Source organism: Diuraphis noxia, unplaced genomic scaffold, assembly GCF_037042655.1.
Source record: "Diuraphis noxia isolate RWA-SAM2 unplaced genomic scaffold, SU_Dnox_SAM2 contig0001, whole genome shotgun sequence".
NCBI classification, from domain to species: Eukaryota; Metazoa; Arthropoda; class Insecta; order Hemiptera; family Aphididae; genus Diuraphis; species Diuraphis noxia.
Window position 1 is genome coordinate 61,606,370 of NW_028301711.1, and position 72,089 is coordinate 61,678,458.

The 72,089-nt window shown below is 32.5% G+C and overlaps 5 protein-coding genes across 5 annotated transcripts; 4 read left to right on the plus strand and 1 right to left on the minus strand.

The window, feature by feature from the left end:
• Positions 1 to 5,869: 5,869 nt before the first annotated feature.
• LOC149061151 (zinc finger MYM-type protein 1-like) lies at positions 5,870 to 6,679 on the plus strand. Its single transcript, XM_089230856.1, has 2 exons — positions 5,870 to 6,542; positions 6,669 to 6,679. The coding sequence occupies exons 1-2, from the start codon at positions 5,870 to 5,872 to the stop codon at positions 6,677 to 6,679; spliced, it is 684 nt and encodes a 227-aa protein (XP_089086982.1).
• A 218-nt stretch (positions 6,680 to 6,897) lies between these two features.
• LOC149061152 (zinc finger protein 862-like) lies at positions 6,898 to 8,211 on the minus strand. The gene is made up of 3 exons (XM_089230857.1): positions 8,148 to 8,211; positions 6,991 to 8,053; positions 6,898 to 6,916 (listed from the first exon to the last, which is right to left on the minus strand). The coding sequence occupies exons 1-3, from the start codon at positions 8,209 to 8,211 to the stop codon at positions 6,898 to 6,900; spliced, it is 1,146 nt and encodes a 381-aa protein (XP_089086983.1).
• Positions 8,212 to 18,953: 10,742 nt separating this feature from the next.
• LOC149061153 (uncharacterized) lies at positions 18,954 to 19,538 on the plus strand. Its single transcript, XM_089220016.1, has one exon. The coding sequence runs from the start codon at positions 18,954 to 18,956 to the stop codon at positions 19,536 to 19,538; it is 585 nt and encodes a 194-aa protein (XP_089076142.1).
• A 31,096-nt stretch (positions 19,539 to 50,634) lies between these two features.
• LOC149061154 (uncharacterized) lies at positions 50,635 to 52,921 on the plus strand. Its single transcript, XM_089216562.1, has 2 exons — positions 50,635 to 51,050; positions 51,152 to 52,921. Exons 1-2 carry the CDS (start codon positions 50,678 to 50,680, stop codon positions 52,579 to 52,581), a joined length of 1,803 nt encoding a protein of 600 aa, XP_089072688.1. The 5' UTR covers positions 50,635 to 50,677; the 3' UTR covers positions 52,582 to 52,921.
• Positions 52,922 to 62,520: 9,599 nt separating this feature from the next.
• Positions 62,521 to 63,307, plus strand: LOC149061155 (uncharacterized). The gene is made up of 2 exons (XM_089218018.1): positions 62,521 to 62,906; positions 62,997 to 63,307. The coding sequence occupies exons 1-2, from the start codon at positions 62,615 to 62,617 to the stop codon at positions 63,305 to 63,307; spliced, it is 603 nt and encodes a 200-aa protein (XP_089074144.1). The 5' UTR covers positions 62,521 to 62,614.
• Positions 63,308 to 72,089: the final 8,782 nt, after the last annotated feature.

A 72,089-nucleotide genomic window follows, 5' to 3' on the forward strand; every position in this document is an offset into this window, starting at 1 on the left:
CAATTCTTTATTCTGGAATAAAGAAAATGGTGTATGCAGAAAATAATGATGAATTAAATATTAGTTTTAATAAAATATTGCAAGACCCTTTGACAAACGAATTCCCGCGATTTAGAACATATGTTGAAAGATTATTTGAGAGGAAAAGTGAATGGGCAATTTGTTTAATAGTTAATTTAATAACAAGGGGGCAAAATACTAATAACATTAGTGAAGCTGGCGTAAAAATCATGAAAGATGTTGTACTAGATCGAACAAAAGCATACTCTCCAGTTCAATTGTTCTTTTTTATTGTTCAGAACTTGGACACATTTTATAAAATGAAAATTCTAGATGTAGCAGCAAACCGCCCACCTCAATATCTAAAAAAAAGATTTTTAATTACAAAAATACAACAAAAATCATTAAAATATGAAGCTATACAATCAAGTGACTCACTTTACTTAGTCCATAATACACTGAAAAATACCATATACAATATTGATCTAGATACTGGCTTATGTTCATGCCCACATGGAAATACTGGTAAACCCTGTAAACATCAAATATTTGTAGCGAAAGATTTAAAAAGAGAACTTAGTCTTTGTTTACCTGTAACAGAAGAAATTAGGAACAAACTCCATGTAATAGCAACAGGATGTTCAGAGATTCAAGATGGATGGTATAGCTCCACTTCTGAGAAAATTACAACTGACAAGTGTATTAATGTACAACATGATCACGCTGAAATTGAAAAAGAAAATGATCAAATCTTACAAAGTAATTTAATTACAGAAAATGCTTCATACGATTATAATGTCACTAAATTTAATGAGATGATTGAAAAAATTAAAACAATATGTTTATCTGATGTTGAATATTTTTTACCTGGAATGAATAACATGGTTAAATCATTTGATAAAACAATAAGGACACATTCTTCTTCGGTGGAGTACGATTGCGCGCGTTTTACCTTTTTGGGCATACGATTGCGCGCGGTGCCGGAATAACAAAGAACATGCTTTTGACTATTCAAAAGCGTACGATTGCGCGTGAAATTGGAAGCGACGTTGCCAACTTATTATTAACTTATTATTAAAATTTAAAATAATTATTATTATAAAAAAGATTGTTATTTGTCGTACATGGTGTTATTGTATTTATTTCAAATAACATTATAAACGTGCGTTATACGACAACTAATCAGTAAAAAATAGTACGAAAAGTTACAAATAGTACAAATAATTATAAAAAATAACAGTTAAACACTCAGTCTACCTTATAAGTAAAAAAAAAATCGTATAAAATAATATAAAATATTCGAATAGATATCGAAAATAATTCAAAAAAATATTCTTCAAAATAAAATCGTTATAATAAAATAATATAATATATTCAAATAGATATCGAAAAAATATTCATTAAAAAAAATCGTTATAATAAAATAATAATATAAGTAAAATAATTTAAATTTTAAAGCCCTGATACCTATTTCCAATTATGGTTAAATACTTAATTAAGTTTTCTGGTGTTTTATTTTTTAGATATTCTTCGTATTGTTTACTCACAAATTCGATTTTCTTTAATTCTTCCTTTGATTTTGGCTTGATTATTGCTTTGGAAATGGTTAATAATTTAGTGACGGTTTCTGCCTGAGTTTCCATAAGAGTACTTATAACAACAAATGTCGGTGGATGAGCACTAGTAAACTGAGCATTATATGTTCTATGGAAACTTTCAGCCCCGTTTGTAGTTCTGAAAATGTATGAATATAGTAAACAATATTTTTTTTAGACTTATTAGTAAATATTTACCTAGGATTTAGTGATGGCGTTTCAGCCCATAAAATAGGTGGAAATAAACAACCAGGTTCAACATACGTCTCCAAAACATAGTCAGAAAATAGTTGTCCATCTGCAATATTTGGACACGTACTTATAAGTTCTACAAAAGCATCCTCCACGTCATCTGGAGCGATGAAAGATAGTCCAAAAAATGATTTAAGCCATAATTGTAAATCGTTCTTTTGATCGTTGTATGCCATTCTTAGCTTTGTATTGCCATTAATCTGAAAATTGATTTTGATTAATTATTTTTAAAAATATTCATATTGATTCAACTTACTTTGCGCCACCAAGCTTGTCCCAAGTGAAAACGGCATGTTTTAATTTTGACATCCGGAAAAACTTCTTTTGTTGCTTCAATAGCACCAATTTCAAAATCAATGTGTAATTTTTCAATTTTAAAAAGTAGTGATTGCTTTTCACATATACTAATTAAATATTTCCATACATTTATGTATGCGTTTTTAAATTTATCCTTTAAAAAAAAGTATACCAAAGGTACGTAAACACCGTTTTTATAGCCATGAATTGTGTATAATTGCAAAAAAAATTTTGGAGCATAGTCGAATGTTCCGTCCGTAAATATATCTGTGCAACTTGTCAAACATACATTGAAGATTCTCTTCAGTTGTTAAGCAAATAAAAGTACAATCATCGGGTAAATGTACAAATTTTTTCCCTCTAAACATTAAAAAATCTTCATTTTGTAATTTGTTCAATTGCATAATGGCATCTTCTAAAGATGAAGGGTAAGGAGGAAAGTTTTTTCTTCGTTGAATATACATAGCCTTTCTAACTGATTTTATATCATTATATTCTAATTCGGTACTTACGCTATTCATAAGTTGACTTCTAATTATTTTTATTGGCCGGGTAGCTATGGAACTTGTAGCTTTACGTTTACAATTTTCCCTTAGAACTTGCCTTTCGATTTTTTGAGTAGAATCTACAAGGTGGTTATGCTCACCGGCAATGTCTATTATTATTTTATTGTCACTTGTCATTAAGACTGTACAAGTACACTGTTTTTTACAGCACCTCCATCTGTTATTTCCATCTGCCCGCTGTCTGACGTGTCGAAATTTGTGTTTCTTCACCACTAACAAATCACTCCCTCTTTCTGAACTTATTACGAAAATTTCATTTTCCATTTTAAAAAATTAATTATAAAATATACGTTGACAGCTAAAACTCGAACACGAACACGAATACAACTGACATCTCAGTAAATACGTATAGACATACAATGCAAGATCATAGTTTAGTTATATTCGTTCATGTGTGGGAATTTACAAAAAAGATAAAAGTATGATCTAAAATAAAATTACCTACTTCTTAGTGATGGAAAGTTTGTCTAGTATCGGCAACAATAAAGTAATAATAAGTAATAATAAGTAATAAATAACGTACGGATCGCCACAATCGGAACTTAATCGGATATTTACCGTGCACCTATAATCTGTATATTTGGCAACGTTGCTTAGAAGCAAAAATAATTTAGCACGCGCAATCGTACACCTAAAAAGGTACCGTTGATAAGGACCGCGCGCAATCGTATTGCAGCCATTCTTCTTTACTGTCAGCTATGATGACATTTGGGAAGTATTCTGGTGTTGAACCAAATTCTAAACGTATGAAACTTATTGGTAACAAACATATTGGAATACAACCCACAGCTTGTTCAAGACGTTCTACACAAATCGGTGGAAGAAAAAATTTGGCAGCAGGGAGAGTCCCTAAATGGAAACGTGTTACTGAACATGGGTACACACAAAAACCATCTTCAAGTAAGCTACCTAGGACAAAACTTAATATAAAATCATTCAATCCATCAGAGTTGCCATCAAAAATATCAAAAGCCCCTCATAAACTATCTCATTGTGTCGAACAAAATAAATCATTAGGATCAAATCATTAAGCAAAATTATTATTATACTTATTATTATATATTAATTTATTATACGATTTTTAATTTCAATTTTTATTTTGAGTTCCTATAATATAATATATTAAAAATTGAAAAATTAAACAAAAAATCAATTGTAGTACTCTTACAAAAATAGAATATATATAAAAAAAAAATAACAATATATATACTTACTACTCATTTATTTACCTATTTCCATTTTCCATTTTTCCAATTTTGCCGTCAAATATTGTATTATACTATATTGTTATTAGTTAATCATAAGCTTTATTAATTCTTGAGTAATATACTAATATTTAATATTTATATTTTTTAATAAAAATTAAAAAAACATATTGTACATTTGTACCTAATATAAAATCATTAAAATCATTAAAATTAAATTATCGTCGTTATCAGTGTTGCCAGAATTATCAACAAGACAATCGCCGAGTTGTTATTACAAAAACGCCACCTACCGCCAAAATGTATTTCAACAAAATGTCGCCATCTATCGTTAAAAATAACTAATATAATATCGCCACTTATGACATTTGAAAAAATTAATTAATTAGGTAGGTGCGAGCTAAATAAAATAACTATAAAATACCTACGCTAAAACATTATTTCTGAAACCAATTTTAAATATGGAAGGCACCATAAATATATAAACTTGAAGATTAGCAAAGTTACTTTATTATGATATTAACTTATTTTAAGATAATGTAGAATAACATTTTAATTAAAGAAAAAATAACATTATATTTTATATTTTTCATACATCTATAAAAGAAAATATAACATATTATTTTATACTTTCCAATAAAGAATAAAATATACATAAAAAAAAAAAATTAACAAAATATGATATAATTAAATTATTAAATATGGAAGGCACCATAAATATATAAACTTGAAGATTAGCAAAATTACTTTATTTTGATATTAATTTATTTTAAGATAATGTAGAATAACATTTTAATCAAAGAAAAAATAACATTATATTTTATATTTTTCATACATATATAAAAGAAAACATAACATATTATTTTATACTTTCCAATAAAAAATAAAATATACATAAAAAAAAAAATTAACAAAATATAATATTATTAAATTATTAAATATGGAAGGCACCATAAATATATAAACTTGAAGATTAGCAAAATTACTTTATTTTGATATTAACTTATTTTAAAATAATGTAGAATAACATTTTAATCAAAGAAAAAATAACATTATATTTTATATTTTTCATACATATATAAAAGAAAACATAACATATTATTTTATACTTTTCAATAAAGAATAAAATATACATAAAAAAAAAAAATAAAATAATTAACAAAATATAATAAATGGTAATAAAAAAGGAACTACCTATTCATAGAAATCTTTTAAATTTATTTGATTAACAATATCAATTAGGTCATCTTCATTATCATCGTTCAACAATTCATCATTATTCACCAGTGGCGGCTCGTGCTATAGGGCACACGGGCACGTGCCCCACCTAAAAAATTGAGAAGAAAGAAAAAAAATGTATATTAAATTATTAAAATTAAAATTGAATAGGTATTTATTTCATCATAATATAAGTTGGTAGTTGGTATATTATCAAATATTATCGAAAAAAATGTTTTATCAAATACGGGTGCTCCTAGATACGATACGTGTATACTACACTATACACATTGGGCGGCGGGCACAACGAAGTTGTGCCCCGATGACCCGATAAACAGTACTAGATTTCCCCCACTTTTCGACACGAATTAATACGGCATTGCCGGGCACAATCCGATTGTGCCCGAATTCTATTTTTATTACGATTTACAAGATTTTGTCGGTCTTATCGCCTTCGTATTGTTATTGTCGACCGTCTTACCGTCTTCCGTGGAACAAAATTTGTATTTTGATAACATGATAATAATTAATCATTATTTGTTCATTCTAATCATTCTGTTCAATGTTCTTTGTTTATTTTATTAAACGTTTTATACTTTTGTACTATCATTAATTGTCGGTGCGCTTTTCTATAATAATAAGTTTATAAAATAGGTATTTTTACTATTTAGTGTATGGTGGCGTAGTGTTTAGTGATTAATACCTAATTTATCAAATATTTTTATTATTTTTCATCATGGGTACATATGTTACGGTCGAGCATTTACTGAGTATCAACTTTTCAAGTTTAACTCTTGAGAAAAAGATTGAAATAAAAAAAGAAGGTAGGCCAATGCCAAATTTAAATATAATACAAGTAAAGAAAACAAAGTCTAGAGAATTTAAAAGAAGTTTTAATAAAGACGTTTATTTAAAACATGATTGGTTATGTGGTTGTTCTAAAACGAACCGTTTGTTTTGTTTTCCTTGTATACTTTTTTGTCGTACTTCTGGTGATAAAAATTGGTCACAAAACGGAATAAATGATTTAGCTCATTTAAACGATAAAATTAGTACACACATTAAATCAAGTTCACATGTAAATGCGCATTTAAATCTTAAACTTTTGGGTAAACAAGATATAAGGCAACAACTTTCAAATGCATTTAGGCTTAGTATACAAAAACATAATGAAACTGTAACTAACAACCGTTATATTTTATCTAAAATTATTGATTGTATAAAATTTTGTGGTGCATTTGAACTTGCTCTTCGAGGGCATAATGAGAAGTCAGATTCTGAAAATCCAGGAATATTTCGCGGACTTATTAATTTTAGTTCTGAATTGGATAATACTTTAAAATTACACCTCGAACAGTCTACAGTATTTAAAGGCCTTTCTAAAATAATTCAAAATGAAATGTTGGAATGTATGCTATTTGTTATTCGACAAAATATTAAAACATTTAAACATTTAAACATTGTGCAGGTGAAAATAATTTTAATTTTTTGAAAAATTCTAAATTATCAGGTAATCTTTTTTTTATTTCTTGTAGTAACTCCTTAATAAAATTAAATGCTCTTGTTTCCACATATGTTTTATTTTCTGAAGACAAATTAATATTGAGCCTTGCTTGATTGTACCCAATACCAAAATCACAGCTATTTGTATTTAGATATGCAGAATTGTCATTAATCTTATTATACATACTTTCAAAACCTGCTATTAATACATCTCTTTTCATAATTTTTTTTGCTAAGAAAATAAATAGACTGCAAATATCATCATATGATTTTGAAACATCTACAAAATTTTTTTGAAATGTTAAATTTAAACAATTTAACTGTAATAAAATAGGTTTGATGATTATTAAATACATGTAATTGTTATTATCTTGTAACATTTCATTTAAAGTTCTAGCAGTGTAGCATTTTTCTTTTTTTACAACTAAAGCAAAATGAGTTTTAAGTTCTAACCAGTGCTCAAGAATTGTATTCACTACAAAAGACCGTGCAAGCCACCGTGTACCAGATAGCTGGTGGAACTGATGAAATTGTTTTTTTACACCAGATCCAGAATTTAAAAGCTCAAATAATTTTTTATATTCATCCCTTCTTGTAGTACTTATGTGAAACCAATTATAAATTTCTCTACAAAGATAGTCAATTGTACAAGGAAATTGTTCAGAAGCCTTAGAAACAGCGTTATTCAACGAATGGAAAATACACCTAACTATCTGTAAATTCGGACTTTTTTGTTTCAAACGAGTAAAAAGGGAATTAAATTCTCCACACAAATTATTGGCTCCATCAGTACCTATACCGATTAAATTTGATATATCTAAATGTATCTCATCAATGAAATTACAAATATAATTATAAAGTGATTCTGCTGTGCAACTAACAATTTCAATAATACCTAAAAACTGTAAATTTATACATTCATTTTTTACACTAAAATATTTGATACATATACATAGGTATTTGAAAACTGAAACATCCGTTGATTCATCCACAATAAGAGAAAAATAACTTGTACCAATATCTTGAATAAGTTCTTCAATTAAAGATGGGGCAATAACATATTTGATTAATGATGAACATTTTGTTCTATGTAGTTTTAAATTACAAAGAGGAGTACCTTTCCCAATGACTTTAAGTATTTCACACAAATGATCAATACTTTTTATTGATGTGTGAGTAGCTACATAAACGGCTAACTTTAAATCAATTGTTTTTTGTTCATTGGTAATGATAACAATATTACTTAACACTGATTGTTGGTTCTTTGCTGGATTTAATCTGACCATATTTTCGCAGTGACTTTTGGTTTTTGTATGTCTTTTTAAATCTGTCAAATGTGCCCTTAAATATGAACAGCATACTTTGCAGTAAGCTTCAACTAAAGTATTGGCATTAGGGTCTGCTTGTGTTAACCAACCTAGTTTTAAGTAATATTAAACACATTACACATAGTATAATATACCTAGGTAATACATATTATACAAATAATACAAATATGAAATAATACACACCTTTTGCCCAACTTTCCTGTTCCCATGACTTACGATTTCTTCTCAATTTTTCTACTTTTCCCATTTTCAAATAGGATAATTATATTACACAACTAATAGTATCGCACAGAAAAAAAATTAAATGTGTTATTTGTATTAATTGACGACTGACGTAGTAAACACTAAATAGTGAATAGTAATGTGTGTGACTATGGTGTGTCGTGGCTCAGTGTCTGAGTGTATCGAGAACGACGAGAACGTCGAGAACAGAGAATGAGAGAAATCACTATCTTTATTCTTTACTCTGTAGTAATAAAAGACGTATTTGGTTTTTACCATAATAGTTAATACATTAATAACTATTTTTAATTGTGGTATAATATAATGATTTACCACTACCACTATTATTATATTATTATTAGATATGCTAATGTATATTATTATCGTGAATCGAAAATCATATAATATGTAATCATATTTTTGTGATCATTGTTGGCGGTTTTATATCTTAAAATAGACATAGATAAAACTTTAATTCTTCATATGTTCTACCACGGTTGTAGAATGTAAATAATATACGGTCCCATATTATAATACATGAACAACGGACGTACATACGTCCGTGACATGAACTAAGATATACCTATATCTTAGTTCGTGGTATAATCACAGACATATCTTATCTCCAAAAAAAAAATGAAAAAAAAATTATTTTTGATAATCTTGCAAGTTCTTTAAGAACTCCAATTTTCGCCATATATTTTTGAAGTATCGCCATTTAAAGAGCCAATCGCCAAATCAAATAATTGTACGCCAAACGAATGCTCAAAAACGCCACTTTGGCGAAAAATCGCCCCATCTGGCAACTTTGGTCGTTATCATGATTCACGGCACTTATCACAGAACATATCGACATATCAAACATGAACTCTGATAAAGATTACATGTTAAATTGGTGGAGTGGTGGGAGGTATATTAGGAGCCGCGATGGCACGATTTAAAATTTCGCGAGCTGGCATCACAACAATCTTCCTTCTCTATTGTCACACTGCAACGAGTGGCCCCGTATTTCTTATTATCAAATTAACCTGATAACATAATTACATACATAGTATGATAACTTACTTACTTGATACCTACCTTTACTCGTTCGGATTCTCTGTCCATTACACTAAGTGTAATATTTCAGTATTATATATTTTATTATAAAACCTCAAAATAAAAATAAATGCTCCTTAAATGTATAAATATATATAGTTTACTTACATTCCATAGAATAATTTAGGCTTTGTTAAAATTCCACGTAATTATGTTGTCCACTGCATGTTTTATAATTTTAATTTTAGGTATTAAGTTGTTTTCACCTTTTTTTGATTTCGTTAATGACTCAATATTTTGGTAACTGTTATGGTGAAAATTTGTTTAGCGAACAAAACTAGTATTGTGAATGTAAATGCTGTCAAAAAAATTTATTTGATGAGAAGAATATCCCTGATGGTATGCATACAAATTCACTATCATTTCTGAATTTTATCTATGACAAATATATTTAACTGTATATAATTAATTTAAATAATTTTTATTTATTTTAGTTAAAGAACATGATATAGACAAAATAAATGAGTCGAACATTAAATCAACATCAACGTCAAAAGATGAAACTGAAATCAATTGTATAACAGATACAGGTATTCATACAAAATTGCTTACATTTGATCTGTTACATGTAATTATACTGTGATTATGATTTACTTACTTGATACTTACCTTTACTCGTTCGGATTCTCTGTCCATTACACTAAGTGTATTATTACAGTATTATATATTTTATTATATAACCTCAAAATAAAAATAAACTCTCCTTAAATTGTATAAAATTATGCTTAGTAAAAAAAATGTACGGTATGCGGTGAATTAGGGCTACTGGCGAAACCACCTTGATAAAAAAAACGCGCTTATGTGTAAGACCCCTTGGGTAGTTTGGAACATTACACTTATATTGAAAATACAGAAAAATCAATGTTTGGAAATTTAATGATGCCACAACATGCATTTTACGAATATATAGATAAGTTAGAAGATATTTTTATTCATAGATTTCCACATGTATCTATTGACAAGGAAGTAGGTATAAGGTTAAAGCTAAGTATTACTAATATTGTATTTAATCATCCATGTTCCCTATTTAATAAAGAATATTTAATTAATTATTTTATAAGATTTAGGATTCATGCTGCTATTAATTTTTTAAATAGGAATTTAATATCAGAAAAAATAAAAAAAAATAGAAAGTTATGTATATTAAATCATTTATGAATAAATTAGTACTTACCTTATTATTTTAGTTATTAAGAAATCCATTTGTATATTTCCATGTTTATAATTTATTATATGTATTTACTTTTAATTGTTTATAATAAAATCTGTAAGTTATGTGTAAAGTGTAAAATTTAGTTATATTCAATATTGTAATTTGTATCATTTTTAATTGTTAATAAATTGTTTGATATTGTGAAAAATTTAAAAGAATATGTTTTTTGTAGACAATAATTTACCATTATATTTTACTACTTTTGTGGCTACACTGATTTGGGCGGAGACCAATCAGAGCACCTTATTCATTTTTTACATTGCAGCATAGGAAGTGCACAATCTGTTTTCATATTATCTGTGATGATACTCTATGCCATATTCTGAATATTTAATTATTCATAATACAATTGATAAATAATTAAAATTAATTTATCAAAATTACAAAGCATTCCCTTTATTTTTTTATGTTCAAAAGTCAAAACATTTGTATTTATTTACTTTTAACTATTACTTATAAATTATAATATACAGTGTCGAGAAAATAGAAAATATGATTAGTATAATAATTATTGTATTGGTATTGATTATCAGTTGATAAAAAAATATCGTTTTGCAATTCAGGATAGGCATCAGATTTAATTTGATTAGAGCAGCCACATAACTTTTTTTTTAGTAAACAATTATTTACCGGTAAAAAAAATTGGTAAAATTTACGGTAAATTTACATAACTCACATCTCTACATTATACTATATAGATAACATAAGATTACTTAATAGTATTATTCATTACAATGTTCAAGATATTTATGTTATACATACCTATAGACTATAGTGGTTACACATTATTGCCTATTTTATTAAGGTTTTTATCTAATCCACTCAAGTACGGCTAGTAGTAGTACTAGATAGTTATGTGCTGTCGAACAATAAAGTTGTAATCTACAGAATATTTTACAAATAAATAAGTCACAACATCGAAGAACAAAATTTACAACACAAATTATTATTTGGTGTAGAATAATTAAAAATCTTAAAACTGCTCCCCTGTATAATTTAGTGTTTGTGACATACAAATTTTGCCGTCTTAGCCATCGATATATGAATAGGTGTTGGTTATTTTCAATTGCTGATATTTTCAAACAAAATATACTATTTTTCATTTATTTTGAAATATTTTATACTATTTTGTATAATAATTTATACACACATTTTTCAATTTATTTTTTCATTATTTTAGAATTATGAATTCTCAAGAAATTTCTGAATTTTTAAATTCGAGTTTTGCAAGTTCACTTAATGATTTGTCTACTGATCAAAACAGCGTAATATGCAGTACGCCTATACCGAATGACACGATCGAGGATTCTTCTGTTGTTTCGTTTCCTTCTACTTCTGGATCTACGACAAATCAATCTTTAATTCATCCATTTATGACAAATAATTCTAAAAGTGTAGTTAAACGGAAATTAACCCACGATACAGGAGAATATATTTTGGTGTCTCGTGAAGGAAAAAGTGACACGTGGAAAAAATTTCAAAATGTTCTGCAAATCGTTCAAAATATGGACAACCCTGATTCTCCCGAACAAATTTTAATAGATTATGTTGCTTGTATAAATTGCAAGGAACTCTACGAGAATAAATCAGCGACAGCTACACTTAATAGACACAAACGCAGTTTAAATAAAGGTTTGCAAAGCTCTATTGATATATTTATTGAAGAGAAAAGTAAAAAACAAAAAATTGTACCAAAAGAATTAAAGATAAAAGCAATTGAAAAATGCGTTGAATTTTGTTGTATGGATATAAGACCAATGTCCGCAATTGAAGGTGAAGGTTTGAAGAATTTGTGTCAGTTTTTATTAGACACTGGGAGAAAGTATGGACCAATTGACATTTCGGACCTTTTGCCTCACCCGACTACCATATCAAGACATGTTGAAAAAAGTGATAAAGAAATCAGAAACAAACTTTTTAAAGATCTATTTTTTATTATAAACAAAAAATATTGTGCTTCAACCTGTGATATGTGGACTGATAATTATCGTAAGAATAGTTACATGTCAGTAACTCTGCATTACATAGATGATAATTGGGAATTAAACTGCCTTCTACTTAAAACTGGTTTATTTCTAAGTAATGAAGTAAAAACAGGTGACAATATAAAACGTTTCATGTTAAATTTTTTTTTGTGAAATATCTGATGCAGCAGATGAGCCAACATTTGATTTAATGTCAAATATAACTTTTGTTACCTACCAAGGTTCCAATATGTTAACAGCTCTCAGAAATAACAATAGACTTAACTGCTGTGCTCATTTAATTAATACTGTATTAAGAAATCTGATTCAAAATTTTTGAATCATGAATAAGACGGTAATAAACTTTTGAATCCAGTAGTAATATTACTAAACGAATGTAAACATTTGGTAAAATTTATGAAAAGCTCGGGTAAAAATAGTGAACTTAGCCAAGGACTTGTACAAGAAGTTGAAACGAGGGGGAACACAAGGCTTTAATGTTTCAATCAGTAAAAAGAGCACTTCCAGAAATAATTCAATTATATGGAGAACATTTCAATCGTATACAAAATATTAATATAGAATTACTGGAAAAAATTACAATTTTTTTGGAACCATTTAAAAAAGCATCTGATGAACTAGAGGGTGATAAGTATCCGACTATTCAAAAGGTTGTTTTATACCAACTGTTATTGAAAAAACATTTAAAAACATATGCTGAACTTCAAGAGGACATATTTTATGCAAATGAAGAACTTACACCCAACTCAATAATGCAAAAATTAGGAAAACGAGGTTAGAGTTCATGGAATCTAAATTTAAGTTGGCCGAAGAACACGAGATTGCCATTTTTTTATCACCAAAATTTAAATCTCTAAAAATATTTTCAGAACCTGATAAATCACGTATATTATTTCAAAATATAGGATTAAAGTTGTTAAAAATTGAATTAAAAGAAAATATAACTCCAGAAAACATACACCAGGAACATGTTACCATACAAAATAACATTTCGAATAGCTCACTATTTTCAGAATGGGAAGATGGTGAAAATAATGAAGATTTAGACAATAGGCGTAAATTTGAAAAATAATTGGAAGCTTATAAAAAAGAAAAGTTTGATGTTATCGACGACAATTTGTTAGATTTTTGGAATCGTCAAAATCACATTTTTCCACATTTAAGTGTATTAGCACGACAAATTTTGGCTATTCCAGCTAGTAGTGCTAGCAGTGAACGCTCTTTCAGCATTGCTGGAAGTCTAATCGAAGAGCGTAGAAGTTGTCTGAGTGGTACAAGTGTAGATTCGATTTTGTTCTTAAATAACCATTTTACAAATAAAAAATGAATTTATTTTACTATTATTTTTAATTGAACTACCAAGTATCAACTAGTAATTATTTTAATATTAATTATTTTATTTTAAATTTAAAGAATTTAGCTAAAAAACGTATCTTATAGTAACTAGGTGCGGCACAGTAAAATCCATAATTTTTCTAGCATTAAATGTTATATATTTTAATTTGAAATATTATGAAACATTTTTTTTGTGATTATTATAATAAACGGTTAAAAGAAATTAAGTTGTACTTATTTTCCCATAATATAGATACATATAACAATACATTATATGTACCTACCAACTATATTAGTACAGTTATTCTGTATTTTTTTTATAAATATAGGCGCATTATAAATTGTAGGTAAATCGTAGGTTAGTTAAACCTACACCTACAAAATTATATGAAATACTACTAAATTAATGAATTAAAGTAATTATTCTTAAAAACAAATTTCAACTATATTAATATATTCTTTTTAAAAATAAGATAACCCGATAATTTCCTTAATTCATATTTTGTTAAAACTAAACATAGTTTTTATTTGAATTATAATGTCTTTATTAATGTTAATAATCTCATATCGAGGTTCATGAACAATCACTAAACATTTTACGAATCAATAGTGAGCTGATCCCTTAAACATGACATTTTATTGATTTATTGAACCATTAAATTTCTACATTTTTCGTGCAACCCGGCATTAATCTTTTTCAAATGTTTCAATCTAAACCAGTCTCGGTAGTGTTCTAAGAAGTAAAAGTAGAATCGGTCCGGACCAACCGATCTTAATTATTCTACTGTGAAATTTTTTTTAAATTTAATTAATGTAATTTTGGTCCTGATAAAAATATTTTTTTTTAACAGTCCAGTCTCAGTCTTTTTTAAATATAAAAAAATAAAACGGTCCGGTCCCAGTCTTTTACAATAGTTTAAAAAAATCGGTCTGGTCATAGGTTACGGTCAGACTATATCCGATTTCGGACGAAATTGTGTGTTCGGCCGAAAACAATAATACCCCGCAATGTAATTGCTGTGGTCAGATTACGTCCGAATTATTCGGACGAATACGTCCGACGTCGGGTAAAATCAAAATATTTTGTTTTTTCCGGCCGAATCCGCCCGACGCGGCGTCTGTTTCAGCATGAAGCCACGAACTATTTTCGTCATATTGACAAAAATGGCCATATTTTACCATTTATAATTTATTTATATAGAATTGTTTTGGGCTATAAAATTATTTTTGTATATTTCTTCTTACAAGTTATTCTTATTTACAGTACCTTGTTCATTTTGTGCAATTGCGTGAACCTCGTAGGAGTGGTTGGACCTGTGTTTTCAATTGTATTGAATATTTTAAAATTGATCAGATTTGAGTATCTTTTTAAACTAATATATTAGTTATAAATCAGAATGATTGATTCAGAAAAATTAATTAGTTTAGTTCATGACCGTAATGCCTTGTGGAATAAAAAATCAAAACATTACCACAATAGAGACATAATTAGGAAACTTTGGGATGAAATAGCTACAGAAATGGAAATTAAAAGTGAGTATTCAAATTAAAGTAAACTAGTATAAACATTAATTTTACCATTCATAATTCATACAATAGTATAATGTAAGTAAGGTTATAGCTAATAGGTACAATATACTATTAATCTAATTTTAAATTTTAAAAATTATTAATAATCTTAAATTAGGTAGGTAACTTGACTACTTAGTTAAAATCAAAGGTATATATAGGTAATAAATACTTATAGTCAATACAATTTATTAATTTTTAAGTTAAAATTATTTCATATTACTAACTTAATTAGGTATTTTGAAAACGAACAGCTCCAATATTATTAAAATACTCTTTGAATTTATCACGTCTTGCATAGGCTGCAGTTTTAGAACGATTGTTTCGTCTTGATATTTCAATTTCTGTTATTATAATTATAATATTATATTATAATTATAATATTATTATAATTATCAATCCCTTCCTGATCGATAATTATATTATGTAATAAACAGATACATTTAACTATTGTGTCTACGTGACCTTCATTAACTTGTAATTCCGTTTTTAGACACCTCCACTTTGATACTAATATACCAAATGTACATTCTATCATACGTCTGGCTCGACTGAGACGATAGTTGAAAATTTCCTTTTCTGGATCCAAATTTGTGGTGCATGGATATGGTCGCATCAAATATTCTTTTAGTGGATATCCTTGGTCTCCCAATAAAACAAAAGGCATTGGAATTTTTGTGTTTGGAAGTGGTCTGTTGGGTGGTACATTAAAGGAATTTGTTTCTAGGTAATTATATACATTAGACTCAGTAAATACACCGCTATCACTCTGTTTTCCATACGCTCCTATGTCCACTGTAATAAATTTATATTTTGCATCACACACGCCTTGCAAATGTACCGAAAAATAATTTTTATAATTATAAAACATTGAACCACTTTTTTTTGGACATTTTATGCGGATGTGTTTACCGTCAATACACCCGATACAATTAGGAAAATTCCACAGAGTTTCGAAATCGTGAGCAATCTGGTAAAATATATCTTTCGTCGGAAAAGGCATATGAATATGTCCAAAAACATTCCAAATAGTGTTACATGTTTCATAAATTATTCCACTGATCGTGTTATGTGCCATACGAAATGAAAATGCTAATGATCTATAAGGAGTTCCCGTAGATAGAAACCTAAAACATAATTTAAAATGTGTAAGTTAGTACTCTAAACCTAATTACACACTTGAAAAAAACACCTAATCATACAAAAATCATAATCATATACAGTGTGTAATATTAAGACTTGACAGATTAAATGATTTACAATTTGATGGTAGAAACATTTATCTAAGTCGAGTAGTTTATTTTTCAGAATTTTTTACAATATCAATATTTTTTTGAGTAAATTAATTTAGAACATAATAAATTTTTTTCAAAATATTATTTTTAGAAATTTATTGATATGAGTATATTTCTTAAATTATATTTTACCTAATCATTTAATTTTCTCAATTTTTGTCCTACATTAAAGTAGCATCATTTTTTTTCATGTTTTCCTGTTACACTTGTAGTTGGTGTAACCTATAGATTACAATAAGAATGTGACAGAATGACATGACAAATAAAATAACTTTAATTCTAATACATTAAAAAAAAAATGTCTGTATAATGTAAATATGCTTACTCATTTACACATATAGTACAACGTTTATTATTTTTTAATACAGAAAACAAAAAAATTAAATATCTTATGTACATTTTTTTTAAAGCTCAAAATAGCCTATTTTAGATTTTGAACAGAGCGATGTATGCATGTACCTAATGATTTTACAATGATGTTTTTTTCAGTGTGTGTGTACACAAAGTTATCGAAATAATGATTCGATTTTCAATTTTAGTATCTTTTCTGCTGGAAAAGAGAATCTAGTATTAGTACATTGAAAGGTCAAAATATATCAAAATTACAAAAATTAATTGCAAATTTAGTTGAGTTAGAAATAAAAAATAGCATAGATATGAAAATTTAATAAGTACAAAGTTCCTAACAAGTTTATCTACCTTTAACAATAAAAATATGTTTCCTGGAGAGTCAAGTTAAATTTTTATAAGCGTTTTTTCAAAAACTTAAAATTTTTACAACATTCGATTTTCAATAGATTTTTCACGGAACGATTTTCTTATTTCATTGTTATTTATTAAGGAATAACCACAGCTACATACAATTTACACCAAATGTTTATTTTATCTTAATGAAATATATACTAAAAATATTTTGAGTCTTTTTGAGCTGTTTCAATTTTATTTTTTTAGGTTTTTTTTTTCTACAGATGTCAATAAAATTGTATTCATTGCATCAAAAAAATTTACTTTATAATACAAGAATCCTCGAACATTGTTATAATATCGGTTTAAAAATATTAAAAATACATAGGCAAGATTTTTTTTTTGCAAGCATTTAAAGTTCTAATTTTGACAACATTTATCAAATTGAAAATTTTCAAATTATTTTATTGGTAGCAAAAATTTATAAAATATTATATTTGTATAGCTAAGGATTAAAATCTTTAAAAACGGTTAGTTTATACTGTAACTCAAAAACCAAAAATAAATAAACAGATTTAATTCGAACATATAGGTAAATCTTAAAAAAAATTGTGAGTAATTATTTTTAATAACTACTGGGGATTTTAAATTTTAACTCCAAAATGCACTTACTATATCTATTCACTTTTCCACTAAACAAGACATTTAAATTGAAAATCGAATCATTATTTTGACTACTTATTGTGTACACAGACAGAAAAAATAAAAAAACACACTCGGGCAGGGTACCGTATTACGTAGTGTATTATTACAGTATTCGATTTGAATGCAATAGTTGCATTCGAACATTCGATATGAAACTATTCCGAGCGGACGAAAGAAAATAAGTAACCATTAAAATGTAATATTCAAATATTATATAATATGTAATGTGGACACACTGTGATATAATATAGGTACCTAATGAGAATCCGGTAATTTTTGAATTTAAAATATTCGTTTCTATGGTGATGGACAAAGTATTAGAAAAATTTTGACAAAATTCTGTTTTTTCGTAATTTTTCAGTGGTTTTTTTCGTGGCGTTAAATAACTATTGAGAAAATCGGAAAACGTCCGTTTTAAAGTGTTATCTTGATCCAATTTTCTAAGAGATAAGATATTATATTATGTGGAAATCAAAGCACTTCTTCTGGTAGGAATTTTGTTTACAGGATATATATAAAAAAAATAAACACCATTGTAAAACCACTACATTCATCGCTCTGCTTAGAATCTAAAACTATGGTTATGTATATTTTTTAGATTTTTTGGTAACAGAATTAACTACATTTAAAAAAAAAAAAATATAGAAACAACATTTTTCTTAGATAAATATTTACATAATTTTTACAATTTAGTTTATTTGATTTAATTATTTTATAATATAGGCGATCTATTAAAAACTAAATGGCAAAATTTAAGAGATACATATAAAAAAGAATTAAAAAGAACAAAAAACCAACAGGATCTGGGTTTGGAGGAAGCTCATCGAAGTGGAGATTTTATGAAACATTGTCTTTCTTAAAGGATATTGAAACACCGAGACAAATGATAGGTAATATTCCAACACCAATGTCGGTGAGTGAATTGGAAAACACTGGGGGAATTAATTCACCAGAAAGCGATTGTATTGACATCGTAAACGAAGACTTAAATACATCGGAAAAATCACATGAAACAACAATGGGTATGGATTCGTCATATTATGAGCAATTACCAGCGAAAAAAAAAACTAATAAAAATGATGCAATTAGTGATTTGCTTAATATCGAAAGACAAAAACTACATCATTTTAGTAAAATAAATGAAAATTCGCAAAAAAAAAAACCCATCATTGAAGACGAAAGTTTTCATTTTATGGTAAGTTTGGTACCTTACTTGCAAGAACTTCCAGACAATAGAAAATTGTTAATTAGACATAAGTTGCAACATGTATTTTTAGAAGAGCAAGAAAGATGTGACAGCAATAGATTAAATCAAAATGATTTAAATCTGCGATATTTACAGCCAACACGTTCCGAAGAATCGAGCCAAGCATGTTCTAATATACATAATGATTCTAACCAATTCAATGTAAGTTATATTCAAGAACCAAATCAAACTTTTGCCACAGCTAGTTCTACATATTATTAAGTGTTCATAGTTATTGTTATCTTTTAATGTTTTTGTTGAAGTACACCAGATACACAGAAGCTAAAGGTAAATAATAATAAGATCGGATATATGTAATAATATAATAATAATATGTATAATTGATACGAATAACTATAGTGCTCCGAGGCGTAATATAAAACAACGACTAATCGTCCTACAGGCTACTACATAGAACGAATATGATGCTAGTAATACAAAATGCCTAATCAGCGTCTGCTGTACTACAGTGTGAATAATTTTACTTATAATCTACATACTATAGGGTGTGTTGTTTACATTCAACACTTCCCCTTAAACAATATACCCTAACTTAGAATTAATATATCTTATTCCCATCATCTCCCTGAGTTCCTGGAATCTTGGTCGTGGAGTTGGCTTAGTCAATATGTCAGCTAACTGCTCCTTGCTTGGCACATACTCCAGAGAAAACATCCCTTCACTGAACTTCTCACGAATGTAATGATAGCGAATATCGATGTGTTTTGTTCGCTTATGGTATTCTGGATTTTTCACTAGTTTGATGGCGCTTTGATTGTCTGCATACAAAACAGGTGTATCTCCCTGTGGCTCCAGAAGATCACTGATAAGTAGCGTCAACCAAGTGAGTTCCTGTAGGCGTCCTCTCCCAGTGGTCCCCCCAGGGAGTTGCGGTCGCATAACCACTCCACCACTTCATCCTTCATGTCCGCCATGTCCTTGTATGGGACGTACCCGTACTGGAGTTCTCAATAGCACAGCTGGCGCCAATGGGGGTGGATGTACGGGCCTCCCATCTTCATCAGGCCCGTCATGATCTTCAGCATCGCCATGACCCCGTGTTGGCAAGCGTCGGGTTTTTTGGCCCTCAAGTGGCGGTACTGTGATACCACAGTGCTTGCCACTGCGCCGGGCTGTACCCTGCCCAACAGGTGTAGGCCGTCTTCAAGCAAGCCCCTCGGTAGGGCGCAACAGCTACACTTGTGCCCCTTCCCCATTCGGTACCGCTTAAGGCTCCATATCATCTCATTGCCCGGTGCCTCCCACCCCGGTGATGTGCAGCCGCAGTGTAGTGATGCGCCATACTTCCGCTCTTCCGCCTCCAGCCTGCGGGAGAAATGTGTGGCATATTTCCCTGGAGTCCACCCTGGTTCGGGGTGTGTCACAGTGGGCAGGCCCCACTCTTTCACCCTGTACCTGCAAGGATTACACCTGCATCCTATTCCGCCTGATGCGGCTCCCAGGCGCCGGTGGATGGCTTCACTGCTAATCTCTCTGTCAGTGCTCGCGTCGCACCAGCGGCGAGCTCTGCCTGTAGTGGGCCCGCTGTCTGCTTGGCCAATGGCCCTCCTCCACCTACCAAAGCCTCGTCGCTCTGCGGCGGGCCAGCGTCGTCGTTGTTCCACTTCTCGCGACCCTGGTCGTCCTGCCGGGGACACTCTAGCAGGGCTAGGCGAGCCCTCAGCTCCGCTATCTCCCGGGCAAAGATTTGTCTACAACCATCTGGGACCCCGGGGGATGGTCTAGCGAGGCAAGTTCCCGAAAATGGTCAATGTTCAGTCCACAGGGCCGGTCCAATACCCGTATATTGAAGGAGTTACCTACCGGTGAGTCTAACGTCCCCCTGTACAGCACAGTGTTGTCCGAGAACGTACTACCTGACATAGTCATCGCTGCCGTCCTCCCTATGGTCACGGTCTTTAGGACATCCCTCCCAAAATCCTTAATCAAGGGTTGGACCCCCCACCCCCACGTGGCCTCAGTCGGAGACGACATGTCCTTTTCACTCCATCCCAGCAATACTGCCAACATCCCCCCAGCGGTGGAGTCCACTACCCACGAATACCCCGCCACCTCATTATTGGCAGGGTGGGATTTGTATGTGATCTCCCAATCCTGGGCCTGCATGTTCAGCCTATCCATGACGGATTCAGCCAGGAATGCGTCAGCCCCCTGGCCCAGTTGGAGCCAAAAGTTGTTTGACCACCGTTGGGTTGTAGTGTCAAGCTCGTAACCCAGCGTCTTCATGGAGACTGACCCCCACTCCGTGTTTGACAAGTTCCTCCACATACTGGAGGCAGTCCTACATCCTGTAAGCGAGCACCCCCCCCGGAGGGATCTTGCTGTTAACTGTCCAGCTCCTATTGGTATCTGTTCATCATCATCCAACTTTTCTTCGTCGTCGTTGTTGTCTTCCTCATCTCCAGCTTCACCTTCCGAATTTATTTCTTCCTCTTCTTATTTATTTATGATTTTTACTTGTGTAGCTGTAGATGGACTTGTTGACTCTTTGAATATTACATCTCTGCTTATTGAAATTTCTCTTCCATCAAAGCATATTTGGTTTCTTCTGAGTATCCAACGAATATACCTTTTCTACCCTTTTGATCCCATTTTCTTTTGGTATATGTGCATATACTTCGCTACCAAAAATTTTCAGATGATTTATATGTGGTGTTTTATTGAACCATAATTCATAAGGTGTTTTTCCTTCTCGATCTGTGTTACCTGTACGATTTATTGTATACACGACTGTATTCACTGCTTCTGCCCAAAGTGTCTTGGATAGATTTTTGCTATATAACATAGTTCTGGCCGCTTCTACAATTGTTCGCATTGATCTTTCCGCCTTTCCATTTTGCTGGGGTGTGTATGGTACACTCGTCTCATGTTTTATTCCAAATTTATCCAATAAGGCTTTTACTTCAGTATTTTTATATTCCAGACCACAATCACTTCTTAAAGTAATTACTGAAATATTTAACTGATTTTTGACTGTATTTAAAAATAGTTCAAATTTATTTTTAACTTCTGATTTTTGGCTCATAAAATACACATATGTATATTTAGAATAATCATCCTTGAATATAACAAAATACCGTTTACCTCCAAGTGAATTTTCCTCCATAGGGCCACAGACATCACTGTGAATTAATTGACCTGGTTTTGTAGTTTTTGTATTGCTCAGTGTAAATGGCTCTCTGTGTTGTTTACCATAAATGCAAGCTTCGCAGAAAAATTTGTTTTTCGTTTCTGTAAATGGAATCCGCATATGTTTCAAGTAGCTCCGAACATATTGGACATTCTGATGACTCAACATTTCATGCCACTGTAGTAATGTGAGAGTTTTAACTGCAACATTTGCTTGTTCAGCTTCTTGCACTGACTTTGTCTTCAGAGCCATTGAAAACATTTTATTCTCACGAACTCCAATAGCAACTATTTGATTATCCCTTTTAAATGTACATCCATCGCTGTGCTGTCAGTTTTTATACCTTTGTCAAGGCACGCTCCACACGAAAACAAATTTACCTTAAGATCAGGTACATGTAAAACGTTTGACAAATGACTGTCAACCCATTTATTACCGATTTTCGCTTGAACATTTATATTCCCTTTGCCAATTGCCATGATATGTTTGCCATCACCAATACGTACTGGTAACTGAACTTCAAATGACTCATAGTTACTGAACCATTCTCTTCTGCTAGTCATGTGATCGCTAGCACCTGAATCCACATACCATTTTTCTGACTCACTGATTTTGATGTCCTTTGATTGTACACCAACCAACGCATTTCCTGAGTTGCTCTTATTTCTTTCTTTTTGTTCTTTTAAGAAAATCCGGCATTCACGTCTCCAATGCCCTGGTTTTTTACAATGATTACACTTGCCTGGTTTTTTATCATTGTTCCATTGATTTTCAGAATTGCCAATTTTCGTACGTTTTTCTTTATTTGTTCCAAATGATTTCTTTGCCGAAAATGCACTACTACTTGCAGTATATCTCTCAGCATCATAACTTTGAGTTTGTCTTGTTTCCTCTACCATGAGTCTAGATGACAGATTAGACAATGTTTTGTCCACATTTGGTATCGAATCCCACGCACTGTAGAAATGTTTATAATTTTCTGGCAAAGTCATTAGTATCTTGGTCATAAGCATTGAGTCGGATATTGGTTCATCTAACTGCTTTAATTTTCTACTAAGACTCTCCAATTTCGAAATATGAATCGCCATATTGTCATCTGGGTCTTTAACATAGCTGTAGAACTTTGTTGAATCAACGTTACACTCGAGTCCGACTTTTGTTCATATACACTAAGCAACTTGTCCCACATTTCCTTAGCCGTGTCACAATTCATTATGTACTGCAGTGGTTGTTCATCCACTGACGTGACTATATACTTTTGAGCCTTGTTGTCCGCTTTTTTATATATTGAATAATCTACACCATACCTTTTTCTTGCATCTTCTTCAGTTTCTGAACTTGATTTTGTAAGAGCAGGTTTTTTCGATTTTCCGGTCACAACATCAAATATATCGGCTGCAGTCATTATGACTTTTATTTGGAATTTCCATGTTTCCCAATTGTCATTACCGGTTAGTTTATTAATTTTTATAGATTCGTTTTCCATAGTAACAAATTATCTGTACAATGTCTGTACACTATACATGTAATAATAACAAACACAATTGCTGCGCTTCACACGATCGATGCACTAACACTGCACTGCACTATACTTCGCGAATTATTATTGCTGTACTCTGTCTGTACACAAACACGCGATTCGTAAATCAATAAGTATTGTATCAAACATACATGACTTTATTATAATTACCTTACTATACTGGGCCCATAACCTGTTGAAGTACACCAGATACACAGAAGCTAAAGGTAAATAATAATAAGATCGGATATATGTAATAATATAATAATAATATGTATAATTGATACGAATAACTATAGTGCTCCGAGGCGTAATATAAAACAACGACTAATCGTCCTACAGGCTACTACATAGAACGAATATGATGCTAGTAATACAAAATGCCTAATCAGCGTCTGCTGTACTACAGTGTGAATAATTTTACTTATAATCTACATACTATAGGGTGTGTTGTTTACATTCAACACTTCCCCTTAAACAATATACCCTAACTTAGAATTAATATATCTTATTCCCATCATCACCCTGAGTTCCTGGAATCTTGGTCGTGGAGTTGGCTTAGTCAATATGTCAGCTAACTGCTCCTTGCTTGGCACATACTCCAGAGAAAACATCCCTTCACCGAACTTCTCACGAATGTAATGATAGCGAATATCGATGTGTTTTGTTCGCTTATGGTATTCTGGATTTTTCACTAGTTTGATGGCGCTTTGATTGTCTGCATACAAAACAGGTGTATCTCCCTGTGGCTCCAGAAGATCACTGATAAGTAGCGTCAACCAAGTGAGTTCCTGTAGGCGTCCTCTCCCAGTGGTCCCCCCAGGGAGTTGCGGTCGCATAACCACTCCACCACTTCATCCTTCATGTCCGCCATGTCCTTGTATGGGACGTACCCGTACTGGAGTTCTCAATAGCACAGCTGGCGCCAATGGGGGTGTGGATGTACGGGCCTCCCATCTTCATCAGGCCCGTCATGATCTTCAGCATCGCCATGACCCCGTGTTGGCAAGCGTCGGGTTTTTTGGCCCTCAAGTGGCGGTACTGTGATACCACAGTGCTTGCCACTGCGCCGGGCTGTACCCTGCCCAACAGGTGTAGGCCGTCTTCAAGCAAGCCCCTCGGTAGGGCGCAACAGCTACACTTGTGCCCCTTCCCCATTCGGTACCGCTTAAGGCTCCATATCATCTCATTGCCCGGTGCCTCCCACCCCGGTGATGTGCAGCCGCAGTGTAGTGATGCGCCATACTTCCGCTCTTCCGCCTCCAGCCTGCGGGAGAAATGTGTGGCATATTTCCCTGGAGTCCACCCTGGTTCGGGGTGTGTCACAGTGGGCAGGCCCCACTCTTTCACCCTGTACCTGCAAGGATTACACCTGCATCCTATTCCGCCTGATGCGGCTCCCAGGCGCCGGTGGATGGCTTCACTGCTAATCTCTCTGTCAGTGCTCGCGTCGCACCAGCGGCGAGCTCTGCCTGTAGTGGGCCCGCTGTCTGCTTGGCCAATGGCCCTCCTCCACCTACCAAAGCCTCGTCGCTCTGCGGCGGGCCAGCGTCGTCGTTGTTCCACTTCTCGCGACCCTGGTCGTCCTGCCGGGAACACTCTAGCAGGGCTAGGCGAGCCCTCAGCTCCGCTATCTCCCGGGCAAAGATTTGTCTACAACCATCTGGGACCCCGGGGGATGGTCTAGCGAGGCAAGTTCCCGAAAATGGTCAATGTTCAGTCCACAGGGCCGGTCCAATACCCGTATATTGAAGGAGTTACCTACCGGTGAGTCTAACGTCCCCCTGTACAGCACAGTGTTGTCCGAGAACGTACTACCTGACATAGTCATCGCTGCCGTCCTCCCTATGGTCACGGTCTTTAGGACATCCCTCCCAAAATCCTTAATCAAGGGTTGGACCCCCCACCCCCACGTGGCCTCAGTCGGAGACGACATGTCCTTTTCACTCCATCCCAGCAATACTGCCAACATCCCCCCAGCGGTGGAGTCCACTACCCACGAATACCCCGCCACCTCATTATTGGCAGGGTGGGATTTGTATGTGATCTCCCAATCCTGGGCCTGCATGTTCAGCCTATCCATGACGGATTCAGCCAGGAATGCGTCAGCCCCCTGGCCCAGTTGGAGCCAAAAGTTGTTTGACCACCGTTGGGTTGTAGTGTCAAGCTCGTAACCCAGCGTCTTCATGGAGACTGACCCCCACTCCGTGTTTGACAAGTTCCTCCACATACTGGAGGCAGTCCTACATCCTGTAAGCGAGCACCCCCCCCGGAGGGATCTTGCTGTTAACTGTCCAGCTCCTATTGGTATCTGTTCATCATCATCCAACTTTTCTTCGTCGTCGTTGTTGTCTTCCTCATCTCCAGCTTCACCTTCCGAATTTATTTCTTCCTCTTCTTATTTATTTATGATTTTTACTTGTGTAGCTGTAGATGGACTTGTTGACTCTTTGAATATTACATCTCTGCTTATTGAAATTTCTCTTCCATCAAAGCATATTTGGTTTCTTCTGAGTATCCAACGAATATACCTTTTCTACCCTTTTGATCCCATTTTCTTTTGGTATATGTGCATATACTTCGCTACCAAAAATTTTCAGATGATTTATATGTGGTGTTTTATTGAACCATAATTCATAAGGTGTTTTTCCTTCTCGATCTGTGTTACCTGTACGATTTATTGTATACACGACTGTATTCACTGCTTCTGCCCAAAGTGTCTTGGATAGATTTTTGCTATATAACATAGTTCTGGCCGCTTCTACAATTGTTCGCATTGATCTTTCCGCCTTTCCATTTTGCTGGGGTGTGTATGGTACACTCGTCTTATGTTTTATTCCAAATTTATCCAATAAGGCTTTTACTTCAGTATTTTTATATTCCAGACCACAATCACTTCTTAAAGTAATTACTGAAATATTTAACTGATTTTTGACTGTATTTAAAAATAGTTCAAATTTATTTTTAACTTCTGATTTTTGGCTCATAAAATACACATATGTATATTTAGAATAATCATCCTTGAATATAACAAAATACCGTTTACCTCCAAGTGAATTTTCCTCCATAGGGCCACAGACATCACTGTGAATTAATTGACCTGGTTTTGTAGTTTTTGTATTGCTCAGTGTAAATGGCTCTCTGTGTTGTTTACCATAAATGCAAGCTTCGCAGAAAAATTTGTTTTTCGTTTCTGTAAATGGAATCCGCATATGTTTCAAGTAGCTCCGAACATATTGGACATTCTGATGACTCAACATTTCATGCCACTGTAGTAATGTGAGAGTTTTAACTGCAACATTTGCTTGTTCAGCTTCTTGCACTGACTTTGTCTTCAGAGCCATTGAAAACATTTTATTCTCACGAACTCCAATAGCAACTATTTGATTATCCCTTTTAAATGTACATCCATCGCTGTGCTGTCAGTTTTTATACCTTTGTCAAGGCACGCTCCACACGAAAACAAATTTACCTTAAGATCAGGTACATGTAAAACGTTTGACAAATGACTGTCAACCCATTTATTACCGATTTTCGCTTGAACATTTATATTCCCTTTGCCAATTGCCATGATATGTTTGCCATCACCAATACGTACTGGTAACTGAACTTCAAATGACTCATAGTTACTGAACCATTCTCTTCTGCTAGTCATGTGATCGCTAGCACCTGAATCCACATACCATTTTTCTGACTCACTGATTTTGATGTCCTTTGATTGTACACCAACCAACGCATTTCCTGAGTTGCTCTTATTTCTTTCTTTTTGTTCTTTTAAGAAAATCCGGCATTCACGTCTCCAATGCCCTGGTTTTTTACAATGATTACACTTGCCTGGTTTTTTATCATTGTTCCATTGATTTTCAGAATTGCCAATTTTCGTACGTTTTTCTTTATTTGTTCCAAATGATTTCTTTGCCGAAAATGCACTACTACTTGCAGTATATCTCTCAGCATCATAACTTTGAGTTTGTCTTGTTTCCTCTACCATGAGTCTAGATGACAGATTAGACAATGTTTTGTCCACATTTGGTATCGAATCCCACGCACTGTAGAAATGTTTATAATTTTCTGGCAAAGTCATTAGTATCTTGGTCATAAGCATTGAGTCGGATATTGGTTCATCTAACTGCTTTAATTTTCTACTAAGACTCTCCAATTTCGAAATATGAATCGCCATATTGTCATCTGGGTCTTTAACATAGCTGTAGAACTTTGTTGAATCAACGTTACACTCGAGTCCGACTTTTGTTCATATACACTAAGCAACTTGTCCCACATTTCCTTAGCCGTGTCACAATTCATTATGTACTGCAGTGGTTGTTCATCCACTGACGTGACTATATACTTTTGAGCCTTGTTGTCCGCTTTTTTATATATTGAATAATCTACACCATACCTTTTTCTTGCATCTTCTTCAGTTTCTGAACTTGATTTTGTAAGAGCAGGTTTTTTCGATTTTCCGGTCACAACATCAAATATATCGGCTGCAGTCATTATGACTTTTATTTGGAATTTCCATGTTTCCCAATTGTCATTACCGGTTAGTTTATTAATTTTTATAGATTCGTTTTCCATAGTAACAAATTATCTGTACAATGTCTGTACACTATACATGTAATAATAACAAACACAATTGCTGCGCTTCACACGATCGATGCACTAACACTGCACTGCACTATACTTCGCGAATTATTATTGCTGTACTCTGTCTGTACACAAACACGCGATTCGTAAATCAATAAGTATTGTATCAAACATACATGACTTTATTATAATTACCTTACTATACTGGGCCCATAACCTGTTGAAGTACACCAGATACACAGAAGCTAAAGGTAAATAATAATAAGATCGGATATATGTAATAATATAATAATAATATGTATAATTGATACGAATAACTATAGTGCTCCGAGGCGTAATATAAAACAACGACTAATCGTCCTACAGGCTACTACATAGAACGAATATGATGCTAGTAATACAAAATGCCTAATCAGCGTCTGCTGTACTACAGTGTGAATAATTTTACTTATAATCTACATACTATAGGGTGTGTTGTTTACATTCAACACTTCCCCTTAAACAATATACCCTAACTTAGAATTAATATATCTTATTCCCATCATCACCCTGAGTTCCTGGAATCTTGGTCGTGGAGTTGGCTTAGTCAATATGTCAGCTAACTGCTCCTTGCTTGGCACATACTCCAGAGAAAACATCCCTTCACCGAACTTCTCACGAATGTAATGATAGCGAATATCGATGTGTTTTGTTCGCTTATGGTATTCTGGATTTTTCACTAGTTTGATGGCGCTTTGATTGTCTGCATACAAAACAGGTGTATCTCCCTGTGGCTCCAGAAGATCACTGATAAGTAGCGTCAACCAAGTGAGTTCCTGTAGGCGTCCTCTCCCAGTGGTCCCCCCAGGGAGTTGCGGTCGCATAACCACTCCACCACTTCATCCTTCATGTCCGCCATGTCCTTGTATGGGACGTACCCGTACTGGAGTTCTCAATAGCACAGCTGGCGCCAATGGGGGTGTGGATGTACGGGCCTCCCATCTTCATCAGGCCCGTCATGATCTTCAGCATCGCCATGACCCCGTGTTGGCAAGCGTCGGGTTTTTTGGCCCTCAAGTGGCGGTACTGTGATACCACAGTGCTTGCCACTGCGCCGGGCTGTACCCTGCCCAACAGGTGTAGGCCGTCTTCAAGCAAGCCCCTCGGTAGGGCGCAACAGCTACACTTGTGCCCCTTCCCCATTCGGTACCGCTTAAGGCTCCATATCATCTCATTGCCCGGTGCCTCCCACCCCGGTGATGTGCAGCCGCAGTGTAGTGATGCGCCATACTTCCGCTCTTCCGCCTCCAGCCTGCGGGAGAAATGTGTGGCATATTTCCCTGGAGTCCACCCTGGTTCGGGGTGTGTCACAGTGGGCAGGCCCCACTCTTTCACCCTGTACCTGCAAGGATTACACCTGCATCCTATTCCGCCTGATGCGGCTCCCAGGCGCCGGTGGATGGCTTCACTGCTAATCTCTCTGTCAGTGCTCGCGTCGCACCAGCGGCGAGCTCTGCCTGTAGTGGGCCCGCTGTCTGCTTGGCCAATGGCCCTCCTCCACCTACCAAAGCCTCGTCGCTCTGCGGCGGGCCAGCGTCGTCGTTGTTCCACTTCTCGCGACCCTGGTCGTCCTGCCGGGAACACTCTAGCAGGGCTAGGCGAGCCCTCAGCTCCGCTATCTCCCGGGCAAAGATTTGTCTACAACCATCTGGGACCCCGGGGGATGGTCTAGCGAGGCAAGTTCCCGAAAATGGTCAATGTTCAGTCCACAGGGCCGGTCCAATACCCGTATATTGAAGGAGTTACCTACCGGTGAGTCTAACGTCCCCCTGTACAGCACAGTGTTGTCCGAGAACGTACTACCTGACATAGTCATCGCTGCCGTCCTCCCTATGGTCACGGTCTTTAGGACATCCCTCCCAAAATCCTTAATCAAGGGTTGGACCCCCCACCCCCACGTGGCCTCAGTCGGAGACGACATGTCCTTTTCACTCCATCCCAGCAATACTGCCAACATCCCCCCAGCGGTGGAGTCCACTACCCACGAATACCCCGCCACCTCATTATTGGCAGGGTGGGATTTGTATGTGATCTCCCAATCCTGGGCCTGCATGTTCAGCCTATCCATGACGGATTCAGCCAGGAATGCGTCAGCCCCCTGGCCCAGTTGGAGCCAAAAGTTGTTTGACCACCGTTGGGTTGTAGTGTCAAGCTCGTAACCCAGCGTCTTCATGGAGACTGACCCCCACTCCGTGTTTGACAAGTTCCTCCACATACTGGAGGCAGTCCTACATCCTGTAAGCGAGCACCCCCCCCGGAGGGATCTTGCTGTTAACTGTCCAGCTCCTATTGGTATCTGTTCATCATCATCCAACTTTTCTTCGTCGTCGTTGTTGTCTTCCTCATCTCCAGCTTCACCTTCCGAATTTATTTCTTCCTCTTCTTATTTATTTATGATTTTTACTTGTGTAGCTGTAGATGGACTTGTTGACTCTTTGAATATTACATCTCTGCTTATTGAAATTTCTCTTCCATCAAAGCATATTTGGTTTCTTCTGAGTATCCAACGAATATACCTTTTCTACCCTTTTGATCCCATTTTCTTTTGGTATATGTGCATATACTTCGCTACCAAAAATTTTCAGATGATTTATATGTGGTGTTTTATTGAACCATAATTCATAAGGTGTTTTTCCTTCTCGATCTGTGTTACCTGTACGATTTATTGTATACACGACTGTATTCACTGCTTCTGCCCAAAGTGTCTTGGATAGATTTTTGCTATATAACATAGTTCTGGCCGCTTCTACAATTGTTCGCATTGATCTTTCCGCCTTTCCATTTTGCTGGGGTGTGTATGGTACACTCGTCTCATGTTTTATTCCAAATTTATCCAATAAGGCTTTTACTTCAGTATTTTTATATTCCAGACCACAATCACTTCTTAAAGTAATTACTGAAATATTTAACTGATTTTTGACTGTATTTAAAAATAGTTCAAATTTATTTTTAACTTCTGATTTTTGGCTCATAAAATACACATATGTATATTTAGAATAATCATCCTTGAATATAACAAAATACCGTTTACCTCCAAGTGAATTTTCCTCCATAGGGCCACAGACATCACTGTGAATTAATTGACCTGGTTTTGTAGTTTTTGTATTGCTCAGTGTAAATGGCTCTCTGTGTTGTTTACCATAAATGCAAGCTTCGCAGAAAAATTTGTTTTTCGTTTCTGTAAATGGAATCCGCATATGTTTCAAGTAGCTCCGAACATATTGGACATTCTGATGACTCAACATTTCATGCCACTGTAGTAATGTGAGAGTTTTAACTGCAACATTTGCTTGTTCAGCTTCTTGCACTGACTTTGTCTTCAGAGCCATTGAAAACATTTTATTCTCACGAACTCCAATAGCAACTATTTGATTATCCCTTTTAAATGTACATCCATCGCTGTGCTGTCAGTTTTTATACCTTTGTCAAGGCACGCTCCACACGAAAACAAATTTACCTTAAGATCAGGTACATGTAAAACGTTTGACAAATGACTGTCAACCCATTTATTACCGATTTTCGCTTGAACATTTATATTCCCTTTGCCAATTGCCATGATATGTTTGCCATCACCAATACGTACTGGTAACTGAACTTCAAATGACTCATAGTTACTGAACCATTCTCTTCTGCTAGTCATGTGATCGCTAGCACCTGAATCCACATACCATTTTTCTGACTCACTGATTTTGATGTCCTTTGATTGTACACCAACCAACGCATTTCCTGAGTTGCTCTTATTTCTTTCTTTTTGTTCTTTTAAGAAAATCCGGCATTCACGTCTCCAATGCCCTGGTTTTTTACAATGATTACACTTGCCTGGTTTTTTATCATTGTTCCATTGATTTTCAGAATTGCCAATTTTCGTACGTTTTTCTTTATTTGTTCCAAATGATTTCTTTGCCGAAAATGCACTACTACTTGCAGTATATCTCTCAGCATCATAACTTTGAGTTTGTCTTGTTTCCTCTACCATGAGTCTAGATGACAGATTAGACAATGTTTTGTCCACATTTGGTATCGAATCCCACGCACTGTAGAAATGTTTATAATTTTCTGGCAAAGTCATTAGTATCTTGGTCATAAGCATTGAGTCGGATATTGGTTCATCTAACTGCTTTAATTTTCTACTAAGACTCTCCAATTTCGAAATATGAATCGCCATATTGTCATCTGGGTCTTTAACATAGCTGTAGAACTTTGTTGAATCAACGTTACACTCGAGTCCGACTTTTGTTCATATACACTAAGCAACTTGTCCCACATTTCCTTAGCCGTGTCACAATTCATTATGTACTGCAGTGGTTGTTCATCCACTGACGTGACTATATACTTTTGAGCCTTGTTGTCCGCTTTTTTATATATTGAATAATCTACACCATACCTTTTTCTTGCATCTTCTTCAGTTTCTGAACTTGATTTTGTAAGAGCAGGTTTTTTCGATTTTCCGGTCACAACATCAAATATATCGGCTGCAGTCATTATGACTTTTATTTGGAATTTCCATGTTTCCCAATTGTCATTACCGGTTAGTTTATTAATTTTTATAGATTCGTTTTCCATAGTAACAAATTATCTGTACAATGTCTGTACACTATACATGTAATAATAACAAACACAATTGCTGCGCTTCACACGATCGATGCACTAACACTGCACTGCACTATACTTCGCGAATTATTATTGCTGTACTCTGTCTGTACACAAACACGCGATTCGTAAATCAATAAGTATTGTATCAAACATACATGACTTTATTATAATTACCTTACTATACTGGGCCCATAACCTGTTGAAGTACACCAGATACACAGAAGCTAAAGGTAAATAATAATAAGATCGGATATATGTAATAATATAATAATAATATGTATAATTGATACGAATAACTATAGTGCTCCGAGGCGTAATATAAAACAACGACTAATCGTCCTACAGGCTACTACATAGAACGAATATGATGCTAGTAATACAAAATGCCTAATCAGCGTCTGCTGTACTACAGTGTGAATAATTTTACTTATAATCTACATACTATAGGGTGTGTTGTTTACATTCAACACTTCCCCTTAAACAATATACCCTAACTTAGAATTAATATATCTTATTCCCATCATCACCCTGAGTTCCTGGAATCTTGGTCGTGGAGTTGGCTTAGTCAATATGTCAGCTAACTGCTCCTTGCTTGGCACATACTCCAGAGAAAACATCCCTTCACCGAACTTCTCACGAATGTAATGATAGCGAATATCGATGTGTTTTGTTCGCTTATGGTATTCTGGATTTTTCACTAGTTTGATGGCGCTTTGATTGTCTGCATACAAAACAGGTGTATCTCCCTGTGGCTCCAGAAGATCACTGATAAGTAGCGTCAACCAAGTGAGTTCCTGTAGGCGTCCTCTCCCAGTGGTCCCCCCAGGGAGTTGCGGTCGCATAACCACTCCACCACTTCATCCTTCATGTCCGCCATGTCCTTGTATGGGACGTACCCGTACTGGAGTTCTCAATAGCACAGCTGGCGCCAATGGGGGTGTGGATGTACGGGCCTCCCATCTTCATCAGGCCCGTCATGATCTTCAGCATCGCCATGACCCCGTGTTGGCAAGCGTCGGGTTTTTTGGCCCTCAAGTGGCGGTACTGTGATACCACAGTGCTTGCCACTGCGCCGGGCTGTACCCTGCCCAACAGGTGTAGGCCGTCTTCAAGCAAGCCCCTCGGTAGGGCGCAACAGCTACACTTGTGCCCCTTCCCCATTCGGTACCGCTTAAGGCTCCATATCATCTCATTGCCCGGTGCCTCCCACCCCGGTGATGTGCAGCCGCAGTGTAGTGATGCGCCATACTTCCGCTCTTCCGCCTCCAGCCTGCGGGAGAAATGTGTGGCATATTTCCCTGGAGTCCACCCTGGTTCGGGGTGTGTCACAGTGGGCAGGCCCCACTCTTTCACCCTGTACCTGCAAGGATTACACCTGCATCCTATTCCGCCTGATGCGGCTCCCAGGCGCCGGTGGATGGCTTCACTGCTAATCTCTCTGTCAGTGCTCGCGTCGCACCAGCGGCGAGCTCTGCCTGTAGTGGGCCCGCTGTCTGCTTGGCCAATGGCCCTCCTCCACCTACCAAAGCCTCGTCGCTCTGCGGCGGGCCAGCGTCGTCGTTGTTCCACTTCTCGCGACCCTGGTCGTCCTGCCGGGAACACTCTAGCAGGGCTAGGCGAGCCCTCAGCTCCGCTATCTCCCGGGCAAAGATTTGTCTACAACCATCTGGGACCCCGGGGGATGGTCTAGCGAGGCAAGTTCCCGAAAATGGTCAATGTTCAGTCCACAGGGCCGGTCCAATACCCGTATATTGAAGGAGTTACCTACCGGTGAGTCTAACGACCCCCTGTACAGCACAGTGTTGTCCGAGAACGTACTACCTGACATAGTCATCGCTGCCGTCCTCCCTATGGTCACGGTCTTTAGGACATCCCTCCCAAAATCCTTAATCAAGGGTTGGACCCCCCACCCCCACGTGGCCTCAGTCGGAGACGACATGTCCTTTTCACTCCATCCCAGCAATACTGCCAACATCCCCCCAGCGGTGGAGTCCACTACCCACGAATACCCCGCCACCTCATTATTGGCAGGGTGGGATTTGTATGTGATCTCCCAATCCTGGGCCTGCATGTTCAGCCTATCCATGACGGATTCAGCCAGGAATGCGTCAGCCCCCTGGCCCAGTTGGAGCCAAAAGTTGTTTGACCACCGTTGGGTTGTAGTGTCAAGCTCGTAACCCAGCGTCTTCATGGAGACTGACCCCCACTCCGTGTTTGACAAGTTCCTCCACATACTGGAGGCAGTCCTACATCCTGTAAGCGAGCACCCCCCCCGGAGGGATCTTGCTGTTAACTGTCCAGCTCCTATTGGTATCTGTTCATCATCATCCAACTTTTCTTCGTCGTCGTTGTTGTCTTCCTCATCTCCAGCTTCACCTTCCGAATTTATTTCTTCCTTTTCTTATTTATTTATGATTTTTACTTGTGTAGCTGTAGATGGACTTGTTGACTCTTTGAATATTACATCTCTGCTTATTGAAATTTCTCTTCCATCAAAGCATATTTGGTTTCTTCTGAGTATCCAACGAATATACCTTTTCTACCCTTTTGATCCCATTTTCTTTTGGTATATGTGCATATACTTCGCTACCAAAAATTTTCAGATGATTTATATGTGGTGTTTTATTGAACCATAATTCATAAGGTGTTTTTCCTTCTCGATCTGTGTTACCTGTACGATTTATTGTATACACGACTGTATTCACTGCTTCTGCCCAAAGTGTCTTGGATAGATTTTTGCTATATAACATAGTTCTGGCCGCTTCTACAATTGTTCGCATTGATCTTTCCGCCTTTCCATTTTGCTGGGGTGTGTATGGTACACTCGTCTCATGTTTTATTCCAAATTTATCCAATAAGGCTTTTACTTCAGTATTTTTATATTCCAGACCACAATCACTTCTTAAAGTAATTACTGAAATATTTAACTGATTTTTGACTGTATTTAAAAATAGTTCAAATTTATTTTTAACTTCTGATTTTTGGCTCATAAAATACACATATGTATATTTAGAATAATCATCCTTGAATATAACAAAATACCGTTTACCTCCAAGTGAATTTTCCTCCATAGGGCCACAGACATCACTGTGAATTAATTGACCTGGTTTTGTAGTTTTTGTATTGCTCAGTGTAAATGGCTCTCTGTGTTGTTTACCATAAATGCAAGCTTCGCAGAAAAATTTGTTTTTCGTTTCTGTAAATGGAATCCGCATATGTTTCAAGTAGCTCCGAACATATTGGACATTCTGATGACTCAACATTTCATGCCACTGTAGTAATGTGAGAGTTTTAACTGCAACATTTGCTTGTTCAGCTTCTTGCACTGACTTTGTCTTCAGAGCCATTGAAAACATTTTATACTCACGAACTCCAATAGCAACTATTTGATTATCCCTTTTAAATGTACATCCATCGCTGTGCTGTCTGTTTTTATACCTTTGTCAAGACACGCTCCACACGGAAACAAATTTACCTTAAGATCAGGTACATGTAAAACGTTTGACAAATGACTGTCAACCCATTTATTACCGATTTTCGCTTGAACATTTATATTCCCTTTGCCAATTGCCATGATATGTTTGCCATCACCAATACGTACTGGTAACTGAACTTCAAATGACTCATAGTTACTGAACCATTCTCTTCTGCTAGTCATGTGATCGCTAGCACCTGAATCCACATACCATTTTTCTGACTCACTGATTTTGATGTCCTTTGATTGTACACCAACCAACGCATTTCCTGAGTTGCTCTTATTTCTTTCTTTTTGTTCTTTTAAGAAAATCCGGCATTCACGTCTCCAATGCCCTGGTTTTTTACAATGATTACACTTGCCTGGTTTTTTATCATTGTTCCATTGATTTTCAGAATTGCCAATTTTCGTACGTTTTTCTTTATTTGTTCCAAATGATTTCTTTGCCGAAAATGCACTACTACTTGCAGTATATCTCTCAGCATCATAACTTTGAGTTTGTCTTGTTTCCTCTACCATGAGTCTAGATGACAGATTAGACAATGTTTTGTCCACATTTGGTATCGAATCCCACGCACTGTAGAAATGTTTATAATTTTCTGGCAAAGTCATTAGTATCTTGGTCATAAGCATTGAGTCGGATATTGGTTCATCTAACTGCTTTAATTTTCTACTAAGACTCTCCAATTTCGAAATATGAATCGCCATATTGTCATCTGGGTCTTTAACATAGCTGTAGAACTTTGTTGAATCAACGTTACACTCGAGTCCGACTTTTGTTCATATACACTAAGCAACTTGTCCCACATTTCCTTAGCCGTGTCACAATTCATTATGTACTGCAGTGGTTGTTCATCCACTGACGTGACTATATACTTTTGAGCCTTGTTGTCCGCTTTTTTATATATTGAATAATCTACACCATACCTTTTTCTTGCATCTTCTTCAGTTTCTGAACTTGATTTTGTAAGAGCAGGTTTTTTCGATTTTCCGGTCACAACATCAAATATATCGGCTGCAGTCATTATGACTTTTATTTGGAATTTCCATGTTTCCCAATTGTCATTACCGGTTAGTTTATTAATTTTTATAGATTCGTTTTCCATAGTAACAAATTATCTGTACAATGTCTGTACACTATACATGTAATAATAACAAACACAATTGCTGCGCTTCACACGATCGATGCACTAACACTGCACTGCACTATACTTCGCGAATTATTATTGCTGTACTCTGTCTGTACACAAACACGCGATTCGTAAATCAATAAGTATTGTATCAAACATACATGACTTTATTATAATTACCTTACTATACTGGGCCCATAACCTGTTGAAGTACACCAGATACACAGAAGCTAAAGGTAAATAATAATAAGATCGGATATATGTAATAATATAATAATAATATGTATAATTGATACGAATAACTATAGTGCTCCGAGGCGTAATATAAAACAACGACTAATCGTCCTACAGGCTACTACATAGAACGAATATGATGCTAGTAATACAAAATGCCTAATCAGCGTCTGCTGTACTACAGTGTGAATAATTTTACTTATAATCTACATACTATAGGGTGTGTTGTTTACATTCAACACTTCCCCTTAAACAATATACCCTAACTTAGAATTAATATATCTTATTCCCATCATCACCCTGAGTTCCTGGAATCTTGGTCGTGGAGTTGGCTTAGTCAATATGTCAGCTAACTGCTACTTGCTTGGCACATACTCCAGAGAAAACATCCCTTCACCGAACTTCTCACGAATGTAATGATAGCGAATATCGATGTGTTTTGTTCGCTTATGGTATTCTGGATTTTTCACTAGTTTGATGGCGCTTTGATTGTCTGCATACAAAACAGGTGTATCTCCCTGTGGCTCCAGAAGATCACTGATAAGTAGCGTCAACCAAGTGAGTTCCTGTAGGCGTCCTCTCCCAGTGGTCCCCCCAGGGAGTTGCGGTCGCATAACCACTCCACCACTTCATCCTTCATGTCCGCCATGTCCTTGTATGGGACGTACCCGTACTGGAGTTCTCAATAGCACAGCTGGCGCCAATGGGGGTGGATGTACGGGCCTCCCATCTTCATCAGGCCCGTCATGATCTTCAGCATCGCCATGACCCCGTGTTGGCAAGCGTCGGGTTTTTTGGCCCTCAAGTGGCGGTACTGTGATACCACAGTGCTTGCCACTGCGCCGGGCTGTACCCTGCCCAACAGGTGTAGGCCGTCTTCAAGCAAGCCCCTCGGTAGGGCGCAACAGCTACACTTGTGCCCCTTCCCCATTCGGTACCGCTTAAGGCTCCATATCATCTCATTGCCCGGTGCCTCCCACCCCGGTGATGTGCAGCCGCAGTGTAGTGATGCGCCATACTTCCGCTCTTCCGCCTCCAGCCTGCGGGAGAAATGTGTGGCATATTTCCCTGGAGTCCACCCTGGTTCGGGGTGTGTCACAGTGGGCAGGCCCCACTCTTTCACCCTGTACCTGCAAGGATTACACCTGCATCCTATTCCGCCTGATGCGGCTCCCAGGCGCCGGTGGATGGCTTCACTGCTAATCTCTCTGTCAGTGCTCGCGTCGCACCAGCGGCGAGCTCTGCCTGTAGTGGGCCCGCTGTCTGCTTGGCCAATAGCCCTCCTCCACCTACCAAAGCCTCGTCGCTCTGCGGCGGGCCAGCGTCGTCGTTGTTCCACTTCTCGCGACCCTGGTCGTCCTGCCGGGGACACTCTAGCAGGGCTAGGCGAGCCCTCAGCTCCGCTATCTCCCGGGCAAAGATTTGTCTACAACCATCTGGGACCCCGGGGGATGGTCTAGCGAGGCAAGTTCCCGAAAATGGTCAATGTTCAGTCCACAGGGCCGGTCCAATACCCGTATATTGAAGGAGTTACCTACCGGTGAGTCTAACGTCCCCCTGTACAGCACAGTGTTGTCCGAGAACGTACTACCTGACATAGTCATCGCTGCCGTCCTCCCTATGGTCACGGTCTTTAGGACATCCCTCCCAAAATCCTTAATCAAGGGTTGGACCCCCCACCCCCACGTGGCCTCAGTCGGAGACGACATGTCCTTTTCACTCCATCCCAGCAATACTGCCAACATCCCCCCAGCGGTGGAGTCCACTACCCACGAATACCCCGCCACCTCATTATTGGCAGGGTGGGATTTGTATGTGATCTCCCAATCCTGGGCCTGCATGTTCAGCCTATCCATGACGGATTCAGCCAGGAATGCGTCAGCCCCCTGGCCCAGTTGGAGCCAAAAGTTGTTTGACCACCGTTGGGTTGTAGTGTCAAGCTCGTAACCCAGCGTCTTCATGGAGACTGACCCCCACTCCGTGTTTGACAAGTTCCTCCACATACTGGAGGCAGTCCTACATCCTGTAAGCGAGCACCCCCCCCCCCCCCCGGAGGGATCATGCTGTTAACTGTCCAGCTCCTATTGGTATCTGTTCATCATCATCCAACTTTTCTTCGTCGTCGTTGTTGTCTTCCTCATCTCCAGCTTCACCTTCCGAATTTATTTCTTCCTCTTCTTATTTATTTAAGATTTTTACTTGTGTAGCTGTAGATGGACTTGTTGACTCTTTGAATATTACATCTCTGCTTATTGAAATTTCTCTTCCATCAAAGCATATTTGGTTTCTTCTGAGTATCCAACGAATATACCTTTTCTACCCTTTTGATCCCATTTTCTTTTGGTATATGTGCATATACTTCGCTACCAAAAATTTTCAGATGATTTATATGTGGTGTTTTATTGAACCATAATTCATAAGGTGTTTTTCCGCCTCGATCTGTGTTACCTGTACGATTTATTGTATACACGACTGTATTCACTGCTTCTGCCCAAAGTGTCTTGGATAGATTTTTGCTATATAACATAGTTCTGGCCGCTTCTACAATTGTTCGCATTGATCTTTCCGCCTTTCCATTTTGCTGGGGTGTGTATGGTACACTCGTCTCATGTTTTATTCCAAATTTATCCAATAAGGCTTTTACTTCAGTATTTTTATATTCCAGACCACAATCACTTTACATTTCACCTAACCACATTTGGTATCGAATCCCACGCACTGTAGAAATGTTTATAATTTTCTGGCAAAGTCATTAGTATCTTGGTCATAAGCATTGAGTCGGATATTGGTTCACCTAACTGCTTTAATTTTCTACTAAGACTCTCCAATTTCGAAATATGAATCGCCATATTGTCATCTGGGTCTTTAACATAGCTGTAGAACTTTTGTTGAATCAACGTTACACTCGAGTCCGACTTTTGTTCATATACACTAAGCAACTTGTCCCACATTTCCTTAGCCGTGTCACAATTCATTATGTACTGCAGTGGTTGTTCATCCACTGACGTGACTATATACTTTTGAGCCTTGTTGTCCGCTTTTTTATATATTGAATAATCTACACCATACCTTTTTCTTGCATCTTCTTCAGTTTCTGAACTTGATTTTGTAAGAGCAGGTTTTTTCGATTTTCCGGTCACAACATCAAATATATCGGCTGCAGTCATTATGACTTTTATTTGGAATTTCCATGTTTCCCAATCGTCATTACCGGTTATTTTATTAATTTTTATAGATTCGTTTTCCATAGTAACAAATTATCTGTACAATGTCTGTACACTATACATGTAATAATAACAAACACAATTGCTGCGCTTCACACGATCGATGCACTAACACTGCACTGCACTATACTTCGCGAATTATTATTGCTGTACACTGTCTGTACACAAACACGCGATTCGTAAATCAATAAGTATTGTATCAAACATACATGACTTTATTATAATTACCTTACTATACTGGGCCCATAACCTGTTGAAGTACACCAGATACACAGAAGCTAAAGGTAAATAATAATAAGATCGGATATATGTAATAATATAATAATAATATGTATAATTGATACGAATAACTATAGTGCTCCGAGGCGTAATATAAAACAACGACTAATCCAGGGGATACGCACTTATCCTTGTGATAAAAGGTTTTTAAAAATAGTAATTGAGAATGACACCAGACGCGCTGTAGTCGTATTTTAATATTTTATTCCATTGACATACAATATTTATACCATGATATTTGGGAGTTTTGGGTATTCCCAGCATTTTATTAATTTTGTGTCATTGCTTTTACAGTTTTACGTCATGTAAAATCATTTTCAATTTTCATTTCTCGATTTTGTCGTCTTGCACTCTTGTGACTTGTTCTTTTTTGAAAACGTGATTTAAAATATTGAATTTTTAATATGGTCTCGAATAAGTGTTCAGTAATGCGTTGTAAAGATTCAGCGAAAGGGAAACACATCTTTCCAAAAAATGAAGATAATCTGAAAATATGGGTAGAACGAACAGGAAATCCGGTCTTCGAAAATCTGTCGGTAGAAGCTATTCGAAGGAAGTACCAAATTTGTAATAATCATTTCGATAAATGTTGTGAATCACCTGGTACGAATCAAAAACTAAAGCAGCTTTCCCTGCCTACATTAAACCTACCTCGTAAGTTATTTTCGAAGTTAATTTTATACTTTTTTTTAGTTAATATTCATTTTGCATATTTTGTTCATTATTGCATATTATAATTGTGTATAAGTGCATAGGTATTTGAAAAATTAAGTGCATATTTTATTGACATAATAAATTTAGTCCCAAGTTCTAATGTGAGCAAATAAACCTTCCATTAATTGGAATAGTATTGGTAGTTATAGTAATAATGTTTTCATAACCATAGCACAGTTTAATTATGTACCTATAATTTATTAATACTTTTCATATTGAATTCGTGTTGATAATATTTTTAAATTCTTTAGGTAAGAGAATGCCTATTTACCTTGCCAAAAATCTGTGCACCACTATAGTTTGTGAAAATTGAACAAAATCACTGGAAATAGTTCTTTTGAACTCGTTCCTTCCAAGCACTTTGTTAATTATGCATGCTAATTTACTAAACATTATATTATTATGTTTATTATTTATAAATAGGAATATATAATTCACCATTGAACTGGTCTAGCAGAGAACCATCAATATCGTCCAACAACTGCATTCAAAATCTCGGTAAACAATTTTTATATATAATTATTTAAAAATAAGTTAAATGGTCTAGTAATTGATGTCACTATTATGTATACCCATTATACTTTACTAAGCTATATTTTGCTATTGATATTTGATAAAATTCCAATGTTGTAATTAAAGGTAAAATTTATTTGCTACTAGGCACAAGCCTCAAATCGTTATTCAAAATAAAATTTAACCAAATATTTTATTGTAGTAAAAATTGAATTGCAATGATTTTACAAAAAATTCTTATGACATTCTGTTGTTTACTGTTTTCATAAACTATAGTATATATTGTATACATATTGTGTTGTGGATTTTATTACTTAATAATGTATTATGGTTAAGTTATTATTTATATAAATGTACTATTTAAAAATGTTGTATTTAATACATTGCAGCTTCAATCGGAGAGTCATCACCAAACTGGTCAAGCATAAGCCCACCAAATCATGATAATGGTAAGTAAATATTACATAATTAATTTAAAGTATTGGTTTACAATGTGACCTATGTGACCTGACCTACAAACATTATATTGCATATAAATTATGAAACAAAAAAGGTTATGTACATGTAGGTTGTTTTTTTTTTGTAAAATTCAAGATTTCTATTCAATTGACTTTTCTATATGGTATTAATATCATTGACAAGGTACAATTTAGGAAACATTATTTTATAGGTACCTATGAAATTATGTAATTTCCTTGTCACTTTTATGATAAAATTCTCACTTAACACTTAAACATTTCAAAGAGGAAAATAGAAACAGACATTTTTAAAAGAAATTGCTTAAACATTTGTATTTTACATTATTACATTAGGTATAGTTTTGGTATGGTTTTTTTTTTTAGTATTCATACTAAATAATAAATTATTTATTGTTGTTCACAGTGGAAATAATGCTACAAGATATCGAACAAGAAGTTGGTATGTGTGTTTCTCATTCAACTCCACTTCATACACCAGCAAGTAGTAAACATCAATGTACATCTAGAACAATTTGTGTTTCTAACCAGTGTAAGGAACATAGAAACTTTATTTAATTCAATGTACATTTTTTAATAATTTATTTTTGTTAATAATTTACAGTGGACTCTGATTTAGATGGAATTCTGCCTCTAGAAAATGAATCTAATCAGGACATGTTATTAAAGCCATTAAAATTAAACAGAAAAGGAAAACTTACCCCAAACTGTAAAAAATTATATAAAGAAGCCATGAAGTTGAAACGAAAAGCCGAGCGTTTACAAAAACAAAATAAAAGTGCTAAATGTCAACTAAATTTAGTGAATCGATTTGCAAATAGTAATTTTACATCTCGAATAATGGATAAAGTTAATACAAGCACTTTTAATTTCATTATGAGTCAGATGAAAACTCAAAAAAAGAAACCGCAAGGTAGACGATATAGTATAGATGACAAAATTATGGCCCTTTCAATGTTCAAAAATTCCCCTAAAGGTTACAAATTTTTATCGACAGTATTTGCTTTGCCTTCAAAAAAAACACTTTATAACCTTTTACAGAAAGTCCCATTCAATACTGGAATAAATGACCAAATTATAAATAATTTAAAACATCAAGCACAAAAATTAAATACTTTGGATAGGTACTGCACGTTGCTTTTCGATGAAATGGCATTAGATGCAACCTTAACCTATGATAAAAAAAGTGACTCTATTTTTGGTTTTGAAGAAAAAAATCTAAAATTTGCCAACCATGTACTTGTGTTTATGTTAAGAGGTCTACGGAAAAAATTTAAACAACCAATTGCATACTACTTTTGTTCTGGTACTACAAAAACTGAAGATCTTGTATGTTATATTAAAGAAATAATCTCTGCAGTACAAACCACAGGATTAAAAATAAAAGCTACAGTTTGTGACCAAGGATGTACAAATCAAGCTGCAATTAATATCCTTATAAAAGAAAGAATTCACAGGTGTAAAACTCAAAATATTGAAGATAGATACATGGGATTTTTAATTAATGATGAAGAAATTGTACCTCTATATGATCCCCCACATTTGTTGAAATGTATGAGAAATAATTTATTGACTAAAAATTTGAATTTTAATTATAATGGGAAGAATCAAACAGCATCATGGAGCCATATTGAAACTTTGTATAGATTAGATAAACAAAATGAAATTTATGAGTTACGCACTTTGCCAAAATTAACAGAATCACATGTAAAACCATCTAAAATAAAAAAAATGCGTGTATCAGTTGCGGCACAAGTTTTCAGCCATCGAGTAGCTTCAACAATGCATCTTATAGCTAATTATGGTAAATACTAAATAGTACAAAATATTATATAAAGAAATATATTGTATTTTTTTTAAAATTTACTTTAATACGAGTATATATTATTTTAAATTTAGATTCTGATAGTTCACTATCCAGCTCAATGGGGACATCTAATTTGTTTCTTTTTATGGATAAGGTGTTTGATTCTACGAATGGATCCACAATTAATGCATTAGATGGCAAACCCCTAAGATGTGCAGTTAAAAATGGATCTTCTCATATTCAATTTTGGAATGAAGCAATTAAGGTTTTCAAAACAATGGTTTTTGTGAGTAAAGTAGATGGCTCAGCTGTAAGACAACCAATATGTGTAAAAAATTATATAAAAACATTAGAATCTTTTAAATACTTGTGGTTAAAATTAAAATCCGAAGGTTTTAAGTTTCTAATATTAAGGAATATTAATCAAGATTCTTTGGAATGTTTCTTTGGATCTATTAGGAGCCACGGATCCAGAAATAATATGCCCAATTGCTATCATTTTTCTACATCATTTAAAACATTACTTTTAAATAATTTCTCTTCATTAAAGTCATTGGGGAATTGTGAGGTAGATGATAGTGTAGGAGCTTTAGACAATTTAAAACAATTCTTATCCGGACAAAATGAAATAATTGGTAATGATGTTTCATTAAATTTAGGTTTGAATTCATTTAATGTAGAATTTGTAAAACCCAACAAATCTACAGTAGGTGAAATGACAATTGGCTATGTAGCTGGCTATATAATTCGAACATTAATTAAATCTACTAATAATTGTAATGTATGCAAAAATTATTGTGTAGATATTCTTAATGTTAATGGACTAATTAGTGTTAGAAACTATTCTGATAACAGATTAAAATCACCAAGCCAAAATTTTAATAATATTATTGAACACATTTTAAATATTTTTACTGAAGTTATCAACAGTATATGTAATAAACCTCAGATTTTTATGAAATTAAATTTATTAATTGAAGCAAATGTTGATTTTAATTTTTCATGTACAACTCATAATTTAAAGCAAATGTTAATACAAAAAATGATTGCTTTTTTTTTATTTACTTGGTGCAAAAATATTAATCGTGTGCTTTCTGGAGCTGATAGCCGAACAGATAATAACAAAATTAAAATCATGGCTAAAGAATATCATATAAAATATAAAACTAAAAAACAAGGATACAATAAATGACTTGTAAACTACTGTTATACTTTTATATTATAAATCATTATTATTTTATGCATACATACATCTATTTTAAGAGAACATGATACCCGCATGTGTTGTCTCCGTCTTACAAGTGCGTATAACATAGCAAATTATACACAAAGCAGAACATGTGTAGCTCCGTTAGCTTAAGAATTAGAGTGAATTGACCTCTTTTAAAATCTAAAGGTAAGATTATTATCTACACAACCTCATTTGCTTTTATTATTTTTTAATTTTAAAGCGAGTTATGAGTATTTTAAAATTGTAAATTGTTTGTACATTTTAAAGTACTTATAACTCGCTTTAAAGTTAAAATATTAAAATATAATAAAAAGCCCATGAGGTTGTCTAGATAATAATTTTACCTTTAGATTTTATAAGAGGTCTATTACTCAAATTTTTAAATTAACAGAGCTACACTTGTTTTACTGAGCGTAAAATTTGTTATGTTATGCACTCGTAAGACGGAGACAACACATGCGGGTATCACTTCCTCTTTAATATTGTATTCACTAATTAGTTCTTTTTTTACAAAAACCTGTTTATCATAATTACTTTCTATTTTATAATATTATGTTATTAACTAATGTCTAATATATTGTTATATTTTATAATATGTCTAATATTTATTATATTATGTAATATATTGTTATATTTTGTATCATTTTATATTAAAAGTAATATATATTATGATATCAATTATTATTATTATATACATACATACATCTATTTTAATATTGTATTCACTAATTATTTTACTATTATTAGTTTCTATTTTATAATATTATGTTATTAACTAATATATTGTTATATTTTATAATATGTCTAATATTTATTATATTATGTAATACATTGTTATATTTTGTATCATTTTAAATCATTTTATATTTTTGTATAATTTAAATACCTACCCACGTATTATAACTTTTTTAAAATATACATCATAGAAAAAAAAAATTATTTATTATTTCTTTATTACAATTTACTTAGTATTTGATAATTCCTAAAAAGTAATATATATTATGATATCAAAATTATATTTTACTGTTAAGTTGAAGGAGTTACATGTATTAACATTTATATTATGTGAAATAAGTAAAATATTATTCAATATAATATTAGCATCATAAATAAAAGATTATTGACTAAAATACAGACTGTACCTACTACCTGCGCCCTGCCGCCTGAGCTGGTCTTTTAGTTGGTGAGAATGACACCAAGCGCTAGTGTAGTTCGAAACCAAATATTCGGTCTAGTTGCTTATCTATTAATCTTTTATCTATGGACTAATCTTCCTACAGGCTACTACATAGAACGAATATGATGCTAGTAATACAAAATGCCTAATCAGCGTCTGCTGTACTACAGTGTGAATAATTTTACTTATAATCTACATACTATAGGGTGTGTTGTTTACATTCAACAGTTTTATATTATTTTATAATTTATCTCTTGAAGTAAGTAAATCGTTTTTTTTTTCAACAACATATTTTTTGAATAGTGTTAGAATATAATTTTACGTTTTCAAGTTTAGGAACGCTCATTTTATTAATTTTTCTTATACAATAAGTAACTATGTTATTTTTTTCAGTATTAGGTATACATTTATCCATACATATTTTACAACATAATTTTTCGTTTGAAAGAGGTGTACTTTATGATTTTTTTTGTTACAAAAGTACTAAGTATATTTTTTAAGAACTTTACTTTTAAAGTACTAGGTTTTTATAATAAAATATTATAACACATTACATAATATAAAATGTTACTTACTATATACACACTTACAATACAAAATATCCCACTTACCTTAATGTAACTACTAGTCTTTCTTCAGGTGTATTACAAATTCGGAAGTTTAAATATTTTTGGAGCTGGAAACGAATTTTCTCAAGAATATAGAAAAAGTATTCGGTGTCATTCTCAAATATTCATAAAATTTTACTGGTTGTTCCAGGAGTTAAGGGAAAAGAGTATGGAATTCACCAAATCTTTCCCTATCTTCATACCTATATTGTATTCACCCAAACTTTTTTTTCTTCGTGTAACAGTAAGTACTTTAAAATAGGGCTTGTTTCTAATAAGTAAATGTGGTCACAGACGTCCATCCTGACAAAAATGTAAACCACAACTGAAACATGAACGTCTACTCACTAAGGTTTTTTTTTATTCCTCCTTGCTGCAGGCGGTGGCCAGATTGGGAAGAGTATACAGGTGCGTTGTACACCTGTACACCCTTCCTAAAAAATTTAAATGTTTGAACGACTTTCATTCTAAAACAGAAAAAAAAATTTTAATGAATAATTTTTGCAGTTAATTATTCTACTTCTGTGACGTGTAGGATTGCATTACAACACGTCTTAAGAACCTATACAGCATTTCAACAAATCGCTTACTACACACTGACTCTGGTTATCACAGAAACGTTTTCATCTACAGATCTACAAAATTTTTATAAAATTACCCATCATTATGAATTAATGAAAAATAAACTGAACACGTGGCCTGTTACAACGACAAACTACACACATTACATATGCAGTGACTTCCACAAAAAAAATTATTTTTCCATAGAAACTATTCTGCGTATAGGTACGCGTTAGTACGTTACGTGTTTCGAGTTAAGAGGATGTCAGCGCAGCGATGTTACTATAAAATTCTAACCCAAGAGCCACAATTTTATGGCCCCTAAGAATCGTTTTTTTTTATTATTATTATTAAATTTAAAGTAAAATTATAGTGAACAATAGTTTTAACGGTATAAACCTAACCTTTTGACTATACAGAGTGGTTTTTGATTATTGATTTTGGTTACCTTCCAGCAGTGGCGTATTTTGGGTGATTTCTCGGGGGGTGTCAACATTTATTGAACCTCACAAACAAAATTTTTAGTTCTATTTACTAATGCAAAAAGACATTAAATTAATTTTTTAACAAATTAATATGCTAGGAATTGACAAGAAGTTTTACATTTGATAAAAATAGTATACTATAAAATAAGTGACAACACCGGGGACAACACTAATGTCCAATATATAAGGACTTTTTTTTAAATGTCGGGGGGTGTCAAGACATGGAAGACACCCCCCTAAAATACGCCACTGCCTTCCAGTCCCTAAAATATCCAAATTTTCGTACTACACTATACACACATAGTCCCAAATCAGTCAAATTTAAATTATACATAGTACCTATCAACCTATCAATTAATATTGATATAATTTATAATAAATAATTTTATTTAAATAAAGTAGAATTTCTATTTAACAAATTCAAAGGTTCTTTAAACAAATTTGTGAAAAAGAATTTTTGTTGAAAAAATTTTTTTTATATAAAACTCATCATTTTAAGTGTACAAAATGCATGAAAATAATAATACATAATATCAGAAATAAATAAAAATAAATTTAAATTACCTATATGGGGTATGTGAATTATAGTTTTTTTTTTATTCTTTGTGGTCGAAGAACTTTCTGATATCCTGTATTAATATTATTATTCTAAAATTGTATAGAATATATTATTATATAAAGGTTTAATGTGAATAACACACTTTTAAATTTCGTACTGCACACTGAATTTTTCGTACTACACACAATTTTAGGGATACTTACAATAATTTAAAAAACACGATTCATTAAGAATTTACAAAAACAAAACAACCCGGAACACGTGTTTTTTTGTGATTGTAACCACATACCCACACAGCATTGTACACATGTTAATATTATAGTAATATGTGTTTTAAGTGTTTTTGGAAATATGTTTTGAATTTACGTTACAATTATGTTGTAAAAATATATTCTATTCAATAATAACCATAATGATTTAAGAAATATTTTAGCAACGTTTTTCTTAAGTGACAATTAACATATGTTATCAGTACATGTCATCAGTTGATTGTAGACATATGTTTTTTAAATATTTTAAAAATGTTGTTTTGTCTACATTTTAGCCACTTGTTTTTGAGATGATGATGGACATAATTCGCATCCCTGGAATAATAATGGCATAACTCAAAAAATGTCGATTTTGAGTTGGCACCACTGCTGAAACCGCGCGAACAATATCTACTATTTGCGCTCATCAATTTTTTTCTATCTTATTTTTTCACTGCTAGATGGCGTTAAGTGTCGTTAGTGTAATGTTCTGAAATGTTTAGTTTGTGATAATACAATCGGCACAACTACCACTAAATCATTACCAACCAAGCGTTCGACGCCGGAGGACGTTCGTTCAGTGGCATTTTTAGAGTTGTGCCGATTGATCGCTGATGCAGGTAATTTTTTTTTGATTTGTGCCTTTTGTTCTCCAGAAATTTCTGAGTTGTGCCTTTTGCTTTGTAAGAATATTTTGATTTATGCCTATATATTTCTCTTAGATTTTTTAGTTAATTTCTAACAAATAAAGATGATGACGTCGTCACAGAGGATTAAAAAAATTATCAAACTTTCTAATACCACAACTTGTAACTACAAGTACACAGAAGGTGATATTTGGCCTTCTATTCCTCGGGAAACAGAGAGGTTTACCACTAGCGATGAGTTCAGAAAATTTGATTTAAATATATTTAACCATCTTCTTGAAACAAACACGACACCTACTATACCTGAAAATGAAGCTGATATTGAGGATGAATATTCGGACTTTGATGATACGGATGCGGATCCTAATTACCAACCTAAAGACTTGTTGCCTAACGGAGATGAAAATGTCGAGAACAACATTGGAATAGCTGATCATCCTACAGATAATAACGAAACTGAGTCAAGAAATGATAAAGGTATAAATGATGTTTAAATTTTATATTATATTATTATTTATTTATCCAACCTCCTCAATCAACGTATTAATTTGCATATTATTTAAATTGTAATATTTTAGAACCCAAAAGGCCCAAAAAAGTTATTCCCAAACCCCTTCAGTGGAAGGCAAATGTCAGAAAAGAAAAAAGGAATTCTGGGCAGGAGTATACGACAAGAAAAAATAAAGTCGTTCCAAGAAGGAAAATGAAGCCACCATGTGAAGAGAAATGTAGACTACACTGCAATTCTAAATTTACTGAAATAGAGAGACAAAAAATTTTTGAAGAATTTTGGGCCATGGGAGACATCGAAAAACAGCGCCAGTACATTCTCAAAGCGATGAAGACTGTGACACCCAAGAACAGGTACGTTAGGGCTGATGCAACTTGTAATAGATCAAACAATCAAGCATTTTATTTAAAGTGTGGGGTTGATTCGGAAAACATAAGAGTGTGTAAATATTTTTTTATGGCGACTCTTGATATCACTATTAGGATGATACGGACAACGCTCGATAAGCAATCTGAAACGGGTGCTATTGATAGTGATCATAGGGGAAGGAAAGTTGGCAAAGGTGTACTCGAAGACAGCCTAACTCAAAGTGTTAAGGACCATATTAACTCCATTCCGCGAATTGAAAGTCATTACCTTCGGGCACAATCAACCCGGGAGTTTATAGAAGGTGGAAAAACACTAACACAGCTATATAGAGACTACAAAGCACTGTCTGAAGCCAATAATAAATCCTTTGTTAAAGAATCCATGTATAGATATATTTTCAACACGCAGTTCAATATTTCCTTCTTTACACCCAAAAAGGACCAGTGTGAGGAATGCGAGTCAAATAAAAACAATGATAATGAGCAGCATGATAATACGTCATTTTTAAAGCATTTAGAAGAAAAACAACTTGCACGTGAAGAAAAAGAAGTTGACAAAAAACGTTCATCAATTGAACTGGTCTGTGCTGTCTACGATCTTCAAGCAGTTCTCACTGTTCCTCGAGGTGACGTTTCCGTCTTTTATTATATTAGTAAAGTAGCAAATTATAATTTCACAGTTTGTGAAATACAAAGTATGGAAGCCATTTGCTATTTATGGCACGAAGGTGAAGCACATAGAGGACCAAACGAAATAACTTCTTGTCTTTTCAAATTCATACAGAAGAAGTCCGAGGAGAGAACGAACGACTTCGAAATAATATTCTATTCCGACAACTGTGGAGGGCAAAACAAAAATAAATTCATTATCGGCTTATATCAGTACGCTCTAAAAGTTTTTACAAATTTGAAAACAATCACACACAAATTTTTGATTCGGGGACATACGCAAAACGAGGGTGACTCCGTTCATTCGGTCATTGAAAAACAAATAAAGTTGTCCCTAAAGTCATCACCTATTTATACTGCGTATCAATACGCACAAATCATAAGGGATTCTAAAAAGAAAGCTCCATTCTTCAAAGTTGAAGAACTTGATCATTCAAACTTTTTTAATTTCAAGGACTAACTTCTCGGATAGGAAATAATTTCAATATAAACACCAACTCGGAATCAATTCATTTCAACGATATCAAGGTCCTAAAATTGTCTCGTGGTCAAACAGACACATTTGAATACAAAACATCCTACAAAGAAGATACGTTTAAGACAATTAACTTCGCAAGGAAGAGGAAAACTCGAGTCAGCCAAGACTTAATGGTCGTGGATAAGGCATATTTGAATCCTTGTGGCATCGCGCCAAAGAAAAAAGAAGATCTCATGAAACTATGCTCAAAAAACCACATTCCTCCGTCATTCCAATCATTTTATAGTAATTTGTAAGTCAAAGTAGATTGTGATACCTAAGTTAATTTTTTGAAATTTAGTCAAAGTAGACTGATTAAAAGTAAGTATAATATTATTATGTTTTTATATTTATAATTATATAAAAGATTAAAAATTATAAATAATAATCTTTTTAATTTTTTACTAAGTCAAAGAAGACTGCGACGATCTTTATATTTTGTTTTTTATATTATTTATTATTATAAATAAATTATAAATAATAATATTTTTAATTAATAACTAAGTCAAAGTAGACTGTGATGAATCTTTATATTTTGGTTTTATATTATTTATTATTATAAATAATAATCTTTTTTTAATTATTAACTAAGTCAAAGAAGACTGTGATGAATCTTTATAATATTTCGTTTTTTATATTATTTATTATTATAAATAAATTATAAATAATAATATTTTTAATTAATAACTAAGTCAAAGTAGACTGTGATGAATCTTTATATTTTGGTTTTATATTATTTATTATTAAAAATAAATTCTATATTGAGTTAAAATAGCGCCTTTTTAATTTTTTATACCTACCTCATTGTCCACTCTCAAATATTATTTTAAAATGCTGCTGCAAAATTAATATTATAATATTATTACACAATTAAAAAACCTAAAATAATTGTTAGTCGTAAATGAGGAATATTAAACGGCACAACTATGAATATTTAGGGGAAATTAGTGATATAACGGCACAATTCAAGGTTTTCCTGGTACAAAAAGGCACAACTCAAAATGGAATGTAATACAATGTAGAATAAAACCGGCATAACTTAGTTTGCACGTGTTTAGGAAATTCAGGAATTAATAAAACCTCTATAAGAATAATCTACAATAAAAAATGATAACTATTAAAAAAAAAAATTGAATCTTCACAAAGAATCGTTTTGTCAGAAATAATCGAAAATTCTCAAAATCATTAATTGCATATTCCCAATAATGACATGTTTTGAGTTATGCCGTTATTATTCCAGGGATGCGATATGTCATTTGTACATGTATTGAAATGTTGTTAAAATGTGTTCATTAAATATTATAAATATATGGTCTTAACCTATATTATAGGCATTTATATTTTAGTTGATCTTAGAAATATGTTTCTAGTACATGTATTCATTACATTGTGTTCATATGTTTTTCTACATTAAAAAATATGGTTTTGTCTACATTTTTGCCATTTGTTTTTAAAGTAATGTTAGATATAAAGTTATGTTATCGAAACGCATATGTAGCATTGAAATGTTGTAAAAGTGTGTTAGGTTAGTTTTACAATGATTTGAGTGTTTTTTTTTTTCCGGGTATGGGAACAAAAAAAAATTATTAAAATCGGTAAATTTTACGTAAAATCGATTTTTGGTGTAATTCTAAAAAAAATTACAACATTATGTAGCTGGCAGCTACATGTAATTCTCACTTAGGTATCTACTATAATCCGTGAAATTTTCAAAATATTTTGACTCTTTTTGAGAAGAACATTTCGAGATATTCACTGTTTATGTAATATTATAGTATGTGACGTACCGTATTGGGTATTTACTATTTAGGTATATTCGCGTTTAGTAATTAAAGTTAAAGTAAAAACCTAAAGTTATTTTATAGGTATTATTATTATTATTACTATATTATTTTATTATTATTAATTAATTAGTAGTACAGAATACAGATATAAAATAATATACAGGGTTTGAGGATTACATTTAATAATTTCAAAATCATCAGTTTAACAATAATATACCTAGTTATTTGTAAAAAAAAAAAGTCCACAATATATTTTTAAAAACGTTTTATTAAAAAATCAAATTTACTCTACAATATTTATAAGAACGTAATATTATAAAAAATCTAATTTACTCAACAATATTTATAAAAACGTTTTATTAAAAAATCAAATTTACCTCACAGTAAAAATCTACACATATATAGGTAATAAAATCAATTTTAATTCATAATTGTTCAAAATATATTTATCATTATATCAATACAATAATACCTACACTTTATTTCTATCTCAATTACTATTGTAATTTTGCTACTACCTATAGGTTTTAATTAGTCATAAAAACCAAATTTGAGCAAAACCGTCTACGCCCGCAATATCACATTAGTTTTTTTTTTTCTATGAACATGTTTTTGTCAAAGTACTTGAAAATGTAATACGTATAAGTTGTTGAAAACGTAATATGTATATAATAGTTGTTGTTAATAGAAATAAAAAAAAATTATTGTATATCCACAAAGATTTAATGGAAATGAGATTAATTGATGTAATAAAAAAAAAAACTAATGCACTGCCTACATAGAAAGTATGCATTTATATTACGCACAACATAACAAAATGTATAATATTTTGTAGATTTATCCTTGTTTACTCTCTCAATTCTTTTTATATATTTTAACACTATATAGTAATAATATGCACTTTTGGTTTTTACACTAGCTATTATTACTTATTAATGATGTGTTAAGTTTGAATTCAATGGCAAAAAACTATATAATTGTATACGAAAAATGATTCTGAGCAAAGACGGTCTGTGAGCCTATATTATTACTAATTATATGTCACGATATTGTTAACACCTACGATTTATTTTTTCTTGTTCTATGGTATGCATAATATCGACGGTGTTTTGTAGAAAGGGCGTAACCCACAATTTCAACATTTTTCAAGGGAGACTAAAAACAGTGCAGAAAATACAGTTTTAATAAGAATATATTTAAAATTGAAATTTTGGAAAACAGAAATATTAATATAACAGTTTTTTCATTGATAACATTGATAAAAACATGGATTATCATTGTAATTGTCACTTAAAAAAAGGTATACGTGGGTTAGGCCCTTCTTGCGATTTTAATATTCAAGCGCCTCTTTGATTTCACTAGTTATTTGTGGCTTACTGCAGACTGTCTGCATTGTCAGGAGTTACAACATGTTCATTGGATAATATTATAGTATTAGTAACATTGCTATCATAATTTTCTACAACATTGTCAAAAGAAACTAGCTCATCAGTATCACAATTGTTTAAAAATATAAAAAACCCGAAATTGTGATTATGATATTATAAGAAGTGTGTAAGAACAACCAACGCGCGTAGATACCATTATCATTCTTATTATTTTACCGCGAAAATTGTTACAAAGCTAATCAGAAACTATGTCAACATATTCTGTATATGATGAACTGACGTTTGGATCATATTAACCTCAACATTTAATGACTTTAATAAGGTTATCACGTTTATTATGTAAAATATGCCGAATTTTCATTTCGTACAAAATGTTCAGTGTTAAAAGTGTGGTATACGCCCTTTCTACGTTTTAAAATTAAAATTATATTTTAGCAAATAGGCGTCCGTGTGTACTATTATTGCTATAGGTTAATAATGATTCTATGTTCATAAACGCCCTTTTTACAGATTATGCTCCTATTTTTTCTGAAAATTTTGATACCAATAAGTTGATTTTCGATTTTTGGTGGGTTACGCCCTTTCTACAAAACACCGTCGATATGTTTATATATATAGACTGTATAAGTGCGGGGTTTTCCGTATAATTGTTAAATATACAACGGCCGACGCAATCAGTATTGAAGATACTCGCTGATAAAGAAATACGGGTCCACACGATATAACCACAACTACGAATCTTCTACGATTATAAAAATGTATAACCTAACATTATTATTTACAATGGAGTATTATAGACAAATAGTAACATACTTCATAGTTTACTTTGTCTACACTCTACACCAACATCATAATAATATTATACATTTCACATTTTCACACCGTGTTCGCACATTTGTATTGTAATTTGTAGGCTAATTTTATTGCAGAACTATTTGGTCGTTTTATTGTGCAACTGCAAGTCATTTTTACGAATTATCTATATCATCAAACGATACTACAACAAGAAGTAAGTACATTTTATTTGATTTGGATTACGCATTAGCCATTATTATAATATTATATAATAGGTGCACAAATTTACTATTGGTATTATATATTGCTTATTACTGAGGTGTTGTGGCTTCTATTGGAGTAGTTAATTTTGTCGATCATGGCAATAAATTGCCAGTGAAGTATACAAGTTTTAAACATACTTATTGGTATGTTAAAAACAATTATAATATTTTATTATATTATAGGTAATTAAATATAATATGGTATATTATGCACTTAAATGTTATATTATGATGGTAATCACTAATCAATAATATTTTTACCATAATATAATAGTACCTAGGTTTTCTTATTTTTTCTAAAATTAAACAATTATTTTTAAGTAATTTTCTTCAATTTTATTTACATAATATGTAATACTTTAAATAATATCTAGGTATCCTGCTTTGATATGTACTATAATAATTATGATAATCTATAACGATGCTTTTCAGTGTTTGTAGCATCGCTACCCAAATAATCCCACTAAAATATATTGTGATAAACTTGGGTTTATATTACAGAAATGTAGTTCTTAGGAATCTAAAATACCCATTTTAATAATGAATGATTAATTTAAGTATTTATTATGAATAAATACAACTATAAATATTAGTAAATAGTGAAATTATAAATTAAATAAACTTTATGAATTATTTAGGTACAGTTTTAGTGTGGTATCGTGCAGTGGGGGAAAATTGTATGGCGTTTGCTCATCTGTTTCAAATATTCAAAACAATATCTAGAGTGTAACTAAAATGATTAAAAGCTATAGATCAAAAAGAAGGAAAATCCAAGAAGAAATTAATTTATATGAATCTAATCTCTTCAATAATAATAAAAAAAAATCAACTGATGGTCTTATATATAATAATAATTTCATTGAACTGGAGCCCTCTTGTTCTTGGCAATCAATTCCTTTGACAAGTGAAATACAAAATGATGACTGTGTAGAATTATCATTTAATGATAAGTTAGTATTAGGTAGGTACATATTTTTATTTGGTATAATTATATTATAGTATAATATTATATAATAGTATCACAAATTAGGTAGGAAAAATATTTTTGTACATAGGTATTATCATTGTGTATGGATGACATCTATACTAAATTTTATTACTATTAACACAAATTCACATCTATTATATTATAATTATTTATTAATACTTATAGGTACCTAACTAGTTATTTAAATTAAACATATTTCTCTTGTATTTTCTTATTTCAAAAGTCAAAAGATTATATGCACCTGCAACCTATCTAATTAATCTTTAAAATACCAATTATATTTACTATTAGGTAAATCCAATTGTTAAAATATAATTAAAATTATCTGCTATCAGGAGTAGATACTTAATATTAAAGTCAACATTACACATTATACCTACATATTATTATCAGTAAATTATTATTAACGTTTAAAAAAATATATTAAAAAATTACATGTTGATGATTCTATTTAAGTTTCTTTCAATCACACATTTTCTAGAATAGAAAAGTTTTTGGAAATATTTTTTTAAAATAATAATTTAGGTAGGTACAGTCATTAAAAATTTAACAATACTTTTTTATCATCATCCCTTTTTAAGTTTTTGAATGATAGCATATATTTTTAATTTAATATTCCTATTAGCAGACTGTTTTTCCGAGAATTTCAATAAGTACCTATCTAAAAATTAAATTTTGAATGAGTGGTTAGATACCTATTAAATAAACTAAACATTAAATACCTATAGAGGTACATAATAAATAATATATAATAAATTATTATTTACCTGATTAACATTTTTTTTTAAGGGTCTCAATCTATAAATGATGTAAATAATATACCTAGAATTGATGAAAAAAATACTGATGATGAATTATCATTTAATAATAAATTATTGGACTGGTCAATAACATATGGAATATGTCAGAATGCATTTTCTTCATTATTGAAAATTCTTAAAAGTCATAAATGTTTTAAAACAACATTACCTGCAGACTGTAGAACATTATTTGGATTTGGTTCAAGTAGTGTGGTTAATATTAAAAATGATGTTATACCAGGAAAATATTATCATTTTGGACTTGCTGCCGGTATTAAACGATTTTCTAATTATTGCACCGAAGATGAAATAAAAATTGCTATCGGCGTGGATGGACTTCCACTTACTAAAAGCAGTTCCAGTACTTTTTGGCCTATTTTAGGTTACATATTTCCATTTAATAAATCTGTATTCCCCATTGGAATTTACTGGGGAAATGAGAAACCAGCAGACAGCAATCAATTTATGAATGATTTTATAAATGAGGCTAAATTCTTAATTGAAAACGGCATTGAGTTGAACAATATTATGAAAAAGGTATCAATATTTGTATTTTCATGTGATACGCCAGCCAAGTCGTTTCTTTTAAAAACAAAAGGCCATTCTGGTTTTAATTCTTGTAACCGTTGTGTACAAGAAGGAGATTATATTAACAACAGAGTATGCTTCCCCTTTCAAAAAGACCCTAGTGCGAAAAGAACGCATGAAAATTATATAAGGAAAACTTATGATGATCATCATGTATCAAATGAAATTTCAAATATTATTCAAATACCCAATATTGACATTGTAAAAATATTTGCTTTAGATTACATGCATATAATTTGTCTTGGTATAGTTAAAAAATTGATAATATTTTGGATCTATAAAGGACCATTAAATGTTCGTTTGCCTAGTAAACAAGCACATAAAATTACTGAATTATTGTTAAAGCTCAAACCATGTATAACTTGTGACTTTTCCCGAAAACCACGAGAATTAGAAGCAATACATCGTTGGAAAGCCACAGAAATGAGGCAATTTTTATTATATACTGGACCTTTAGTCTTGAAAAATATTTTAACTGAAGAGTGTTATATGAACTTTCTTTCACTTAGTATCGGCATGATAATTCTTCTGAGTCCTGATAAAAATAATTTGAAACAATTTTCCAAAGACCTTCTTGAATATTTTGTTGAGAGTTTTCAATTAATCTACGGAAAACATTATGTATCGTATAATATTCACGGAATTTTACATTTAGTTGATGATTATGAACAATTCGGGCCATTAGATAATTGTAGTGCTTTTTGTTTTGAGAACTATATGAAGAATCTCAAAAGTATGGTCAGAAAACATGAAAAACCATTAGAACAAGTCGTAAAGAGATATAATGAAATATGTATAAATAAATCAAATCATATAAAGACTAAAGATTTTTTAAAACATCAACATTTTATGGGTCCATTGACATCTACCACTACAGATCCCCAATATAAAGTTTTAAGCTTAGATAATTTTTCAGTTAAAATCAATAATGATGCTGATTGTTATATACTAACTAATGACAATACAATCATTAAAGTATTAAATATTGCTCACTTAAAATGTAGTAAAGATACTATAATTATTGGTAAACCATTTTTGGTTGCACAAAATATGTATGAAAAGCCTATTAAATCATCAAAATTAGACATATATATTGTTAAACAGTTATCAGACTCATTTAAAGTTATTGCACTTTCAGAAATAAAAAAAAAAATGATGCTTTTTCCTATGGATGAAATTTCATTTATGGCATCACCTATTTTACATTCTGATCCATCATCTAAAAATTTATGACTAATAAAAATAAATGTAAGTCCAGTATATTATATATTAATTCTGGGCTCCTAATACCTATATGTATTTAGCAGTATTTCCCAATCTGGGGGGCACATTTATTTTCTAAGGTGGCGTTATAGTAGTCATCACAGAGTAATATTTGTTCTTATTAAATTATTTTTACTTTAGATACATTGATGGACAAAAAGCTAGGTTAGGTTAGTCATCTATATTTTTAATTAATATCCTCTATAGAGGAAGAGGCATAAGATTTTTGAAAATCTACAAACGTTATGCAGAATAAAAATGTTTGGGAATCAATATGATATATATATAAATAGGGTATATTATACCTAGGTATTTTATACATATATATTATATAGGTGTGTTACCCTGGCACCCCAAGTTCAAAATTTCGACATGAAAACTGTTTGGTATTATGTTATTTATTATGTAACATTTTGTAACCGAAAAAAAAAATTTTGTAACCCCATCGGTGCCCCGGAAAACGGCGATACATGTTCCGGGTGCCAGGGTAACGTTACCCCAGCACCCCAAACATTAAATAATTAAAATTTCGACTTGAAAACTGTTTGGTATTATGTTATTTATTATGTAACATTTTGTAACCACAAAAAAAAATTTTGTAACCCCATCGGTGCCCCGGAAAACGGCGATACATGTTCCGGGTGCCAGGGTAACGTTACCCCAGCACCCCAAACATTAAATAATTAAAATTTCGACTTGAAAACTGTTTGGTATTATGTTATTTATTATGTAACATTTTGTAACCACAAAAAAAAATTTTGTAACCCCATCGGTGCCCCGGAAAACGGCGATACATGTTCCGGGTGCCAGGGTAACGTTACCCCAGCACCCCAAACATTAAATAATTAAAATTTCGACTTGAAAACTGTTTGGTATTATGTTATTTATTATGTAACATTTTGTAACCACAAAAAAAAATGTGTAACGTACCCTGGAAAATTGTGATTAAATTAATTAAAATGTTTAAGTATACAAATCTATCATGGCTTTATCGTTTATATTATTTATTATTATTATTTTTTAATACGTCCCACATAAAACGTCAAATAAACATAAAAATGTAGTGCAAGTCTTATGAACAAATTGTTCGGTACGTACCTATCGGTCGTATGCGATAAGGTATGATTTCAGATCGGCGATCATTTCGCACGAAATTCGATAATCGTCGGTATACGTAACCGGCGTAACGGACGTATTCGGTCGTCCTTCTCTTTTTCTTTGTTCTTAAATGTAAAAATTATTTAATTAATATAGCACATATTATTATTAGTTATAAAATATAAACGTTAAATAAAATCGTTTTGTGATTCGAAACACTTGTTTTCATAACGCGTAACACAAATATTAACTGGCTTACTTATGAATCAAAAATAAATTTTAGCGAAGCACTGTGAAAGCTCCATGCGCTGTGTCGATGTGAATTTTTTAAATAAAAAACAACTTAAATTGAATATATTTGTTTATTTTTAATACAGTACTAATTAACTTGAGCATTACATTGAACTATTAGATATTTTCTTAAGTTGGGAATTAAAAACTTACTCATTCATATAAATAATTGTCAAATATGCAAAATATGCAACTATACATTTTAAGTATAAACTCGTATTATAAGTAAACAAATTTATATATTACTTGACTATGTTTTTAATGATTATTTAAAAACATTCGAAATCCTAAAATTTCCGAGCCCTATTTTTTATCTGCATGGTCGCATAGTATAAGATCAAGCTATCTTATATTATAGAATGTTAATGGACATCCATAAATAATTAACTACTCATATTTTAATTTATTTTATTTAAGATACTTGTCGTACAAATGTCAAATAGTACATTATTTATAACTATTTAGAATTTAAAATTAAGAAGTTTGTAAGAGGTTGAATTCAAAGTCATCGCAATTACCAAAATATCTATTTTTATACTTAAATGAAATTATTACTGTTGTGTTGTTTATATTTATAATTTTATTATAATGCCTACTGATTACTGATTTAGCTATGATCAAAAGTAAAAGTGGAAAAAAAATATATAATGAGCGTATTAGATTATTAGCTCCATACTATGAATTAAATAATAACCATATTGTCGGCGACATTAAATTAATGGATGCAATGGATATTATTTCATCAACAGCCAACAAATTATTAAAAGATATACCATCATACATTAAACTTAACCGCTGTTCAGATTTTCTCTGTTCAGAATTTTCTTTGGACCACAGCTATGAAGTATTATCATTGACGGCTTATGAGGGAAAAATTAATGTCCAAGAAAAAATTAATAAATATTTCACAGAAAAAGAGTATATTGAGTGTCAAAGCTGCAAAAGTAATAGAATTATATCTATCAGCATGAAAAGCTATTTGTTGATAGAACTACTATCATTACCTAAAGGTATTTTATATATTTTAAATAATGATAAAGAGAAACAATTATTTTATATTGTAAAACAACTGTAATTTTTATACTGTTTAATGTCCTCAGATCTAGAAGCATCAACGAGCTTTAACACAAGCGATATTGGAGCAATCCAAAAAAATTATGCAGGAGAAGTTCAATTACATTTAGACAGTATTGCAAAGACAATACAAATTTACAAGGAAGTTTATTATTTAAGAGGGGCTGTAGGATTTAGTGGTCAAGACCGGTGGGGCTTAAGAGTGACTGAAGGCCACTATAAGGCGTTTGCTTATAGATCCAATGATCAATGGGAAGTTTATGATGACCTAAAAGATGGAGTATCGTTAGCAACAAAAAATAAAGTGAACATTGAAATGTTATTGTATACAAAATAAATTGTATAAAATATATAAAGTTAATAATTTAATACTACTTATATTTTATTTATCCGATTCCAAATAATACATGTACTTTAACAGTTTAAAAAGCAAGTGACATTGAAGTAAAAAAAAAAATGAAAAAGGGTGAGTAACGCTCTGCTATACAGTAGGTGTGATTAACCCGTCGTTGGTCGCGTCTTTTTTTTGTACTACTTTGGTCGCGTGGTGAGAGATTCTCTCACTTTCTTCAATAAGTCTTATAATATGTAATAAACTACCAAACACATTTATTTTATATAAATGAGCACTTATAAACTATATATATTTCAGTATTTATATATTTTTTCTGTTTTACAAAATACATTACACATTACAATTTGAATAATCGAGCATTAATACATATTGTTATTACTAAAAAAAAAATAATTAAACTTTTTATTCTTGAATTTGCGTATTACAGATACAGGAATCGCATATGGTTGTAGTATGTTTTTTGCAAATTGGATTTGAACATGTTGCGCAAATTACCTATATAAATAATAGTATATATAATTACAAATATAAAATATTTTAATTATTAAAATATAAATTTACTATTACCACAGTATATCGATTTTCCTTTTTTGGACAATAAGAACATTTTGCTTTTCCACTTGTACCGGTTCCAGTTTCTGGGCTTGAAATGACTCCACTAAATCGTGTAATTTGTTGTCTTAGAGGATTAGATAATGTTGGAATACTTTGTCGTCGAACCATATGAGGTTTGCATAGGTCATTCCCTAATTGTTTTAAAAATTTGCGTCGTGGAATAACAATATCAGTGTTTGATTTGTAAATAATTTGACTATTTATTCCAGCAATGTTGAGTAAAGAAAAAAATATTGTCAAAGGCCATCTGTGGCTGTTTCTTGAAACTGAGTATTCGCCTTTCAGTTCATCCACAACGTCTACACCTCCTTTTGACATATTATAAAATGAAATGACTTCTGGTAATTTTTTATCTCCCGAGTTTGGATCAATGTCACCTTGTGTATGCATTGTTGATAGCATCATAACATTTTTTCCTTTTTTTGGAACATATGACAATAAAAGACAATTATTGTCTCCAAATCCAAATTTTGTACTACATATTTGTCGATTTTTTATGTCTAAAAAACATGTTGGTATCTCCCGTTTATTTTTTTTCAGTGTACCTACCATAGTAGTTTTATAGTCTTTTAGTAGTTCGACTGCTAAAGGGACTGAAGTGAACCAATTATCAATAGTAATATTACGGCCTGTTTTAGCAATTGGTTTTATCATACGTTTGACAACACTAGCTCCACTATTATTCTGTAAAAATGGTCCAATCGGTTGTTTGCCTGCGTAAATTTCCATATTTACTGTATAAAATACACGTGAATCTACCAAAGCAAAAATCTTTATACCATATTTATTAGGTTTGTTGGCTATGTACTGACGAAATTTACATCGTCCTCGGAAGCCCTCTAACATTTCGTCGATTGTACAATATTCTCCTGGTGTATAAAATGATATGCAACGATTTACGAATTCATCAAAAACCGTTCTAGTTGGTGCCAAATTGTCAATTTTTTTTCGTTCATTTCGAGTGTGTATGTTATCAAATCGTAAAGCGCGAAGTAAAAGGTAAAAACGTCTTTCAGACATAACAGCACGAAAAATGTCTGGAGAGAATCCATCGTTTGCCCACAAGTCGGAAAGATTTATGTGATTATTTCGCAACATACCAGCAATATATAAGAGACCGATAAGTGCTCGAATTTCTTCTACGTCAGTATCTAAAACATCTTTGTCCCTTTGATAATTATCACGAATTTTTGCTAAATATATATTAGTACAAGTAGTAATTTCTTGTAAACAATCGTTGGGAAAAAAAAGTTCCCAAGAGTCAATTATAGTTTTAGCATTTTTTGCTGCCGATTTTACACCAGGAAGGTGTGTTACAATATTTCTTTGTGGAGTTCTAACATTACGAGGAGGAGGGTCAGTATACCACTTGATAATATTATCTTTACCTTTATTATATCCACGAAAATCATTTCCAATAGAATCGTCAGAACAAGACATTTCGGAATCACTTTCATTTCCAATAGATTGATAACTATTTTCTGGATTATCTAATACGTCTCCATCGAGGTCAAAATCATCTAACATATCATCGTCAGCTTCCTCAAGCCAAGCAGATATGTTATTATCCATAATAAAATAATGCACACAAAAAAAGTACTTGTTTGGTCGCGTATAGAGAATTTCTCTCACTGTGTGTATACGAGTCACGTTAAACGGATACTGAAAGTATGTAATCAATTACAAAGTCGTTTAATGCCCATCTATTTTTAGATTATCTGTATCTGATAAGGTATAGCACAACTAATAGGCAATAAACCGATATAACAGACAGTGGTGACCAAAATAATATCGTAATGAGAGAATCTCTTACCACGCGACCAACGACGGGTTAACATGATTATAATACATCAAAATAGCAGAAATAAATATCGTAAATATGTAAATGATAATAATATTTATAATAAAAGTATAATTAATACAATAATTATAAGTGCCATAAAATGTAAGTTTTCAAAAAAGGTAATATAGTATACAATTATATTTGCTATTATATATATAATATAAATTATAAGGATATTAGGTATTGTAATTTGTAACATAAAAAATGCAAATAATAAAAAAAATGTATAAAATGATAGGTAAAATTTATAAAAATAATAAAAACCAGTGGCGGCTCGTGGCTTGGACGACGGGACGATCGCACCCCCTACTAAAATTAATTAAAAGAAGAAAATTTATTTATTTTTTTAATTCTATAATTTAAAAAAAATAATTTTTATTAAGACCTAACTTAAATTTCTAGTATATTTTGTCGTATGCGAACATTAAATTTGTTTCCCTTAGATACCAGGAGCATATGGGTAGCGGTACGCATGCACACACGAGCAGTGTCTGGACGACCGGCAGCGTCGTCCAGACGTAATATTCTGAATACGTACATTTTAACCGATAGCACTGCAATCGTGTGCGTGCGGGTACGTTTAAGCTGCGATCTTATTGCGGGATTTGGACGACCGGCAGCGTCGTCCAGACGTAATTCTGAATACGTACATTATAACCGATGGCACCGCAGTCGTGTGCGTGTGGGTACGTTTTAGCTGCGAACTTATTGCGGGGTCTGGACGACCGGCAGCGTCGTCCATAAAGAAAAATATTAGTGTTTATTTTTAAAATTAACCGTATAAGCTCGTTGTTATCGGTTGCTAATCGCTATTGTTATTGTCGATTATTATCTTGAAACATTTTTATTATTTATGACACTTTAATAATAAAATAATATATACATGTATACATGCGTGTACATTTGAACTGCGGTCTTATATACGCGTTTTTGACGACTGGTAGCGTCGTCCGTGATATAATTATAATATTATTTTCATTTCTATTTTCTTCTGCGGCCTGCGAGGCTGCGACTAGTAGGAAGCGGCTAAGATTGTCGTCATTGCATACATCTTATAACTTGTAAGTGAACAATTTATTATTTTTTTATTTTAATTACCTATTTCAACATGTCAAATAATGTTATAATAAATGTTTCATTTTATTATTTTCATTATACTTAATTTGACAATTTGTTATATCTATGACTAGGGGGCAGGGCATTAATGTATTATATTTAAAGTCGCACCCCCATCACCAGCACCCACGAGCCGCCACTGATAAAAACAATAATTATAATTACACTTACACAAATCTAAAATTAAGCACTTTGGTCAAATACTCTCTTTGTACCAGGTGAACTATTATTTTTAATACAATTTTTATTATGGGCAAATGGTACCTTTGGTTGAGGGTAACTGGTCAACACCCGGTCTGTACGCATATATAATATTATAACTAATTATTTTATGATAATATTGTAAATAAAGTAATTTATTATAATTTATAGGTAGGATGCAATCATTTTCCCGAAAAACTTGCATTTTAAAATGCAAAATATAATAAAATTATAAAATAAAATAATAGATGTACATAAAATGTTTCAAGTATCACCACACAAATATAATTGTAAAAAAAATTGTACCTATGCAGTATATGTATTTTCATATTTTTAAATTAACAATAACAACTTAAAGTAGAGGACCTGGTATAAAATTGTCAAGCTTTTTAACATTCCAAAATTTTGAGCTGTTATCTTGTACATTTAACTAAGTAACGTTACCCTGGCACCCGGAACATGTATCGCCGTTTTCCGGGGCACCGATGGGGTTACAAAATTTTTTTTTGCGGTACAAAATGTTACATAATAAATAACATAATACCAAACAGTTTTCAAGTCGAAATTTTAATTATTTAATGTTTATATTTTATAATTATAACTAATAATAATATGTGCTATATTAATTAAATAATTTTTACATTTAAGAACAAACAAAAAGAGAAGGACGACCGAATACGTCCGTTACGCCGGTTACGTATACCGACGATTATCGAATTTCGTGCGAAATGATCGCCGATCTGAAATCATACCTTATCGCATACGACCGATAGGTACGTACCGAACAATTTGTTCATAAGACTTGCACTACATTTTTATGTTTATTTGACGTTTTATGTGGGACGTATTAAAAAATAATAATAATAAATAATATAAACGATAAAGCCATGATAGATTTGTATACTTAAACATTTTAATTAATTTAATCACAATTTTCCAGGGTACGTTACACATTTTTTTTTGTGGTTACAAAATGTTACATAATAAATAACATAATACCAAACAGTTTTCAAGTCGAAATTTTAATTATTTAATGTTTATATTTTATAATTATAACTAATAATAATATGTGCTATATTAATTAAATAATTTTTACATTTAAGAACAAAGAAAAAGAGAAGGACGACCGAATACGTCCGTTACGCCGGTTACGTATACCGACGATTATCGAATTTCGTGCGAAATGATCGCCGATCTGAAATCATACCTTATCGCATACGACCGATAGGTACGTACCGAACAATTTGTTCATAAGACTTGCACTACATTTTTATGTTTATTTGACGTTTTATGTGGGACGTATTAAAAAATAATAATAATAAATAATATAAACGATAAAGCCATGATAGATTTGTATACTTAAACATTTTAATTAATTTAATCACAATTTTCCAGGGTACGTTACACATTTTTTTTTGTGGTTACAAAATGTTACATAATAAATAACATAATACCAAACAGTTTTCAAGTCGAAATTTTAATTATTTAATGTTTATATTTTATAATTATAACTAATAATAATATGTGCTATATTAATTAAATAATTTTTACATTTAAGAACAAACAAAAAGAGAAGGACGACCGAATACGTCCGTTACGCCGGTTACGTATACCGACGATTATCGAATTTCGTGCGAAATGATCGCCGATCTGAAATCATACCTTATCGCATACGACCGATAGGTACGTACCGAACAATTTGTTCATAAGACTTGCACTACATTTTTATGTTTATTTGACGTTTTATGTGGGACGTATTAAAAAATAATAATAATAAATAATATAAACGATAAAGCCATGATAGATTTGTATACTTAAACATTTTAATTAATTTAATCACAATTTTCCAGGGTACGTTACACATTTTTTTTTGTGGTTACAAAATGTTACATAATAAATAACATAATACCAAACAGTTTTCAAGTCGAAATTTTAATTATTTAATGTTTGGGGTGCTGGGGTAACGTTACCCTGGCACCCGGAACATGTATCGCCGTTTTCCGGGGCACCGATGGGGTTACAACATTTTTTTTTGTGGTTACAAAATGTTACATAATAAATAACATAATGCCAAACAGTTTTCAAGTCGAAATTTTAATTATTTAATGTTTGGGGTGCTGGGGTAACGTTACCCTGGCACCCGGAACATGTATCGCCGTTTTCCGGGGCACCGATGGGGTTACAAAATTTTTTTTTGTGGTTACAAAATGTTACATAATAAATAACATAATGCCAAACAGTTTTCAAGTCGAAATTTTAATTATTTAATGTTTGGGGTGCTGGGGTAACGTTACCCTGGCACCCGGAACATGTATCGCCGTTTTCCGGGGCACCGATGGGGTTACAAAATTTTTTTTTGTGGTTACAAAATGTTACATAATAAATAACATAATACCAAATAGTTTTCAAGTCGAAATTTTGAACTTGGGGTGCCAGGGTAACACACCTATATTATATTTTATAGTACCGCAGCTAGTTCATAATAATTATCGCAATGTTTTATAATATTTGTTTACTGTAGTTTAATATACCTACTCATTATAAATAGTTTTTGCTTACAAATTTGCTACATTTGTTTGTATTAAATGTTTCAATTAAATTAATATTTCATTTTATTTCTTATAGCTGTATTCATCAGTATTATAATGTGGTCTGTTGTACATTTTTTTGCTGATGATTCTGTCGAAGCAGTTCCCAAACACTGGTTTAAGGATCAAAAATGTGCATGGCCTATTAAATCATCTAATGTTAATAGATTAATAGAAAAAAGAGTAATGGCAAATCCATTGGAGTTTCAGTTTCTTAGTGCCAGACTTCTATCCAATAATATAGGTATACCGGGCTATAATATATATTATATACCTTTTAAAAGATACTGATAATAACAATTTATACAGTGAAACTTCCATTTAACACTATTTTCTATTCATTGTAACATCTTTGAAAACCATAACCAAATTAGAACCACGTTTAAGTAATTCTATAAAATTGTAGTATTTTTTTTATTTATGAAAAATATAGTTACTTATTGATAGGTATAGAAGTTTCATTGTATTTATAAATTATAAATTTTGGAGTATTACATAGCTTATTTGAAATTTATATTAGTTAAAATTTTTATCTATTATATATAATCATATGATACAATTTTAGGTTCAATAATCGAAGCTCGTCTAAAGGCTAAAAAAGCTACTGTTACATCTGAACTTTCTTCTACTGATGATACACCAACATCAAGAGAAACTAGAAATAAAAAAAAAAGTTTTCCGTCAATTCCAATACATAATGATGAATCTGATGAAAGTATAGGTAATAGTCTGAGAATAATACATTTAATAATAGCAATCTGTACATTTTACTACTTATAGTTATAATATTTTATATTAGCAGTTGATGATGAAGACAAAGACCCATCATTTAAACAAATAACAGATGAAAATGGTAGGTATTTGAGATTGTCTACAATATTTTTTAATATTGTATTAACTTATTTAAATTACAAAATAATCATTTAAACAATTGTCTTTTAACTTAAAGAGCCTATTATTTTGTTTTATAGTTTTTACTGGCAGTTCCTGTATTTTAAATAATTCGTTTGAATTTGATCAAAATATTTCTGGTTTACAAATTATTAACAAAGAATCATTTACAACAGAAGGTAATAATAGTGTTAATAATGCTTAATATTTGTTTGTTATGTAGTTACTTAAAAAAAAAATACTTAATTTACAGAATTGCATGATTTGGACAAGAATGAAATTAATTTAAGCAGTGAACAAATGCAGGATTCAATGACGATGACTCCAGCAGCTGCTTCTTCTGCCAAACGTAATTCTTTTTATCAGCTTATTCTTAAGCAATTTTATGAACTCATTCTTTCTTTAATTTTTGAGTTTATAATTTACGCAATTTAAATTCAAATACATTTTACGATATTTATAATACAACCAAGATATATTTTATGTTTCAAATATAAATAGGTTTATTTAGTAGTTTAAACAACGAAGCATCAAGTTCTAAAAAGTATAAGAATTCTAATAAACCAGTTGAAGATGAGAATGATGGTAAGTAAATACATTTATATTAATGTGTTAGGTGTATATATAAGCGCACACATTTAATTGTATCTAATGTGTTATTATTTTTTTTCTAGAACTCCATAAGCAAACAATAAAATTATTAACAGGAATTAAGTATGAAATAAAAAGTTTAGCTTACAGTGTTGAATGCTTACAAAATATTACAAAAACTATAGTTGAAAAGTTGTCTGCAAAAGAAGTAACAACACAATGTAACAATGAAAATGACACATTTTATGATGATGTTTGGCCAATTGAAAGTGAAAGCGATTTAAATCAGCAAGAAGAATGGTTGAAAGATGTAACAAGACGAAATGCAATGGTAAGATACAGTTAAATTATCATAATATTTATATAATATAATCATCACAATCAAATAAAATTATATTATATAGATAGATTTATGGATATTTAGATTTATTTTTCTGAGTATTTACATTAGGTATTATGTGTATAAGAAATTATAATTTTTAAATTTAAAACTGGGGGTGTATGGAGTGCATAGTAAAATATTGTTGGTTCCTCATATTGCAATACGTTCTTATTTGTTTTTTTTTATGAAATTAATGCTATATATTAAATATCCCTAAATTTACAATCATAATTAGTAATTTTTTATGGTTATTTAATCTTATAATTATAGTTGATGGTATATAATATGTTAAGGTGAATGTTAACATTCACCGGTGTATATTGATACTCACTGCTGTTTTTGTTGAATGTCAACATTTTGAAAGAATATTAAAAACATACCAACATTCACAACAGTAAGTGTTGACATTCACAATTGAGTTTTGGTGAATGTTAGAAATTATTTAAATTTTTAATTTAAATTGAAGTTATATTTATATTTAGTCATACCTATCAACTTTTTTTTGTGGAAACTAGCTGTTATTATATTACATACATA

Coding starts and splice junctions, on each gene's coding strand:
- LOC149061151 (XM_089230856.1), top strand. CDS start 5,870: ATGGGTACATATGTTACGGTCGAGCATTTACTGAGTATCAACTTTTCA.
- LOC149061152 (XM_089230857.1), bottom strand. CDS start 8,211: ATGGGAAAAGTAGAAAAATTGAGAAGAAATCGTAAGTCATGGGAACAG. Junction 8,054..8,147: donor ACAGGAAAGTTGGGCAAAAG/GTGTGTATTATT, acceptor ACTTAAAACTAG/GTTGGTTAACACAAGCAGAC.
- LOC149061153 (XM_089220016.1), top strand. CDS start 18,954: ATGATAGGTAATATTCCAACACCAATGTCGGTGAGTGAATTGGAAAAC.
- LOC149061154 (XM_089216562.1), top strand. CDS start 50,678: ATGATGACGTCGTCACAGAGGATTAAAAAAATTATCAAACTTTCTAAT. Junction 51,051..51,151: donor TGAGTCAAGAAATGATAAAG/GTATAAATGATG, acceptor GTAATATTTTAG/AACCCAAAAGGCCCAAAAAA.
- LOC149061155 (XM_089218018.1), top strand. CDS start 62,615: ATGGATGCAATGGATATTATTTCATCAACAGCCAACAAATTATTAAAA. Junction 62,907..62,996: donor ACTACTATCATTACCTAAAG/GTATTTTATATA, acceptor TAATGTCCTCAG/ATCTAGAAGCATCAACGAGC.